Raw genomic sequence first — 72,089 nt, forward strand, 5'->3', positions numbered from 1 at the left:
GCAAATCTTGAAATTTGTCACTATACCGTGAAAAAACCTTTAAACATTTTTGACTATGCACCCAAATTTTGCCTTTTCTCATTTTTTTCTAGCTTTCAGGCATGCTGTTAGCTGTTTATCTATTACAACATTTAGTAAAGATCATTGTGAGTTCTTTTTGTAGCTAGTTAATAACATACTTTTGTTACATTTCCTCCAGATCTGGGTTTATTGTTGGCATTAGAGTAGACAGATTTCCAATCAATTTAGTTCACAGAAGCTTAGAAATGTGGGCTGGAAGGGCCACTGGTGGTCATTCAATCCAATTTCCTACTTGAAGTAAGACTATTTCCCAGGCTAAGTCACATCAGCCACAGCTTTTTCCAGCCAAGTCTTGAAAAAGTCCATGGACTGAGACACATATCTGGGCAACCTGTTCCAGTGCTGCACTAGTTTTTGCTAGCAAAACCATGCTTTCTAATGCCCCTAATGTACAACCTGAACCTCCCAAGCCACAATTTCTAGTCACCATCTCTGTTATATCATCTAGCAATACCAAAAACTGGTCTGTCATCTTTGTAACTGCCATCCAAGTAGTGACAGGTAGCTGCTAGATCACCCCTTAGCATTCTTTTCCCTAGGTTAAGTAAATCCTTCAGACTTTCTTCACAACATATATGCTGTAGACCCCTGGTCCTGTTGGTAACCCTCCACTGGACCCTTTGCATTTTGTCCACATCCTTCTTGAAAGGAAATGAATAAAACTGGAGGCAATATTCCAAAGCCAGCCTCACCAGCACAGAATATAGTGCATCATAACAAATTTCCTTGACCTGCTGGTTATAGTCCTCCTAAAGTAGCCCAGCACATCAGCCAGGTTTGCCTGATGTGCAACAAGAGTGCTCTTAGTGAGTCCATTCCCAGCCATACAAGTGCATGAGCTTCTTCCACTTTTCTTTATTGAGTCTTGTGAGCTACTTGTTGGCCCAGCCCTTAAAGTTATCAAGATCTCTCTGTCTTGATACTCTGCAATTCATTGTGTCAGCCACTTAACCTTGGTTAGCGCCACATTTCAATTACGTTGCTCAAAATGTTTCTCCGCATCTAAAGAGCCTCTCCTTTGAATCCCCCCTGGCTCCACCCCTATCAATTTAAACCTCCTCTCATCCATGTGGTATATAATCCCTCATGGTTAATGACACATATGGGGACTTTGAATAAACAGAATGTATAAATCATTTGCCTTCTTGTTCTTCAAAGATTTTGTCAGTGCTGGAGAAAGAAAACAAGCCCGTTCCCACTGGGTGAATAGAAATTGGATGTAGACTACACGCAAAGAAGAATAGATACCTGTAATTTATGGAAAAATGCCTGCGATAATGAGGGTTGGATTTTTTCTATAGCAAATCTGGGCACTTGCTAACTCATTTATTATTAATGTGCTTCTTCAATATACATTAATGTAATTTCCTTTACAAGTTGCACACTCTGGATCTTCTTACTGTTCCTATATGGGAGAACAATAGCAGGAAGGAGAAATATGTGTGTATTATTTAAACTGAGGAAGGGACAGGTGCAAAATTAAGTGACTGCTAGTTCAATAGCACAAAATGTTTACACAAATTCAAATGGGAACCACTTAGATATGTGCTAAGAAGATATTTGCAAGAACTGATGTCATGAAGGATAATGACACATAAGCTACTATTCTAATATTTTTACTGCAAGGTACAAGGAAGTAACTAAAATATCCTGAGAAAGAATGCAATGGAGGTTTGTTAGAGCACATCAGGCATTTTTGTGGTCAAATGGATGTTGGAGGCAGGGCCAACAGCTCTGAGGTCTGATGAATCAGAAATTTGGGGCAATTATTTTACTTGGTCCCCCTAACATCACACAACTATTGTTAACATTTGTAAATCTGTGTGGCTCTTCTTTATTATAAGAATGTTGTAAGGAAAAAAATTGACTAGAGACACTGTTCTACGTGTTTCGTAATAATAATAATTTATGTTGGCTATTCAAAAATATACTTGAAATGTTCATTTGAATAATTTCAACAAAAGTTTTAATAGCAGCTTGGAAGCAGGCATTTTATTATTAGAGTGACTTGGAGCATTTTACAAAGTGTACCTAAGTGTCATTAGTTCTATCTTTACTTTTAAATGACAGGATTTAATTTTCAGCTCAGTTCCAGTGACTCACCACATCTAGCCTTAGCTGACAGATTGGAAATATTCTCTAGCTAAATCGCTCTTCAGCAGAAAACTAAATTTTTGATGAAATTTTTGTCCAAAGATTTTCTGTCTTCCATGAAGAAGAATAAACTTTTTTTTGGCCAAGTCATGGAATTCCTTGAAATCAGTAAAGGTTTTCTTTGTGGCTGAAGTTTATTATATTTCAGCTGAAATTAAAGACTTATTTTCTGAATGGTGTCTTTGCAAAATACTGTCTATCAGCGATGAATAAACTACATCTTCTATCATATGTCTTAGCTCTGCAAGCACAATATATAATTCTCTTTCTTTTCAGAGGAGGAGAGCACATAGTGCCTTCCCAGAGGCTTCAGCCAGCTAGGAAACCTGGCCAGTAGAGAAAAATAGCATTCTGACTGAAAAATCTATTTCAGATGCAACTGTGTTGTACCACCTAGCAGGAGCCACGAGACAGTGCAGGTCTCCCTTCAGGGGCTCCTGTTCCTCCTTTCACTCATTTGACAGGATCTTTGAGTTTTCAAACAGTACCAGGTCAACTGGACAACAGAAAACAGAAGCTTTAACTGAGTATGAGTAGCAGGGTCAAAACTACTGGCTGAAAAGAAACAGGCAAAACTCAATAAATCAATATGAATTTTTAGCAGCTCAAAGGTCACTGCTACTAAACTGACTGACTCTTATGATGAGATGACTGCACCACACTTCGCAAGGCTTTTGACATCGTCTCTCATAGTATCCTAGTCCCCACATTGGTGAGCCAGGGATTGGATACGCAGATGGTTGAGTAGGTGGAAAATTGGCAGGATTGCTGGGCTCAGGATGTTGTACGACCGTGAGTATGAAGTCCAGCTGTTGGCTGGTTACTCACTGTGTCCCTCAGGGACAGATACTGAGACCCATACTGTTTAACATCTCTGTTAATGACCTGGATGATAGGAAGTTCACCCTCAGCAAGCCTGCCAATAATACCAAGCCAGGGTATGGTAGATATGCTGGAGGGCATGCTGAGAGGAACCTGAAATTCTCAACAGGCTGCAGAAATGGGGTGGCAGGAGCCTCAGAAAGTTTAACAAGGACAAGTCCAAAGTCCTGGTAAAGAATAACCTGCAACACTACAGAGAATGGGATGAGTGATTGGAAATTAACTTTGCAGAGAATATTTAAGTGCTATCTACAACTGCCTCATGGGAAGATACAGAGAAGACAGAGTCAGACTCTTCCTGGAAGTGCACAGTGACAGGTCTGGAAGCAACAGGCACAAATGAGAACATGGGAATAAGAAACAATTTTCATTGGAAGATTTCCATTGCACTGGAACAGGTTTCCCTGAGAGTCTGTGGACTCTCCATCCTTGGCAGATACTCAAAACACAACTGGTCGATGTCTTGAACCATCTGATCTAGTTGGACCCATTTTGAACAAGAAGTTGGACTAGATGGCCTCCAGAGGTCCCTTCCGACTTCAGTTATGCTGTGATTCTCCAGTTCTATAAATACTGTGTCCTCTTCAGCTGCTGGAATTATTAATACAACAAATCTGTTTTCCTTTGTCAGTCAGACAAGTTGTAATTTCCATGGTAACAAGGGGAATTCCTCTTTCTCAATTTTTCCTACTTGTAAGATTAATCACCATATTTTAAGAAGACCTAACTGAGGGTGGAGGAATTCCTCATTACTACAGGATTATCTTATTTTTCACCATGATGTACTACTATTCAGTTACTCTATCAGATGGGGATTTTGGAAGACAATGTTCAGCAAATTGTCTGCATAGTGGCTTTTGGTGCCAGTAAAAAATGTGGAGAGACATTTCAACTTCTGCCTGTTGCTTATTGCACAAAGATAGCTAGAGAAAAGGAAACTACTCTCATCTGCTTTACCAGAGTCTGATTAGCAACCTCCCACATGAGAACAACCTGACTTCAAATGAGTTATTCCTGGTTTAAGCCGTAAGAAGGCAATCAAGTTCACCATAAGAAGACATTCAAGTTATATTCCTGGGCTTAAAACCACTAATAAGAACCAACAAATAGTTAAACATTTAACATGTCTTGCTGTGGAGAGAAGCAATTGGGCTTTAGATATCTACTGAAATCTCTTATTCCATTGTTCTGACTTTGTGTTGCTTTTTAACTGATTTAGAAAGATACTCAATTTCAGCAGTGTCTGCTGTGCTGTAAAATGAAGGCTTCACTAACTGCTATTTACCTTAATAGTTTTCAGATTGCATCCCACATAGCTGCAAAAAGGGAAACATCAGCTATATTTATAATGTCAAGAAAGACAACATTTTTTTCCTTAAGCTTTCATCTTGTTTGCTCCCTTAAAAACACTAAAAATGAATAGAAAAGAATTTCCTGGGGAAAACTCTGAAACGCTTAGATAAAATAGAAGGAAATGACAGTGAAAGAGAGTGACAGACCTGTGTGTCATGGATGGGGGTGGGAGACTTCGAATTATGAAGCAGAGGGTAAGAAGCAAAGTGTTTCTTCATAGTCAGTGGCTAAAAAGTCATGACATTATTAATCATTTGTATGGGACAAGAAATGTGCATGGCTCTGTACTGCAAAAGATAAACAAATAGATGGATCTGTCATGGGTTTACATTTTAAAGGAAGGGGAAAAGTCAAGGGAACACAGTACTGCACATGTAACCATCACAGCTTTCAAGTTTTAGAGAACAGTTGAAGTTTTCATAAGGTCAGGAGTGGCTACAGTTGAGAAATACTTTCTGAGTAACTTCTGTCAGAAAAAGCTGTTTCAAATCAACCTATTTCTCTCCTGCAAAGCTGTACTGATTTCAGTGAAAAATTCTGCGGTCAGAAAGGGGTTGACTTCAGAAAAGATTCAGATTGCATTTTTTAATATATTCTGAAAAAAAATATTGTTATTTGATGTCATTAAATGATATTATGTAAGTAACGTAAGCTGCGCGTGTAAATGTTTCCAGGCACCTGCTATAAATTTCTTGCCATCACTAGCTCTTCATTTGCCTAGTGTAACATGTGACTTAGATTTGATTTAACTGAAGTATTTTGGGGAGAAGAAGTTGGTATATATGCTACTTTTATCCAGGCAAATTGGCTGCTCACTAGGAAGCCAGTCTCCTTGCATAGCCAGCAGAGAAAGAGATGTGTCTTTGTTTTCTGTGATGGTGATTCACAAGAACAGGGAGAGCAGATTTGGAGGCTGAGACAATTACTGCCCTCCATTTGCTACAAGGGGATACTACAAAAGCTTGAGCTCAGAAAGCATTTTTCTAAGGCAATGTGTCAAATTATTTTTCAGTGACACGAACAATAAAACAAACATCAAACTGCCACTCTCATTAAAGTGGATTTCAGCCAGCTTTAGGACCAACCAAGCAACTTCATTGATGAGTTAAGTCAACTCTCCTATTTGATTCCTAAACTGGACTAGCTATGTATATGCGACACATTTACTAAATCACAGTGGTTGTGATTCACATCTAACAACCACTGCTGCTAAGAGCAAATTTGGCAGAGGGATCACATTGTTATACCCTTCTGTTTTGTACATCATCAGCTGGAGTTATTTTTCAGAACAATGCTGAATGCCTATTACATACTGCTTCAAGCATGCTAGTATATATTAATGTTACACTGACCAGCCATATTTCATTTTCATGGATGTCATGAAAGGAGTCAGGGAGGTAATAATTATGGTTTAGCATACAAGGTGACCCTCAGGAATGTGAAACGAAATTAATTTTACAGTAGATTAGGTAAACTGTATGTAATTCCTTTTTGTATAGTGTTTTTAAGAATTAAATTTTTATGTAGCTTAATTCAATTTCAAAGGGAATTTAATCAAATCAAATTCACACCACCTTAGCACCTAACAATCTAAAGCTGAAGAATGCTCCACTTTAAATGCACACCTTTATATAATTCAGATTCATCTTCTCAATTCTGATCATGTTGTCAACCTGCCAGATGAATTCCTTCATATTCTAATCTGTTTTCCTTTAATAATTGCAACACTTCTAGGATGGAAGATGCTGGTAGCTGTCACGGTTCATAATTTTGACGTATTGGTGATCTCAAATCTCAGTATAGCTGTCTAGTAGGATCTCATATAACCTCACTGAAAAAATAATTAAATACCCTTTTGCTTGGCAACAAACGAAACAGTAGAAACTGCTACCCAAGTCACAGACCAGCAAGGTGCTAAGGAAAGCCTAGACTGTACCAGTCAAAAAGCTTTCTCTGGGACATTTTGCAAACACAGGTGATGGGTTCAGACTAGATCATAAAGGTACGTATGTGTGAGTGTGAAATGAACCTAACAAAAATGCAGTCAAAAAAGAGCCAGTGCCAGCCAAGGAAGTACCAGCAGCATGGCCCTGGAAGAAATCCAAAGAGGGAGAGAAAGTTCTAATTTTGGACAGAATGCTGGCTTAAAACATTTGATTTTCCGAACAAAGAAACTGCCTCCTGTTGTTTGTCCCTACTGTATTCAGAGAGACAGAATTCTGTGTACTTTCTTTGTAAATAGAGAGTAACACACCCCCCAAATCTCAAACTCTCCAGCTTTAACATGTTTTGCATCAGGAGTCCTGGCTGAAAGCAGAATTATGTGCCTGGGGTACTTGATATTTGGTTCATACCTACTGTTTTTCTAAAATCCACTGCCTTTGTTACCTCTATTCCTCAGTTTCTTTTGCACAGCTACAAGTGGCTATCAATCTTTGGCAGAAAAAATAGTCTATTCAAGAATCTAAACACTACTTGTTTTTTCTCCTTGCATATTTTGCATTGATGTAAATAGCAGAACAAGTCATCGTATCTTTTTCTCCCTGCACTGCTCCCTGGCGATGCGGAGCACCCCTGCAGAAAGGCATAGAATCGTTAAGGTTGGAAAAGACCTTTGAGATCATCAAGTCCAACCACTAACCTGGCACTGCCAGGTCCACCACATCCCTAAGCACCACATCTGCATGTCTTTTAAATACCTCCAGGGATGGTGACACAACCACTTCCCTGAGCAGCCTGTTCCAATGCTTTACAACCCTTTCTGTGGAGAAATTTTTCCTAATACCCAAACTAAACCTCCCCTGGTGCAACTTCAGGCCATTTCCTCTTGTCCTATCACTTGTTACTTGGGAGAAGAGACCAACACCCACCTCACTACAGCCTCCTTTCAGGTAGTTGTAGGGAGCAATAAGGTCTCCCCTCAGCCTCCTTTTCTCCAGGCTAAACAACCATGGTTGCCTCAGCCGCTCCTCATAAGACTTGTGCTCCAGGCCCTTCACCAGCTTTGTTGCCCTCCTCTGGACACGCTCCAGCACCTCAATGTCTTTCTTGTAGTGAGGGGCCCAAAACTGGACACAGTACTCAAGGTGCGGCCTCACCAGTGCCCAGTACAGGGGAACGATCACTTCCCTAGTCCTGTGTGCTGGCCACCCTATTTCTGATACAGGCCAGGATGCCGTTGACCTTCTTGGCCACCTGGACACACTGCTGGCTCCTATTCGGCTGGCTGTAAACCAACACCCCCAGGTCCTTTTCCACTGGGCAGCTTTCCAGCCACTCCTCCCCAAACCTGTAGCGCTGCATGGGGTTGTTGTGACCCAAGTGCAGGACCTGGCACTCGGCCTTGTTGAACCTCATACAATTGGCCTTGGCCCATCAATCCAACCTGTCCAGATCTCTTTTATGAGCCTCCCTACCCTCAAGCAGATTGATCTTGCCTCCCAACTTGGTGTCATCTGCGAACTTGCTGAGGGGATGGTTAGCACAAAGTCCTCATTCCTGGGGGAAGCTCCCTAGGTGCTGGCCTGGCTGTTTTCAGCCAATGTGAACCCACATCCTCCTCTGCGACACAGCAGCTTTGTGAGAATGCCCCTTGCCTGAACTCACTTCTCAGCCTTTTGGGAAACTAGTGGAAATGATCAACAAGAGGTGAAAGCTGCTCATGGGGCCATGACTCAAAACCACCATGGTCATAATAATGAAGCAGCTTGGAGGGGAAGGTTTTCTGCCTGAAGCATGATATTCTTCTATGAATACTCTTTATTCCTGCTGTGGATTTCTTATCTGTCTGGCTTAGACAAATACACTGTACACCACAGAGCCTGCAACTGGGTCTTAATGAACTTCCAATGATTTTAATTTCCCTAAATGCTTTCTTATCACTGACTTTGATTTCCAGTTACTCAGCTGAACAGTATGCTAGATCTCCAGTGCCTACTACCTTGCTTTCGGGGTTGGAGTGTAAACCAGTCCCACACTATACCCATGATACAGTAGTGTAACAAACAGTGAGAATGAGTAAAAATGATGAGAGTGTGAGCGTATGAGTGGTAACAGAACATCTTTGTTTCAGTTGGAAACTATAATATAGGCTCCCCATTTCTTTCCTCCTGCTATTCCAAGCCTTTCCTTCCCCTTTGGATAAGGAGCTAAGGAGATCCTTATGCAAACACATGGCTTGTATTGGTGCCTTGGTGTTCTTAGATGGGACAAATAGCTTTTTTAAATTGCTGTTCTCCAGGAAGAATATTGTGCATCAGCTCAAGTGACCAGACTAACAAAACCCAATGCAGGCTGATGTCGCCTTTTTTTTAAAATAGGATTAAGAGTTTCTGTGAGGATGGAAAAGGAGAGGAAGAAAGTGATCTCATATAACCAGTTTAACCCACAGATGATGTCCTTTCTAATAGGTTAGCATTCTTGACAGCAAGATGAATGTAATCAAACTCTGCAGTGGCACCTTGAATTCCAATTCAGATTACCACGTCCCATGTCCCATTTTATTTACCAGGGACTTCCAGATCACACATTTGCATCTGAATATGGGGTAAGTGCTGCTATAGAAACTGTAACAGCAATTCTCTATTGCAAGAACTTCTTTCTGTCTTTCCAGGATTTGCCATGGGTAATGATGTTTTTTGCTGCTGGCTAGCACAATGAAGCTGAAGTACAGCCTTCAGTCAAGACCCATATCTTTACAGGGTCAAATTGTTCTTTATCTAGCTCAGCATCTTTGACTGCCTGCACTGCTGCTTAGGCAGAAGAAGAAGGAAGTTTGCATGTCAGGAAGATTGCTTCCTATTACAGCATGAATAACCCAACTGGTAGCAAGCTGGCTGTGTGCCATTCAACATCGAACAGCCAAGTCAAACTGGGTCAGGTTTGCACTTTACCAGGGTAAAGCTGTCTAGTCAGACACCAACACAGGAGCATTTTCAGATCAGTCTGCTCAGCTATGGGAGGAGGAAGAGAGAGCAAAGGAAGTTTGGCTGTCAGAAACCTTGTTTTATCTTCTCTTGTAAATAGCCAACTGGCAGCTGGTCAGGCATTCAAAGTTGAAAGGTCTAGTGGCACCTGTTTTAGGTACATCCCTTCCTCAGTTAATGGGCTGAAAGCATAAGCATCAGGCAGCAGCCTCAACTGACTGTTTTCCATTTCAGCTGTGTGGTGGACTACATTGATCTGTAAGTTCTGCATGTATGCCCTGCCTACGGGCACACAGCTCAGGTTGATATTGTCATTGCCAGTGGATGAGGCAACCTCTGTTCTAGCTGTCACACCCAATCTGCTGCCTGTTAAAGACAAGAAACAGACCTGGGATGCTGTTCATGAGTGCTGAACTGGCTCCATGAAGTCCTCTTTACTCTTGTATGTGTTACAATTGGTTTGCGGTAAAGTGAAAGTAAGTTCTGAAAGTCAATTCAACTTTCCTGTGGATCATGGTTTTAAAATTCACCCTTTTAAAAAAACATTCCCTGAGATGGCTAAAGACAAGAGAATTAAAACTTTCAGGTAAAGGCAGAGAGTGCAATTGCATCTGCCATAAATACAAAGCTACTATTACTTTCTTGCACAGTGAACCTTAACATGTGCTTCAGCTGCACAGTTAGGGCAGCATGCAGTTTTGCTCTATATTTTCATCTGGACTAACATAACCACTTACTGCTTCCCACCTGAAGAGAGGATGTGCCAGTTGCATCTGCCTAGAGGAAAAAATAAAAACAAGCAAAAGGAAGAAAGAGCAGAAGGGAAAAAAAATGTTGCTAGAAAAAACATGGAACACAGTCTGATGGCACTTGAGGCCAGTGATGATATTCCTCCTCTCGCAAAGAAGAGCTCCATAATGACAAAATGTATACTCTAACAGAACATTATTCAGGTTATAAAGTCAAACACCCAAAGGTTAGCAGAAGACAGAGTAGAGAAGGTGTGAGGAGAAGGGTTCTGACCAGGAGAGGAATGGGTTCGAGCACCTCCATCAGTGTGGAAACCAAGTGAGCTCACCCGCTCAGTGAGGGAGATTCATCAGTGGGAGCAGCGAGGTGGAGAGAGGCAGTCAGGGGGTCTGGAAGGAAGAACTCCTGTATCTCCAGTGCTCGGAGGAAAAACTGAGGTTTTCGTAAGTAACTTTGCTTTAAAGGTGTTGGAAACCTGTAACGAAAATGAGAAGAGATGTGTAAGGACTGGCTATCCTTGTCAGATGGTTACTGGAGGTGTTACGAGAAGGGCTTGTACCCTGCAGTGGTGAAGGACCTCAGAAAATGGAGGTACAGCTAAGTGCAGGGAGAAGCTAGAAGAAGTGAAATACACAACTGCATCTCAGTTATGACTGCATGTTTCTCCCCTGATGAGCTCTGGGACTGGTTTTCAACAGAGCTGGCTGCTCCTGAGAGTATTCATGCTCTCCTGAAAGGCATGTTTCTTAAAATAATTCCTGCCAATGCAGAGCAAGTCAAAACAAGACCCTATCTCTTGCATCCACTCAGACTGAGTTTTATGGAAGAAATTAGAAGCGGTTACTCATGGTAGTGGTGACGCACAGACGTAGTGTAGTCCCTTTTTGTACACCTTTTGCATCCCTTTCTCCCTAACTAACTAACGGGAGGCTGACCCCAGTGCCCCAACCTTGCTGTGGGCCGCTGGGCAACCTTGCAGCTGTGGTGCAGCCGCTTCAGCCCTGGGAGCTGTTGGGTCCATTTGAAGCTTGTCACCCTCTAACACGGTGGGGAAAAGCCTCATGTCTCTCCTGTAAAACCCATTGTAATGGCTTGCACCCCACAAGACCAAGCTGGAAAGCTTTTCCTCAGTAACCAGTTTGTCAAATGCAATTGTCAGGAGGTACCAGCCAAGGAGATCTCTTGGCTGGAGAGGACAGGGCTGCTAGGTGAGGGAGGTGTGGTTGCTCTGATGGCCTTGCCTCCGGGCATGCTCCTGTGTGATTCAGAAAGCAGCAGGAGGGTCAGTAATGTGGAAGTAAAATATAACAAAAACCCCTGCAGAGTAGGGCTTGAAAACCTGCATATTTAATTAAATGGTTTTGGAGGGTTTTCAGGTTTAACAGTGTAGGATAGCTTTCTACTTGCTGGGCAACTAGGCCTTGTCTCCATGTTAACATCATGAAGAAGTTCTAAAATGAAAGAAATTTTAGCCATATTTAATATACAGGTTGGAAGGTGTTTAATATTAGTAAGATTACCTATTTTTTTAATCAGTCTAGATCTCCAAAATGATTATGTTGTCTTTCCCTGCTCCCCTAACTTTTTTTTGCATGACTCATGGCAATTGGGGCTGAGATTTTAAGGTCAAAAGGTGAAGACAGTTGAAAAAAAAAAATTAAAATGGGGAAAATATTCTAATGTGCAAACAAATGCCCCTCTCCTTTTGACAACACTGTAATTGATGTGCTTGAGCTGCAGAAAAGAGAAGGTGACAGATTATTTTTGACAAAGGTATCTTTAACTGTGCACTTACAAACCCGCATTTGCACAAGAGCAAGTCTAGGTTTGCTGACTGCTGCTTTATGAAACTGTTGTTCTGGAATGATATGAACAGGATGAGACCACCCTTCATATCCTGATTGGCAGGATTTTATGGTTGCTGTCAATCCAAAGGGATTTTTTTCAGGTGCCTTTGAAAGAACTCACATATGGAAATAGCTGCATTATAAATATACTCTGGCTGACTAGACTGCTAATTCATGGGATATAAAGATAAAAGGGTGATTAATAATCTTTGTCCACTATTAGTGAATCTGTATGTTCCCATTGCCTTCTATTACTCACATATTCCATTCGTAGTCTGAAAAGTGCAAACCCCGAAATACTGAAATCGTTTTTTAAAATTAATCTAAAAATGTTTAAATCTGCATCTTGCTTAGAAGCAAGGACTAATGTGCCATACTCACGGTGCTGGCTCTTGGAATTATACTAAGTGCACCTGAGTCTGTGATTCTGTCTGCTTGTCTATCACACTGGGATATTCTTTTTTCTTTCAAGCATTTCATAAGAAAAGGATGGAAATGGCTCTGCAGCAGTGGTCTCAGAGTAGATCACCCTGAACACTTATGGTCCCCTGTAGGAAGTGGATCAGTGGTCTATGCACTAGGGTCCTGAAGAATTAATCAGAAAAAAATTAAAGTGGAAAAAGAGGAAACATTTTTTAAAAATACAAAATAAAAAAGCAGAAGCATAAGAAAATATAATTTGCTACTTTGCCACCATCTGTCAAAAATGCATGCAAGTAATCACTTGCACTTACTCTCCTCAGTATGCATGATAAGATCTGCACAAAAATTGGTTTTATGTGGAAGCCTAAAAATGAAGAACTAAAGCCCTGGAAAAATGAACCTGGAAGTATGTGATTGTAAGAAACTGAGGAAATGGGTCAAACTATCTGCAAGGTTATTAGACTACCACGATGAGACCACTGGGGCAATGGACATGAAAAAGCACTACATTATCCAACAGAGTATGTGTAGTTGGGTGGTTTCATGCTGCACAGGGGTTGGATCTGCTAATACAATTCAGGTAGAAGCACCACTGACCTCACTGCTGAAATCAGACTTGTTAGTGGATGTTCATTAGTAAAATGGATGCAGCTAATTAAAATTTATTTGTCCCACAGCTGCATGTTACAGAAGAGTGACTGGAACAGGCTGCACGAGCATGCCTCATCCCCTTCAGAATGAAATTATGGAGGTTTGCTTAACCTGGAGATAAGATAATAAAAATGGACTAACGGCACTGGAGTGCGTGACACTTGCACAATCCTCTCTCATGATCCATTTTGCTGGTTGGCTGTGGAGTGGTTGCCTCCTGCAGAGTGATGGTAACAAGCATGTATGAGCTACTGTTATCCTAAGCAATCCTAAACATTTTTGTAGGAAATATTTCAGAGTAGCATTAGTTTTGCTGGTGTGTAGTCTCAACTGATAGCTCATGTGAAATCTGCCTCATAGAATTCTTTTAGAACTTGCAATGTAGTTAATCCCAGTTTAATAAAAACTGTCATTAGGGGACAACTTTTAATTTTTTTCCCATAAGTAAGATCACATTTCTTTCTAAGCTCCCAGGCAGTGTTTGCATGTGCATTTATCAGACCTATACAATCTTGGACCTGTTTGGTCTTGGTGCTGCTTTCATAGACTTCCAAGATAGATTGTACTAAGCATAATCCTGTTTCAATTTTAGTGTAACTTTCTTCACAGCAAGACTTCACCATTGTTGTCAGTTTTCGTTATATTTATGTGGCTGGCTGGAGAGTTGATTCTCTCTCTTGTACAAATGCTTCATATACTGATTTAAAAAAATCATCTTGGCCTATGAAACAAATAAAAAAGATCAAGAGTTAGTGTTTCTAGAAAAGTCCTACAGCTTGTAGTAGAAAATGGCAAGGTCTGTAAAGAATTAAGGAGCTTGCAGTATTCCCTGGCAAGATATCACTCTGTACTGATAGATATTTTTCTGGGTTTATATCTGCCACTTATCTTGCTAAACTGTAATTCTTTTAGAGACATTTCTGTGACATCTTGTCTGTCATCTTTATACTGTTCCCATCTCCGTTAATTTTATAATAGCTCTCGATAGGGTAGAAATAAATTTCTTGTTTTCACACAACTCCATCATTCTCATTTTACTACACCCCATCTTTTAGTCAGCTAATTAGTGTCTTAGTCACAATTTATTCTTTAACAATTTTCCATTCAGAACTGTAAGGGTACTTAAGTACTGAAAAATGTACAGTACAAACAGATAATCCCAGCTCCAAAAACATAAACCAAGATTCTCCACTGACATAAATTGACAGAGATCTGTTGAATAAAAATGCTTACACTGCAAGGGATTTTTCAATCAAGGAAGTAATTCACTGAAAGGGAATGGTGTCTGGCTCCATCCAAATTAAATCATTTATATGACTGGACTGGATATACAGTATTTTTTCAGACAGGGTAAACAGAATGATAGGACACCAGAAGGCTTATTCACAAAGTGGCTGTTCTCTGTTCAGCTGTACTTTCACTGCAGGCTGATCACTAGGGAAATTTATGCTGTATGATCTAACACACCATCATATCATATCTGGGAAAAGCATTAGTAGTGATCCCTATTTAGTGTTTCATCATTTACAAGTGCTGAAATGACTGACACCCTGCATGTGTTTTTAGATCAGATTTTTGCATCATGAACCAGTGGGCAAACACAGTTAGCTGTATCACACTACACAAGCCACAGAGTGTACTAATGGGACAAATTTGGCAAGAGGTTGTATATTCCGCCTTGTTACTTAAAGTAAGATTTTAATTTGTTGAAAGTCTAACACACTGCAACTTGAGAGTAACTTGCTTTTCTTTGAGATATCCCATATCATTTGTATCTAACTAGGGTTGGTTTTCCTTTTAATGATTCACCACTTTTTGTTATATCATCCATATTAATTTGGCTGTCTCCATGAAAATACTTTAGATATACTGGGCCTTTCACCATTTCACTACAGGCACAGAAAAGGGCCCCCAGAACATCTGAGAGGCCCTCTTTCTCTTCTACTTCATTTCTGCTTGTTTGAAGACATTAGTGAGCATAGCTCAGTTTTCAACAAAAATGAAAAGGAAATTTGTGAAAGGACTAAACATGTTTTTCTAAATTATATTTTTGTGACTGGCAAAGGGGAAACTTTGGGATTCACTGATATTGAATCACATGGGAATAAACTAAAAGTCACTGCCCAACATATCCTCCTCCTCCTCCTGTAGAAGTAGCTTATAATCTTCATAGTGGTTGTTACCTGCAATCAAAACAGAAGGGAAAAAAAAGACAATAAGAAAACAGGAAAGCAAAAAAGGCTTAGTTCTGTTTCATTTAGCCTCTTACATGTATTTCTAGTGTTTGTATAAGCCTTCTTGCACTTTTTAAGGTATACACCTCTGAGAATTAGAAACTGAATCTCTATTTTCTTTATTACCTGAGTTATTTTATAGCTAGCATTCCAGTTGCTTTCTCTCTGTGCTCAAAAACAGTTTAAAATGTTCTCTGTGAAGTTTGATGATACCAATTCTATCAGGATCTCATTAAAACAAACAAATCCAAGAGTTTACTCATGACTTAAAAGTGATGCTTTTCATTAGAAAAAGAAACTCTGAGCCTCTGAGTTCAGAGTCTTCTGCTTATTCTTTAAGTTAAAAAGGTATTCCTACTTTCTTAATTTCAATCTTATAACATGTCTGGTTGGGTTTTCCTCCCTTTTTACATGATGCAAATCTTTGAAACATCTTTAAGATAAGGATTACATCTTTCTTTTTTAGCTTGTCTGAGGCCAAGTTAACAAATACCATAATCATTCCAGGGCATTCTTTATGTCCTCCCTGCAGTCTGTAATAATAAACTGATCTCTCTGCCTCAGAGGACCTGGAAACTCTTCTGCCCTTGTCTCCTAACTAGTCCTTCATCACTGATTTAGACTTCCCTTTACAAGGACCACTCTTCAGTGCTGCTGAGTGAAGTATGACCTTGTCAGACCAGCCCCATGCATTTACTATATAAAATAGCTAGCATGCCAAGAACTCCAGATCCATTTCAATACAAAGTACAGCAGCTTCTGCAGTACATATTTATTTACTTAAATAATACAATACATCATACATGCTTTTACTACTGAGATAGAAAGCCAGAAATTAAACATTCACAGGTAGCTGGTCCATTTTTCGAGTTGGGGCTTTAAATAGGAACCCAGTGTTCTATGTGAAATAAATATACACCACATTATTTGCAAAATCTGTTAGGAGTACAAAATGTTAGCTCTGTTACATCTCATTCAGCTAAGCAGACATGACTTGTTTTCAAAACTGTTAATAATTATTAAAAACTTCTTGGAAAAGTAAGTATAGTACTTATGTTATTTAACTGCACACTCATAACAGCCAGTAGACCAACACAGAGTTGTAAAAATGTAGGTGCAGTAGCATTACTTGGTCTTTCCACTAACTTGTTTTATAGGACACAGCACAGGATAAACTCCTATTATAATATTATCATACAGTGTTTTACCCTTTGATCTACTGAACACAGAGCACTTGCCTTTGCCTTCACAGACTGGAGGCTACCCAGCAGCCAGGAGAACCCAGGTTCACAAGGAGATGGCTGAGTCCTGGTGCCCAGAGTCAAAACAGCTTGTTCCAGGGTTACGTACAACTTCACTTTCTCAGTAAATATGTTGTATTTCTTTACCCTCAAATTTTACTAACCCAACTTTTGACTTTTCATCCACCCACTCTGTTCTGTACAGTCTTGCAGAATTCTCCCTGCTGCCCTTAATAGCAGAAAAGCCTCTAATTTAACAAACCACATGCCTTCACTTGCCCAGGCTCATAATGTTGTGGCCAATTTACCTTTCCTCAGCATGGCTTCTTGAAGCATCTCGGTTTGTATGAATTTGGAAAGCATGTCAGTTATATGAGTTTGTGGCCACTCTTATTGCTCTGATGCTCTCCAAGAGGATGAAGTTTGGCTTCATATAATAATGCAGGGAAATGGTATGGATGTAATTTAATATAGAGGTGGTGGAGACTGGGCTTTAATTTCATGTGTTACCACAAGCTGAAAACCCAAATAGCAAAGAAGAGTCAGATAAATACTTTTTTTCCCACAACATAGCAAGAAGAAGGTAGATAGACTCAGATTAGGAAGGAGGAAAAAAAGAAAATGTGTCCACCAAGGTCCAGGACACAGGCAATGCCTCTACAGGACTTCTGAACCTCTATTCAAAGCAAAACAAGGAAGCTAATCCCTCGAAAATTAGAAATGGGAAATAACTTCATTATGAGACCAAATTTCTATAAAGCATTTTCAAAGCTATTAAAAAGCAAAGGCAGTTACTGTCTGTTCCCAAAACGGTGCCAATGTAAATAGCATGAAAATAACTTATGTTTGAAAAGCAAGGTGCTTCACAATGAAGGCTGTTATTTCACTTTTTATTTGTCCCTTGGGGCCTCTTTGTAACAAGTATCTCAGACCCAGCTGCATTATGTTCTGCAGTAGGGAGGACTATCATCTCCTAATCTCTCTGCTTGGGTCACTTGGCACTGTCTCCTTATCTCAGTAATAGTTCTGTTTGCAATTCCTCTGACTGGTGACTTACAGTTTTAGATGAGTTCTTTACTATTCTAACATGAATTAGCCTTGGGTGTTTGTGAATTAGCTTGGTGTCACTATGTGACTGGGCACCGTCTCAAGGCCTCATTGTAATGGAATATTCTCTGCTTTCTAGGAAGAATGTAAGAAAAGGGATTCACATTATGAATTATTCCCAAATAGCATTGCCATTCTGGGAACTTCTACTCCCTTCCACCTGGCTGTATGTGGTTGGCAGTTGCCTTTGCTCCAATGAGAAGTGGGACTGTAGAAGTGGATAAATTGCAGTGACAGTGTGGTTGAAAGTGTTTGGGTTAACGATTCAGACAATCCAGAACTGTTTGCAGTGATTTCCTTTCCCAGGGACATGTCTGTCACTTTCCATTATAAGGCCTGTAAGGGAACTCTGGACTGCATTCTTCCAGTAGACATCTTTTTTGTGGTTATGATGTTATCTACTGGCAGATGAGCTCTGCTGAAAATGTCTCCTTTGCTCCATTTGCCTGGAGTGCTGTTGATATGTAATCATTTGTCTCTTTCTTGATAAGTATTGTCTAGCTGTCTCATAACACTCTCCAATGCATAGACAACAGGGCTTTGCAATGGAAGGGCTGCATGCCTTTCTGCTTTACCCACCACAGAAGTGAAGGGACTTGCTAAGTTCAACTCATCTGCATGATCATCATTTTAGGAATTGCAACCAGGTTCCTGATTCGTTGCTCATTCCTCTTATCGTAGGAACTAATATGGCTGCAAAGGTGCAGTGGACAGATCATGAATCATGCACAGCTGGAAACTATACCACCTTGAGGGAGACATTTCTAAGAGTCAGTAGCTCCCAGCTCTTGGCTGTGTATGTTCTCAAATAGGAACTTTTGTCTGGCAGAGACAAGATATTGCCAAGAAGGTAACCGAAGGACTTGTTCCCATTTCTAAGAGACTATATCCTAGCCCATGCTGAATTTCTACCTGATCATTTCCCCTCTCATCTAAGAAAGAATGCAGTTACACACATTACTCTGAAAATTTTCTGATTCTTCTTCTTGACCACAATGTCTTCATTGAAAGAAAGATGGATCCTTTTTCAACAGGATTTATCTTGCAGTAGAAGCAAGGAAGTTGAGTATATGGTAAAACAGTTCACCACTGAAAAAACATGGCTATGTACCTCTGAAATATACCTAATTTTGAAAGACTTCATTAATTCTAGGCCTAAAATGACCTACATTCCACTTCAATTTGGTATACTCTTTTTATTTTAAAAAATTATGTACATCAGCTATAGAGTTAATTACATTTAGAAGAGTCACCCATATGTTACAGCTTCTTTTATCAACAGCTATTTCTGATCTTCATTAAAAATCTTTATTATGCTGTGTTTGAGCCCTGAAAAATGAAACCACCTTCTGCAACCTTGGACTACACAAACCCAGTTTTATATGATGAATAAGGGCTGCTGCCCTGTGAATGCTGATTAACTGGTAGGTGTAAGAATCATTAGTTCTGTAAGGTGGGTGGTTTCTTATTATGGCAGAGAGCTGAAGCTGCATGACTCTAGCCTTAGCAAGCCACAAGTATATGACTATATTTAATTATAACTTGCTATATATTGAGCATGATAGCAAGGTATTTCAAATCAAGAACTTGGCAGGTAAGTGAAGAAGGTAGTAATATTTGGAAAAGATGTACCATATATATGGATTTTAAACTTTTGACCTGGGATGTCAGAATGACATAGGACTTATTAAATGACTTATTAAATCTTTATTTCCTTATAAGCAATAGGATGGTGTGGGGCTGTTTGTCATCTGTCTATCTTGAAGATGCAGGAATCAAGCACTGGTCAAAATATTCATGCAATTAATGGAATGTGCTTAGTGGAATGTGCTTTTAGCATCTTTGTTATGAACATACAGTTGTATGGGAATCAGAGGATAAAACGTTGGGAATGACTCACTAAAAACAGTGTGAGTGGAATTGTTCTGAAAGGCCTGGAGCTTACTGTTCAAGCCATGTTGATAAGGGAAAATTTCTGATTCCAATAAGAGGAAATCCAAAACCAGTTTTCCTCTGTGAGCTACTGCTCACTCTGTAAGGGCTCTTTTTTGGTATACCTTCTAAAATAAAATCTGATGAGAGCTGTGCATTTCAAAATCATCCTTGCTAGATAAACTGAAGAGATAAACAGCAAAATTGCATCATTTTCTCAATTAAATTACTCATATTGCTTCATGTGTAATTACAGCAAGACTTGCAAATACTACACGATGCTGCTTCTTATTAGATGTATTGGTCTGACCAGACAGTAGAACAAAATGTCAACATGGTCCATGCTATTTCACTTGAAGAATTGCCAAATACTCCCATACTGACTGAAACATAGCAAAGCATGAACATCCCTTATGCCAGAGGAAAAGCTTCTATGACTGTAATAAATTCCAGTCCTTACAGAGCTGCCCTTCGCTATCTCACAAGACATTAGTATTTCTTCTTAATTTGTTTCCCATTTCTCATTGTAAGTGATTGAACTAACAGTCACTTCAGTAAATGAAAGTATTTGGACTGTGTTAGTTCTGAGAGTGACAACACTTTCATGCACACCATGTCTAATAGCACTCTTCCTTATACTCTGAAATACTTAGTATTTTCAGATTTTTTTATGAGATGTATAGTTAGAAGTGTTCATATATATTTATTCAGATAATAAATCAAACACTAAAGTATGTTGCTTTTTGATAACTAGAAAATTGCATATAAGACTCTACCACCCCAGATAAAGGAAAATAATCTTCTGTACCCACCCCATTGCCTGCTTATACATCAAATGAATAAGTATAAAATTGTTATTGTTCAATATCTATTGCATTTCTTGGTGACCTTTGACTGCTTTATTCTTTCAATGTACATGTTTTACCTTAAATTATTTTTATTAATTTGGCTTGTTTATTTCTAAAGGCTACTACAAACTTCCAGGCTTTAGTAAATTACAGTTCATGTTAAAAGCTATCTGGTTCCCATTTTTCAGCTGTTTTAAAATGTCCATTTTAAATGCCTATAAGCATTGTTTGTTTTTCCATTTTTCTTTCCAGCAATTCTTTCAAACTCTTGTTCCTGTGCTTGAAATACAGGTAATCAGAGAGAGAGTGGCCAAGTCTGGCTTTTTCAAAAGATCTAAAGCCGAGGTGTTCTTTGTTGTTTGCAAGGTCTCTCTCTCCTTGGCTCTCCTGTTTGTCTGAATTTCCTATTCTCTTCTCCAGTCCTGCCTCACTTAGCACTTCTTCCTTCTCATTGCAATAGGACTCTCTGAAGTCCTTCATCATGCACTCAGGTTTGCCAGACAGATCTTGAGCCACGTACAGCTTGTTGTCATCATAGCGGTACATGGCAGGGTTGTACCGCTCTGCCTCATAGCAGTTGTCTTCCTCTTCTTCCTGGCATGAGCTTCCCTTGGCACTCTCACCATCCGAATGAAATGAGATTCCCTTCCCTTGGCTTTTCTGGGAAAGATCAAAGGGCTCTTCCTGTTCCAAGCTTCTCAAGACATTTGTTTGGGACAGAGCAATTCTTCCTCTTCCAAAACCTTGTAGCAGTTTGAGGGGAGGAGAAAAGGAACAATTTATATATAGGAAATTTTACTACATGATACATGGTTTAAAAACAAAATATGAGGCAGCCTTCTATTTCATACTTCACCTTTGTCTTCCACCCAGCTATCTCCAAGTACTTTACTGTTTACATCACATGGCATCTCCTTTGAGATGCTGTTAAAAGAAGTGCTATTGTATACACTTCACAGCCAGGTCAGGACGCACAAAACATTGTGATGTTTTGATGAGGGAGCTAGGAATAAAAGTGAAGTGGCCTGGCGTCTTGCAAACTATTTTTGCTAGTGAATCTACCCACTTCCTCCTTCCTATTTTTTTTTTTTTAATGAAAACTTTGTTCTAAACTGTCACAGGCCATAATCAAAGTCCCAGGTTTTGTACTTTTTTTTCCAGAGGAGTGGAAGAGATTAAAAACATATTAATGTGTTTGTTCTATGGACACTCTGGTTCAAAGTTACTACTTTAAAAATGAAAAGACAAGTCTCAGCGGTCTACAACCTCCACTCTCCTTAATTTTTCTGCTTTCACCCACTGAGAAGTCACTCATGCCACTGAAAAGTTCTATGCACTAGATAGATAGTGCTTCAGCTTGACGAAATCATTATAAACAAATTATGGTTTTGAGCGATGCACTATAAGTCCGAGTTTAGTCCTGGATCTGGTTTGTCTTAACATATGTCAGAGTGTCTCCTCTGTTGCTGGAAATCCAGACATTACCCAGGAGGCATCTGTGGACTCAAATACGCTCTAAGCATTTGGATGCACAGAAGAAGATTCAGACACTGCAGGCATAGTCCATCTTAAATAAAAGAATAGTGACAGTACTGCAGTGAGGATTTCACCCAATAGCAAATATCTACAAAAGCCACTATTTTACTTGCTTTGTTTTGGTTTTTTCCCCTCAGTAATTGAATCCAGTTTCTACAGGATCTAGGCTGCCTCACTAGATACAGCTGCTACTTTGCAACAGGTTATATTTGTTAAAATGGTCATGACCAGGAGGCAGCCCTTACGAATTGTCTTGTGTCTGATAAGCCTCAAGGGCTGAAGAATCTCTGTACACTGAAAAGCTCTTAGGCTGTCTTCAATTACAAGTAATTGTGTAACTAGCATGGAGATTTACAGGAAAAAAGAGCCATTTATTTCATTACCTTTTAGGATATTTGTAAATTTTATGCTAAATGTCATTAGCGCATGTGTTTTACATATGTGCTAGGCTGTCCTAAAGCTTGAATTTGAGGAACACTAAGAAATCTTACCCATGAAAGAATTATTTATCCAGAAAGTCTTAACAAACAAAATATCTTGGATACCCAAACTCTCAAAACAATCCTCCCTAATTTCCCCACTTCTTTAGACAGCATTGGCATGTGTGCACACATGAGTCTGACTTTAGGAAGTGTATGTGCTAGGTGGGTGACAGGAAATGCTTTGCAGGATACCCTGGGTAGTAAAAAATCCATATACTTTGAGGTGGAGGAGTGTCTCCTCCTTTTCATATGCTTCTTTGTAAACTGGGTCCTGAGCCTATGGCCTTCACCTAACATGAGCTATGTCAATGTGGTACAGAATAACCAAGGCTCCTGGACATGGAGCCATTCAGGCTTCCATTCCCATTCCAGATATGAATCCAATAAGCAGTGAGCAAGACCCATGAAATCCTCTAGATTTTTTGCTTCTGTCAGCTTTGAATGAATTTATGATTCATGATGTACCTCAAACATGAGAGAAAAACTATGAACTCCTAACCAAATGTGTCTGGGGAAAAATGCCTGCTTGTCCATGGCTGCTAGGCTGTAGTCTGTCAGTCTCTGAAAATCAAGCCCCTTGAAACTGTAACATTTATTCAAAAATAATGGAACTACACCTTCAGTTGGGGAGATCATGTCATGCAAACATTCCCCTGGCCAGCTACATGTGCCACAGCCTCACTACAGCTTAGCCTCCACCAGCTCACTCCCATCTCTGTCTTTTGGTACCCACTTGCTGGGAGAAGCTCTGTGGTGCTGTGGATATTGCATCTTCTTACAGTGATGGATGGGGAGCCCTGGGCTTAAGTACAAGAATGTTTGGTACGGCTTGGTAAATCCTCTGCTCTCACACTACTGCCCATATTCTCCCTAACACTTAATGACAGCAACTTCGTGTGCTAAAATTATTTCCTTCGTGCTCACAAATACTGTCTCATTTTGTCTCTATCTACTCCTCCATCTCAGTCTGTACCTCTGTGTCATCAGATACTAATCTGACAGGTCTCTGAGACAAGGGTGACTACCTTGGGGATATCTGATCTGTAGCACTGGAGTAATACAGATAGTTAAAAACAACCTCCCAGGCTTATGGGATTCAATCTCTTCCAATAGTATTGGATCTATGGTACAAGATCATGGATCTGTGGTACAAAGCACATTTGGGTTTACCGATATGCATCTTCAAATCTCTCAGAGAATAACCTTGCTGAAAAATATTACCTTGAGAATGAAATCCTCTTTCCATGACCCCATGTTTGACTTTCATGTGCCTGGTTAGGTTCCCCTTCAAGGTGAATTTGCTGGGACAGTAGAGGCACTTGAAAGGCTTACTGTCTGAATGCAAGTGCATGTGTCCCATTAAATTGTGCATTCTGTTAAATTCCTTTCCACACAGCTGTAAAAACAGTAAAAATGAAAATTATTAGTTCAAAGGGGTACTTCCAAGGAGAACATCTTAAAAGGCAATAGAACCTACTCTTCTCAACTTGAGTCCTGGTCGCTTCTGGCTGCAATTTGTTTTTCAAATATACAGGCAAAAATCCTACAGACAAGAATACGTGGTTGAGTCTGATCTCTCTAGAGCCTTCTGCACTGCTGCCATTTTTTAAATTTGGTGACTAGGACACACAGTCAAGGATTCCCCAAAAGCAGGGAATGTTGTTGTAAGGAGGGGAGAGGCTTAAGCACGTAACCTGGAAGGCTCTTAACTTGAATGAAATTCAAAGTATAACTTTCTGCCCTAGTGAACCATTTCGTCTGTAGTTTATAAATCTAGCCTTTAATCAAGAACAACACCAGGCAGAGATGGAGATACAAAATAAAACCATTGAAGGGTTTCTGTGAAACAGTCAAGCAGAATATCACTTCTCCTTAAGTGGAAATGAAATGGCTGCACATTTTGCTTAAAGCTAGAAAAAGCAATTCCTTTATTTCTTTGTTTCTTCCTCCCCCATTTTTCTCTGATCCTCTTATCTTCTGTTTACCAGCTTCTGTGTTTTGGTGTCTCTGGTGAGTAAGCTGGAATTTAAACAGTCATGGGGCTGTAAGAATGACTCAGCTTTCCCTGAAGCCTGTTCCTGCCGGCTGAAGCCATTGATCGTGCAAGTTTCCCTTTGATGAAACAATAAGGGTTTTTTTTCGTTGTTGTTTATCTAGATGGGTCCTTTAGTAGTCTGGTCGCTTATAAATCAAATGTATTCTCAACACATGAGAGTTTGACATCACTATTACAAGCTTCTTGTCTTACTTGTCTTCTGATCTTTCACTATCACATTTATAATTTTATTCACATTCAAGTGGCTGTTTCCATCCTCTGCAAACTTCTGTGTTTGCTTTCTACTTCAGCTCATTTTTTTAATGGTTTTAGACAAATTTTTTTTTATGATCTTTATTACTATATGAGCTAGAATCACCATTACTGAGTAACTGAAAATTCCATCAAGCAGTGTATTGATCTGGGAGAAAATTACTAAAAAGCAATAACTGAGATTTCACCAAATTTTTGGTCTAATCTGACTTCTGATTTAATTTATCTTTTTTACAGAAGGTCTGCTACAGTACTTTTTGATTCAAATTCACAAAGGCATGACCTGGAATATCTGGATGAAATGTAGATAATGGAATGATCCTTGGTGAAATAGTACTGTATCCTTTGCATTTTAAACCATCTCTTGAGGGAAAATGGAAGCAGTTCATTAACATAAAAATTTGCAGGGATATTGTTTTTAAACAAAAACTAGAGCTGAGTCAATGCTGCAAAAAGAAAGAGTCTGGAAATATTCACTCACTTTTAAAAAATTACTTGCTTCAGCTGTGTAAGTTCTATTCTGTGATTTGCTCTCTGTGGTTTTGCTAAAATGAACATTCTAGCAAATACATTTATCAGCAAAGCGTTCACCAAGACGGGGGGGGGAGGGGGGGGGGGAGCGGAGTGACTGAAAATGAGCTATTAATTTGTAAGAGTAAGATATCTGATTCCAAGGGTCATCCATCCACTTAGGAAAGAGGACTGTCTTTTCTTTGCATTCAAAGAAAGCTAATATGCTGGATGACTTATGATCAGGGAAATGAATGCACCAGAAAACCACTCTGAAAGTGTTGAGAAGAAACAAGGAGGAGAATAAGCACTGATGAGCACAGAAAATTCGCAAGGAAGAACAGCAGCTGATTTTATCTTGACAGCTGCTGGAACAACCTATGACATGTCAATATTTCTCTGGCTACAAAAATGCCAATAATAATACCTCTCTAATACCTCTTAGCAGAAGGCTTCTGGTTATCTGCTTGTATTGTGACTGACCTGTGTTCTCACCAGCTTTTGCTTTCTGATAACTAGGTCTTTAATTCCCTATCTAACCTGGTAATCAAGGAAAATCAGGTTGAACGGGTGAATGGCTAGAGTACTTCATGCAAATCTATATCTTTATAGGGTCTTGAGTATTAACATGGCTCTAGTAGGAGCATTTATTTTGTTTCTATCAAGGCAATATTTATTTCTCTTTCTTCATAATTAAAAGACAGGGGACTTCATAAAGAATAGTTCCTTACAGCATAAAAGTTTTGTGTCTCTGAATATAGGGGGTAGGTTTTCCATTTCCCAAAGTCATGCACAGTCTTAATGATGTGTAATGTGTTCCTCTCCTGAAATCTCCTCTGGGGACGTAAGGAAATGGTACTAGAGTGGAGAGGTGTGGCAGGAAAATGAAAGAAATTCAGATATGAAAATTGTTTTTCAGAGCAATGGCATTGTTTGGCATGGTCTCTGGGTAACCTATCCTTTTCAAAAGGCACAGGACAACTTTCAGATGAATGTCCATGATCCAGAGGTTGAAGGGAGGAGGTCTGGGGCTCAAGTGCTGGAAGACAGCAACTCAGAGCTAGCTGGAGTTCTCAGCTACTGCTTAAAGAACAGCTTGAGTCTGCAGACCAAACTAGGAAGGTGTACAAGATTTTCTTTCTCTGTGACAGGGCAAGCACTGATGAACAGAGTGTGAAAGATGACCCGGAGCCAGTTGCTTGGGACAGAGCTCCATCAGAACTCACCACAGAGGACCTTAGCATATGGGGAGATGTAAAGGTCATGCAAGAGATCTTGGGATAGCAGAAACAACGTGGTTTATTTGTGGACCTTTTGTTAGGTTCAAGCCCTGAAGAGAAAACCTCAGCTGCAAGTCTGCTGAACACACTTTGTTGCACTGGCTGGTGAAATGGAGTTCAGTGCAGTTTGCTAGAAAAGTTGAATTAGTTCAACACTAGATTTTGTCTTCCTAAGCCACCACATGAAATATCACCTTTCTAGATTGTCAAGTCTGTTTTGTTTCTTCCCAAAGTACTTACCTCTCACATTTTCTTTGGTTTTGACTCCTGATCTAAACCTGTGATTTTAGATGGGAAAAAAGTGGAGTTCAGAACGTCTGCTGCAAAGTGTATTTGGCTGGGCTGGAGAAAACTTCATTGCATTCTTTATTGGAGGTCTGAAACATTGCTAACTTCAGCACTAAAAGCAACTGTAAGTTTCATAGAAGCTTCCTCTACAAATCAGAATTAGCACTATTGCACTAGTTGGTGCAACTACTTCAGAACTCTTCAGTGGTGGTTTTTTTTTAAACAGAAATAAACAAGGCAGCACGTGCTCAGGCCTTAAAACACTACAGAGAAGTTCACTCTTCAGAGAAAAATCAAACACAGATCCAGACTGCAGCTGGATGAGGAAGCAGAAGGGACAACTATTTGCTACTCAGTCACTTCAGATAGTCTATGCTTAGCTGTGATTAGACATATAGGAAAGCCTCATGTTTTCTTTTGCTGTGAGAAAAAGGTAAAGAAAACCATTGCACGTGGTGAAGTAGAAAGGCTACTGCTGTGCTCTCTTTCCCTTGCATTCTTCTTCTTCTTCTTTTTTTTTTTTCTTCATAAGAAGGGTGTTCCTTTCCTCAAAGAGAGAGGGAGAAGGACTGTAAACTGTCCAAAAGGACCGTGAGAAAACAGGAAGCTTTGAAAAGTACAAGAGAAAGCAAGATGAAATCTATTTGCAGGCGGTTCCCTGGGGACATGTGAGCCATTGTTAAGCAGGCTGTTCATACAGCTATATCCTTCCTTCTGCTGAGGAGGAGCTTGGTGCCAAAAGGCTGCTATCTGGTCATTGCCTTAACCCTCTGAATACCAGCCAGAAATACTTGCTCGAGTCTTTCAAGGGCTCTGCCAGAGAGGCAAGGGATGCTCCTAACACCAAAGAGCAATTCCTGATTCTCCCTTTGCATATTGTTACAATTTCCGCTCCTTTTAGGGGCACTATGTTGATTCATGCCCCTTCAGACATAGAAGAAACTGGTTCACTGTGCTTACTTGTTTCTCTCCTCCTAGAAACATTGGGTGGGGACAGAGAAGTAAAAAAAATAAGAAAAACAGGTGTTCCTGTAGAGCTTTTGTTACTGGCTGGAAAACGTGCTGGTGGTACTCCAGTTCCCAGTTCAAACTATTGCCACCTCCAAGTTTTAATAGTCTGTCATCATCAAACCCTAACCTGAACACAAACTTCCAGCTAATCTGCACATACCTAAAAAATATTGTGGGTCCAGATACTGCATCCAGAACAGCTGATTAAACAATTGAGTTTCTTTTCTGAAATTTGAGCAGTCAGGGGAGGACTTTGGCCAAATGGGAATAAAAAGACCTGTTCGCAGATGTTCTCAAAGAATTAAAGTCTCCAGCAGACTTGACATGGAACTACCCAAGCATTTCAGTCACAGAAATTATTTTATCAATATAGAATAACATAAATCCTAGTATACAAAATAACATTTTAATAGGACATAAATTAAAATGAAACAAAACACTACAATTGAAAGACTTTGCTGTTATTTTTTGAAAGTGAAATGCTTCAAAGTTATCAAAGCAAAATAAGGATGTAAAAAAGAATAATTTTGACATTTTCAAATTAAAATTATCACTGAATGCCATATTTTCCCATGACATTTTGAAGTTCTACATTTTTCAAGAGAAAATAATTCCATTTAAAATTTTTCATCTAGTTCTGCTTCTCAATGAAATGTTCCTTTTAAGAAAATATTTAATTCCATAAAGATGTTGGATGAAAGAGTTCTAGAAATTGCTTCCAGATCAATCTGCAGTTACTTAGGCATAAACTGGGTAATATGCTCCACTCTGTATTTATAGCCCTCTTAGAGCAGATCAAAGTGGGAATAAAACCTACAGCCTTAGACTTCACAAGGTATGACTACAGTAATGAACCAGATAGGCAGCAAAAGAAACAGATGTAGTGTCCAATACTGAGTAAGAACATAAACATGAATAACTCATAAGAAAGATATGAGATGAGCATGGTCAAGAAAGCCAAAGCCTCAAAGGTTTATGGGGAGGGAGGAGAAGAGAGGGTGGAAAGGGAATGTCATTCTCCAACACACTGGATGGAAGCAGCAAACTGGAATTCGCACAGGATCCTAAAAAGGCCAGATGGTCTCAGAGGCTGTTTTGTCAGGATACTGACGTCCTACCCTGAATTTCAGTCTGGTAATTGTACTTGGCCTATTCAAATCCCTTCTGCAGTTGTATTTTGCTGTGACTTTCTTTGAGTCTTTCCCTGAACTGTCACATAGCATCACTGTGTGAAGTCATGGCTGCTGCTTTTCCATGGTCCTCTGTGGGGTGCATGACTTGATCTATGGTTTTAGTCAGTGTTTTAAGCTATTAAGCACTTAGACTTCTGTTTGGATGGCTGTACTAAGCAATTGTCAGGTATGTTTATTGTCCTCAAGCTGCCATGGCACTTAAATGCTCATGAAGAAGAAAAAAATATTTGAGGATGAAAGTTACTGATGTTGAAGGGGAAGGGAGTAAACCACAGATATATACCTCCATTATTTTGTGCTACGTAAGCAGAACCTGGATAAAGAAAGAAAACCAGGCTGGTTTATGCTAATTTAAATGCAACTTAAATGCAGTATGTGTTAACAAATCTTCTTTTCCTAATTCTACCATATCACAAGATGATGATATCACAGAAATATCCAGCAGGTTAATGCCTCTGTCACCAAATGCACTTACCTTGCATTTAAAGGGTTTGACATCAGAGTGAACAATCATGTGGGCCTTGAGAGTCTGCTTTTGCACAAAGCTCTTGAAGCACAAATGGCATTGATAGGCTCTGATGTTGGTGTGGATCAGGACATGTCGCTTCATGTTGGCCAGCAGAGTAAATTCCCGGCCACAAATTCCACATTTGTGCTCTTTCACACCCTGTAATAAAAGAAAAAAAATCAGAAAATTCTGTAGATGGAAAATTTTCTAGGTCATTTCATCTTCAGTACAGCAATATATGAATTTTTCATTCCTCATTAGCAAAGCAGGTAATAAATTATTTCACTTTTAACATCATTTGCTCAAGTAATAGATACTTATGTATTTTTTTCCTGACAAATTCTTACAAGAATCTGAGAAGCAGGGAAGGAAAACAAAATAAAAGCTTAATGAAAAAATGAGTTTTGTTTCCAGCAGTACATTTACAAATCAATGAGACATAGTCAGCAGCAGAGCTTCTCTGTCCTACTCTGCTGTTTAAGTAAAGTATTGGTCAAATGTGTACACTTATCAAACCAAGAATAAAAGCTAACCAGGTAAGACAGTAAAGTAGTGCTTGCTTTTGATAATTGAATTTCATTGGTTTCTAAAAAAGGCATAGCCCTGTTTTGGAGAAAGCTATAGAAAATAATCTGAAGTAACTGAGAACTAGTCAAGCAATGTCACCAAATAAGGATATACATGTTACACTCAATGTAGAGAAAAAACTGTTCACTCTTAGTGGGACTTGCACTAACCCTAATGGATTGGTCTCATTTTATCTGGTGTTTACAGAGCATTTCTAGCACCTTTTATGCCATCCAGTGAATTTACTAATGCATAATTCAATATTCTTGCTCACACCCATGTGGTCTATCTGCCAGCTCCTCAAAAAGTCATTTAGATGCTGTGAACATCAATGAATTTACCACTAAACACTTTAAGAGTTTGAGTATAACTTGCTGAAGGTAATGAGGATTTACTAGTGCAGAGAGCAATTACTCCTCCTGCAGGCCCCCATTACAAAGACGACTTGAAACAATCTCTACTTTCATGCCAGCCAGTGGTTTTCACAGTTAATTGCAAAGCTAAAACTGTGAACACCAACAGCGGCTTTAAGTGTCTGCCTATCTGATGTGAGACTGCATTTGGTCAGCTAACTACTGTTAATTATGTTCACAGCTGAATCCACCTGCAGCTGTGGACAAAGAAGCAGAAGCTCTTCAAAGGCTCAGGGGCATTGCATTTCTGGTGACAAAAAACTTACAAGCCTTAAGTTAGTAGAATTTTGCATGGTAAATCCAAAGACCAGGGAATCTCCAAAAAGAGCAGAAATTACAATCATGTAGTAGGGAAGAAAATGCAAATGTGGAAGTAGAGGTTGTTGGTTTTTAAAAGACAATGTGTCTATAAGACTGAAAGGCTGCAGCTGTCCGCATTTTTAATGTTTTTCATATAAAAGCCAAAATTCAAGTGTTAGAGGAAAAATATGCAAAGCTGGAAGCAAATTTTTATAAAATGTGTGGGGTTTTGACTTGTCTTAACAACATTTTTGTAAAGGTGGATAAGCCAATTTCAGACATTCTTGAAAGGAACAGTTACATTTTTCCTATTTTTGAAAGCGATCTTTCTGGATGTGTTCCAAAGCCCACACCTAGCCTAAATTGATTCTGCTGTCATTGCTGTCAGCAGTGGCAAGACTGCCACTTCGTAAGAATTGGCTGGGATTACGGTCCTGCTTGTCCACTTTTATTAGCTGGCATTCTGGATAACTTAAACGCAAAGGGGAATTTTTCTTACGTTGTTTTTTTCCCTAAATGTCTCATTATAATGATTCTTCAAAATCTGATGAGTAATAATACACTTTCTTTTGCTGCATACATAGTCTACTGCAAATCCACCTACTTCCCAATTAAGGGAGCAAAGCAACAGAACTGGTTTTCAGTAGCAAATTTCTATTAAAATTTCAGGGAGGTTATACAGCTCTACAAAATTGTTATGTTACAGAAGGTCACTCTGAAGATAAAACACAGAAATGGAGAGATGTGAATACAGTTTTGGGAAGTAATACTGGTGGCTTAATTGAACTCCTGTTTATAGTGAAGCGGGTTTTGTGTGTACTTTCTTAAGACTAACAGACACATCTACCTTCTACTATTGCCAGTGCTGCTGGGGCTTTTGCTCTGCATAAAACTCTCCAGCTGGCAAAAGACCAGCGTGACACACTACAGACTGATTACCTTCTCTCTGAGGAAGTGCATATGTGTATCTTTAGTAGCCTGTAATTCCTGTGCTACCTTCCGATGCAAGGTGAAAGCGCAACCCGTGCTGGCTTACCTTGTGAGTTAGGGAGTGTTGTTTGAGGTGGTGGGGCTGCACAAACTCCATGCCGCATTCAGTGCAGATGTACGGGCGGATGTCTTTGTGCTTCATCATGTGGTTTTGCAGCTGACTCGGGTACTGGAAGGTCTTATCACATTCAGTGCAATTGTACTGTATAGGGCCACGGTGGGTTGTTAAGTGCCTCTTCAGCTGGGCCAAGGTTGGGAAGTCCAGACCACACTCCACACAAATGTTCTCTCGGCCACTCTCGTGCTTCGACTCGTGTGCTTTCAGCTCGCTGGGGTAGGCAAAACCTCTGCCACAGATCCTGCAGTTGTAAGGCTTGATGTCACTGTGTTGCATCATGTGTCTCTTAAGGTGACTAGTTTGAGTGAAAGCCTTGTGGCACACCTGGCACTTATGTGGCCGAGTGCCCTGGTGTGTCAACATATGTGTGTGCAAGTGGCTCAGCTGCTTGAAAAGCTTGCCACATCGGGTGCAAGCATGTGGCTTAATGCCGCTGTGCCCCAAGATATGGGTGACCAAATTGTACTTGGATGTATAGGACTTCTCACACATGGGACATTGCCAGCGCTTCTGTTCACCCCCCACGTCAACATAGTAACTGTCATCTATCTGAAGGTTGACATCTACTCTTTCCACTTTCTGTTTATTTTCACCACTTTCTCTTACTTCAGCCCTCCTGAAGGGTGGCTCTGGAGGTCTTTTCATTTGAAAGGCATTCCTGAAATGAAAGTTGGGTGGCACAATAAAAGGAAACATTAAACCAGAGTGGACTTTAGGATAATAAGGGTAAGGAGCCTGCATGAATGCTGGGCTACTGGGCCATGCCATGTTAGGCTTTGCTGGTTCTTGCTTAATGGGCTTGGCTCCAAAGTGCTCCAGAGTTCTGTAGAACTGAAAACCAAAGTTGCAGAGGTCAATCATCTGGGAACTGTACTTGGTCTGTGCTGGCTGTTGGAACACCAAGGGGAGACTGGAAGAGCCTATATCATTGTGATCTTCAGGTCTGTCTGGTGGTGATGAGGAGCCCTCGAGGGTGATAGAAGGAGGCATTTTTGTTGGCATGCTCTTGCGTTTCCGAGACCCTCCTTCCAAGGACCCCTGGAATGTTTCCGTGTCTCCCAGGGAAGGAGGGCCATAGCGGAAATGTGAGAGGTGAGGTCTGAATTCTTCACCAAATGGAGTTGTTCTGTGTGGCTTTGTAACAGGGCTCAGTGGCTGCAGGCAGCGGGAGAAGGGAGAGGCTTGGGTACTGTCCACATTAAAACTTGTTTCTTCGTTCTTCATCGTACTTGATTTTTTCTGTGTTGCCCAAATTCCTTAAAACAAACAAAAATTCAGATCTCTTTATTTCTTCCTGCTTTCCTGGGTTTAACAGTTTATTGTCTATTTTATTGCTTTGGAGGTTGTTGGGTTTTTTAACTAAATGCAACTAAGGATATCTTAGGCCCACATAAGACAAAAGCCTTTTAAAGCAGAATTAAATTGGTTAGTGAAGAACAAAGAAGCTTTGGTCTTCCTGTGGTAGCATTGATGGTTTAAATCAAGTTTGACCCATACAACATCTTTGCAACATAAACATGCTGTACCATGACACACTGCTTTGCAGCTGAATCTGTATAGCAATGTTTCTGCTTAATGTAATTCAGCCGGGCTATTTGTGGGCAAAATCCTGTCCTTGGCTGTGCATGCACAGGCTCTAGAAATTGGCGGTGCATCTAAAGGATATGGCAATACAAACAATAATGTGCACATTTATTATGGTTGTGACATGAAAAGCCAAAGCCCAAAAACGTTAAACTTCTTTGTATCATTAACATGTGCTGCTGTGAGAGAAAACAATGGCCAAGTGATCTAAGGACACTGTGTACCATCAGGTTTTGTGCCGTGTTTCCTGGCTTCTCTCACTTTGTATTGTAATAAGAAGGCGGAGATTAATTTATTTTCTTTGTTTTAATCCCAGAGATATTTACCTGGCAGATTTGGGGGAAGAAAGACCTTTGACGATTCTCCAAACTACATTCAGTTTTATAGACTTAATCTAGGGGGGGGGTTGTTTCTAAATAGGAGGGCAAAATCTCCACTATAAAACTAAATATAGAATTAATGTCAGCAAACCCCCAGGTCTCCAGAGTAATTAACACCTAAGAATGCTCTGAGCGTTTCTAGTGGTACAGTGTGACAAGGCAGATTAATAATTTTCTTCTGGCAAAATTTTATGTTCCACTATCATACAGGGAGGTTCCTCTGAATTTGGGGTTCAAGTGAAATATTGATTATGAATTTTGGTTCGTCTTAAATAAGGCTGCTACCTTTTGCCTTGGCTCTGTAAAATCATAGAATATTAGAATCATAGAACCATTTAGATTGGAAAAGACCTTTAAGATCCTCAAGTCCAACCGCTAACCTAGCACTGCCAAGTTCACCACTAAACCATGTCCCTAAGCACCACATCTACATGTCTTTTAAATACCTCCAGGGATGGTGACACAACCACTTCCCTGAGCAGCCTGTTCCAATGCTTTACAACCCTTTCCGTGGAGAAATTTTTCCTAATATCTGATCTAAACCTCCCCTGGTGCAACTTCAGGCCATTTCCTCTTGTCCTATCACTTGTTACTTGGGAGAAGAGACCAACACCCACCACGCTACAACCTCCTTTCAGGTAGCTGTAGAGAGCGATAAGGTCTCCCCTCAGCCTCCTTTTCTCCAGGCTAAACAACCCCAGTTCCCTCAGCCACTCCTCATAGGACTTGCTCTCTAAACTCTTCACCAGCTTTGTTGCCCTTCTCTAGACACCCTCCAGCACCTCAGTGTCTTTCTTGTAGTGAGGGGCCCAAAACTGGACACAGTACTCAAGGTGCGGCCTCACCAGCGCTGATTACAGGGGGACAATCACTTCCCTAGTCCTGTGTGCTGGCCACCCTATTTCTGATACAGGCCAGGATGCCATTGACCTTCTTGGCCACCTGGACACACTGCTGGCTTCTATTCAGCTGGCTGTAAACCAACACCCCCAGGTCCTTTTCCACTGGGCAGCTTTCCAGCCACTCTTCCCCAAGCTTTGCACAAGGTTGTCATGACCCAAGTGCAGGACCTGGCACTTGGCCTTGTTGAACCTCATACAATTGGCCTTGGCCCATCAATCCAGCCTGTCCAGATCCCTCTGTAGAGTCTTTCTACCCTCAGGCAGATCAACTGCTCCTGCCCAGCTTGTTGTTGTCTGCAAACTTACTGAGGGTGCACCCAATCTCCTTGTCCAGATCACTGATAAAGATATTAAACAGAACTGGCCCCAGTACCAAGCCCTGGGGAACACCACTTGTAACCAGCTGCCAGCTGGATCCATCCAGTTTTTTACTCAGCAAATAGTACACCCATCCAAGCCACGAGCAGCCATTTTCTCCAGGAGAATGCTGTGGGAAACTGTGACAAAGGCTTTACTATAGTCTAGGTAGACAACATCCACAGCCTTTCCCTCATCTTCTAAGCTGGTCACCTTGTCATAGAAGGAGATCAGGTTAGTCAAGCAGGAGTTGCTGTTTAGAAACCCATGCTGACTGGGCCTGATCACCTGTTGTCTTGTACGTGCTGTGTGATGATCTGCTCCTTAACCTTCCCCAGCACCGAGGTCAGACTGATAGGTCTCTAGTTCCCCAAATCCTCCTTCCGGCCCTTATTCTAGATGGGTGTCACATTTGCTGACCTCCAGTCAACTGGGACCCCCCCTGTTAGTGAGGACTGCTCATGAATGATGGAGAGTGGCTTGGTGAGCACTTCCACCAGCTCCCTCAGTACCCTTGGGTGGATTCCATCCGGCTCCAAAGACTTGTGTAGGTCTAAGTGGTGTAGCAGGTCACTAACTATTTCCTCTTGGATTATGGGGACTTCATTCCACTCCCTGTCCCTGTCTTCCAGGGGTCTGAGTACCCAGAGAACAACTGGTTTTACGATTAAAGACAGAGGCAAAGAAGGCATTAAGTACCTCAGCCTTTTCGTCATCCTTTGTCACTATGTTTCCCCCCACATCCAATAAGGGATAGAGATTCTCCTTAGCTCTCTTTTTATTGCTAATGTATTTATAGAAACATTTTTTATTGTCTTTTATGGCAGTAGCCAGATTAAGTTCTAGCTGGGCTTTGGCCCTTCTGATTTTCTCCCTGCATAACCTCACAACATCCTTGTAGTCCTCCTGAGGGATGCACTTATCTGAATGTGTGTGTGTGTTTGTGTACATGCATCTATCCAACCAGGCAGAGGGTAGGTTGGAACACGAAACATATTTTCCCTCTGTCACCTGTGACATGTTGATGCTATTTATAACACCGTTCTTGGAAATGCTGGGTGGAGAGCATGAAAGTGGTTGAAGTACTAAAGACACTCCTGTTTCTTTTTCAGGAACCTCTGTGCTGGATAAACCTGCTTCTAAAGATAGATAAGAGCACATCTCTGTGACCTAGTTAGGCTTGGACAAGAGAAGACATCTTAAAAACCCGATTGCAAACAGATTACTTCCTTCTAACAGGGTAGACTGTGGAATTATCTTTGAGATACTCTGTGAAGCGAAAGGATCAGTGACAAAAATTTAAGATGGAAAATCTAGACAAAGGGATCAATCAATGTGCAAAGGACAAGGAGTAATTGAAGCAAAAATTGTAGGATCTCTAAACTGATGATTCAAAACCCACCTGTGATAGTGGAAAAGGCTAAAAAGAAATTGCTTACGACTGGGACAAGTATCTAATAATTATATCAGGATGTGACTTTCAGACCCTAGCTCACTCACTGGAAATGTTGTCTATATATATACGCTATACATATATGCTATATTTGTGTGTGTGTGTATGTATGTATATGTAGTATGTATAAGTATGTATAAGTTCCATCACAGAGTACTGTTAGGGAGTATGCATTCTGCTGTGTTTCCTTGTCACCCTAACTCCCTGGGCAAAATAAGGAAGTTAGACCTTGAAGACTCTTTGGGTACAAAGGCTTGACTTATTAAAAGGGAAAAGGGGAAGGGAATCCTCTGAATACCAAAAAATAGCCTACTTCTTTCCAAAAGGGAAAAAGTTTATTTTTTTCAAAATTCAGTTTAAACAAAGTTAACTCACACAATTTTAACATAAAATATGCCTGTAGACCAAAATCTTCCCTTCAAAGTATGGGCCTGTCCCTCAAATATCTTTCAAATCGTGTATCTGATTCTTTCCCAGCAATATGGGTATAAAACGCTTCAGAAAGCCCACTGCAACTGAGAACTCATCTATGTTATTTACTGCTTTTGTTAGATTATTGAAATGCTGCCAAAAGTACACAGAAGTGACAGTGAGTTGTGTCTAATTGCTCTCTTGTCTGTTGGCTGCCAGTTACTCCCTTCTTCCACAGCCCGTTTTATGCAAAAATTCCAAACTTTCTGGAACACAGAGTTATGGCAGAGGCTGTATAACTGCTTGAAATTACTAGAAAGAATTTCTTTGCACTACTAACCTTTGGCTGCTTTCACTGAGTGTATGGGTTTATTCCACTGTCCACAGCTACACACATCATGGGACCAAGTCTACGAGGGAAAGTGTTTAAACAGTCAGTGACCAGCACAATCAGAGAGGTGCTACATAATCCAAAAAAGAGCACCTAAAAGGGGAGGGAAAGTAGATTTACAGTCTAAATATGGATCACCTTGCTGCTTTTTTTCCCCCCTTCAATCTGCCAAACCCCATGATGTAAGAATTAATTGAGGAAAGATTAAATGTATCCCCTCTTCTCATCTCCTTTCATGTTGGTAGCAAACCCTTGTTAATTTGAATGGAGGCATGATCTTCACCTTGACCAGAACTTAATTCCATAAAAATGTGAGTCCTGAGGAAACTGCAGAAGAGACTACAGATGTGACCACCATGCAAGAAATAGTTAAGGAGCAGTCCCTTCTTCTTTAAATAACTTCAGTAGAGAACTTTAAAGCTTTTAATAACACAGTTGCCCAATAATTTTGTTCTATCTGATCCTGGAGTAGCTGATGTCATTTTAATACTCAACAATAAATAAAGGGGTATGAATTGAAAAATTTCTGTTTTAAATATCTCCTAGGGACCTTTTGTGTTTCCTATATAAGCACTTTAAAACTTCTTTCTTTCTTTCTTCAGCACTTAATATTTAAAATATAAAGATATGTAGCACAGTGGTGTGTGATGTTAAACATTGAGGTTCGTTTAAACCTGGAGAGACATTAAAAATTCTAGCTTTTATCACTAGTATTTTAGCTCCTCAGTTTTGAAAAATTGGTCTGGAAAGCTCACTGAGGCAGAGGTTTCCATGCTGTATTGGCACTTAAACATAAAAAAACCCCTAAACCTAACACTCCAGAGCTTATTAAAAAGTTAATTTCTTTAGAACAGACAAGCATCCTCACAGTTTCTTTCTTTATGTAAAGAAGTATATTTGGAAATACACTGTTTTGAAAAATAGAACTCTGCCTGCCCTTTCAAAAAAAGAAAAAAAAAGGCTATAGTGAGTTCAGATAGTTGTTGAGGTATTTCCAAAATAACGTATCTACGCAGCAGCTAATAATGTTAACTTCCACGAAGGAGGAAGAGAGTTTAATACAGAATATGAATCACCATTTACTTTCTCATTTCCACTCATCATATTTCTACAAAGGATTAAAAAAGTATGTAGATCATGCAATTCACTCTACAGGCATACACATTGTTACAGTCTCTAGTTAATATTCTGTACTGAAGTCAACAGCAAATTTTCTTTAGAATTCAGTAGAACCAAGATTCTGCTTCCTGTATGAAAGTGCCTTCTGTCTATAGACTAATAATAAGCCCAACCATAAAAAAGTGAGGTTATGAGGTTTCTCACACTTAAACACTGACTACTACTGTTCTGATTTTGCTCTTGGCAACACAACGGTAAAAAAGAAATGAGACCAAGATGAGTTGAAGTGATATGTACCCTCTGACAAAGGGAAAAGGGCTACTTTATTAGGATGTTTGCACTTGTGCTTGCTATTTTGAAGAAGATGAAACAGAGGGAAGTGTAAGAAGTCTAAAGGTGGCTGAACAGGCTGAACAGCTTCTCTTAGCTGGAAGAGAAATTCCACATTTAATTGAACATGTATGACTGTAGAAACTGTGCCCTGTAAGACTGCGCTTCTGCTTTTGTCTCGGGGCCAAAAATACTGTCATCTATAAGGAAAGAATGAACCCAAACAGCTGTTTCTATGTTCGATGTGGTGAGGATCAGTGACAAATGACACACTATTACATTTCTTGAGCTAAAGTTGAGCAGCTGGACAGCTTCAGCCTTACTGAACAACCAGCAGGGTTTTTTCAATCACTGACTTTTGTAAATTTATTATAGAATTGGTTATGGTTATCTTAATAGGCTTAATGGGATCTCCTTCCTTCAGTTAACACTTCCAAATAGGTTTTGGTTTTAAATGTATTCAGTTGTACAGCTGTTGAACTAATCAAATTCTTTACTTAGTTTTCACTCATTTGCTATTTATGCAAAACTTGCGTCTGTCTCAGGATCTGATGAAAGGGGCTTTAATATGGTGAATTCATCTCATTTCAGCAGTGAAGCAGTGTTCCCTACTGAATCCACACTGCTTTATTTGTCAGACTTTGAAAATGCCAGGAATACCTGTACAAACATGAAGGTATCCATTACTGGTAACCAAGTATTTTCAGTTAGTACACATCTGATCCCTCCTTACGATTTTCCCTGCTAGTTTCCTTCAAGGGCAGCATGAACTCTGCATAAGCCCCTTTTTTCTTTCTCTTCCACTTCTTTTCTGCTGCCTCCAGTGTGTGAGTGAAGTCATGCAATAATGTTGCCATTCCTCATTTCCTTTTTCATTGCAAATTTCATAATTTCATAGAGTTGGAAGACAACAATGTGGATGTTTTTAACCTGTAATTTTCAAGTGTATCTTATCTGTTTTGAGTAAGAAGTTGGACTAGATGATAATAACATTCCGTGTCTGTAAAATCCATGCACCTGCCTGTCATTTATACAGTCAAATTTTTGTCTGTAGGTGCTGCCTTGGTGAATGATGCAGAAATTCTAAATATGCTCAAAAGATTTAGAGTTATTTCAATACTACATTCACTAGATATTGGATCAAATTGCCATTGTTATTCAATAATGGATTATTTGTATATTTTTTTTCAAATTAAGGGATTCTATTTACTCTAGGCTTGAGTGACTATAGTCATCAGAGGAGGGCAGAAGGTAAAAACCCATACCAGAACTTCTCTAAAATCACTGTCAACCCTACCCTCTTATTCTCTAGAGAAGTCCATGCAAGTTGTGTTTTCCATCCATGTTCTCCAGGCATAAATATCCACATTTCAAGCACACAAATTTGAAAAATGGACTCCATTAACATACACTCAGTATATGTTAATATACTCAAGCTGAGTATATAAACTGAGTACATGTTATATATAAACTGAGTATATATTAATAGACCCAAATCAGCCTTAAAGTCCTTATGCTACATTATTTGAAGCTAACCTAAAAGGTGATTTACATTTTAAATGAAGAGAGCACTTTTTCTGTCACAGTGTGGAGTTGGGAGAAGACAGAAATTTGGACTACCTTGCAAAAATAAACATGGATTTAGGGAAAGCATCCAAAATCAATCAATGCAGATACTGATTAGGGAGACACAAGTGTTGGGAAGCCTTAAAAAAACAGGCCTGAGCTGGGAATAATAGCCATTATGGAGTTTAGTCAAATCTTTTCCAATACTACTTCTACAAATACTTGTTTTCTCTCTCTCTCTCATATGCATGTAGACCTGTCCATGATTTAACCATCAGCTTAATTGTCTTCTGAGATAAGCCTTCTTGTTCCATGTCTTTAATGAGACAGATATGTCTGCTTAAATGGAGAACGCTATCAAGATAAAGATATTGTCATAAATATTTCTCTTCCCCTTTTGGATTACCATCATTAATGTAATTGGAATTGGAAACAAGTAAACAATTGTTCATCAAAATGATCTGGAATGACTGAAAATGAGAAGTGGACCAGATCAGGTTTTTTCTTCCTACATTAATATGATAGTACCGAGAGCTCGGTGTCTTTTCACTTCTCCCTCGGAAACTACCTTCTTCTGCTGGTATCAGCCTTCAGGATAAAACTTCTTCTTTCCATCAACAAATGTGGGGTTTTTTCTCAGCAAATGCTTGGTAAAGGAAAACTGATAACCTTGATAGCTCTTCTTAGAGCATAATCAGAACTCACTAAGGCTTATGGAAAGACTTCCAATGAACTCTGAAACTAATCCTTCACAATTTTCCTTGTTATTTGTTATGGATTCTGTTGTCCAATGAGATATGAACCCTTCTATGCCATGAGCAAAATTTGATACTTTTGACAAATCTATTATATAGATATGGAAAAAAATAACTTTTATATCCTGAGACAATATATTAACAGATAGTAATCTTTGCAGGCAGAATTAATGGAAATCATACAATCACACACCTAAGAAACTTAATTGATTAAAAAATCTGACACATTTAAACAGCTTAACATGACACAGTAAACAGATGAAACAAGCAATTAACTTTCAAAGATATCTTATATATTAAATAATATTTTTTTTCCTTCATTGACTCATGCCTTCATTGGCATGTCTTCCTTGCTTCATGTGTGAAGTTTGATCATTTTAGACATTCCTTCTGCTCTAAGGGCTTTTTATGCAGTGTAGCTGCATTAATATTGTCTGGGAGATGACACCATTACAAAGAAACAGGTCTTCTCTCAGAAAAATGTGCAACAGAAATACCCTCCCTGCATTGTCTTTATTATTCCTAAATTTTAACATTTTAACTTACATCATTTTTGTTTTATTTTGGCTGGGAAATACAGAAGTTCAGGAAACATACCCATTTGCCTGCACTGCCTATACAGTGGCTTTTAGAATCATCTTAGATATATCTGTAGCTTGATTTTGTACTCAATTTTCAGGGACCAAGACACTATGAGCACTTTTACAGGAGTATAGTTACTTCAGTATTTCTTGTAATAGAAAAAACGCTTAAAATAGTATAAAAATGAATGCATATTCACTTTTCCATAACTTATAGATAATTTTTGTTTTCATAATTATTGAAAGTGTTAAACTATATTCTGAGATTTCCTCTGCTGAAAGTCTGGGTCAGTCCCACCACCCATCCTGCCAAAGCTGGGGCACTGTTTGTGGCATCAGATGTGCTTATAGAGTGGTTTATGGCATAATTTGCTTTCGATGGTGGCATTGATTAAATAAAAATTGCCCGGTGCTGTAGTGAGGTGGCTGTAGATATTTTTCTTCTCTCCAGTATGAGTGCTGTGTTCTCAGTTTAGCAAAATGGTTTGCTATCCTTCTTGTTGCTTTTATGTGTGCTCTGTCCTTAGTTTAGCAAAACATTTGCTATCATTCTCACTACTGTTCTGTTGCCTAACAAGATGGTGGGTGGAGGTCACAGAGCAGTATGGCTGGGTTAACCACTGAACACCTGCAATAGGGCCTTACTGGTAATGTCCCTAGCAGTACTTAAGACTCATGGATCGTCTCTAGGCATTTCGATGTACGTACGAAGTGTCCTTTGAGTACAGTTTAGGCTTGCTGCTATTTTGGCTCTTTATTTCTCTTTTTCTTATCCTCCTTTCTCCTTTTTTTTTCTTTTTTTCTTCCTCTTTGTGAGTTTTCTTAGTTCTTCTCTTATGTTTCCTTCCCTCTTCACTTCTCTATTCCATCTGTGGTTCAATCCCTCTCTGCTTCTCTATTCTGTCTGCTAAAATGGTCAGCAACACATAGATAACCTGGATAACGAAGTAGATGTTAAGTCCAGTGGCTCTGAAGTGTTAGCTGTTTACACAAAGTCACCCCAAACCACAGCTACACATGGTGGGAGCCTGCAAGGCACAGCAAATTATCCAGTCTGAAAGTGTGTAAGGGGACAAAGATAATATGTCCTCAGCTGAGCACCTCCACCTGCCTGATTCTTTGGTACCAACGGGGAATTCAAGGCTACTTTGGGGTGGGAAGGAAGGGGAGAGGGAACAATCATTTGCTGGCAGATCTCTGCCTCTGGGTCCAGCTGTATCAGCTCAGGCTAGTAGTGTAGCTAACCCAAGATACTGGTCTTCTGAAGAATATAGGAAACAGAAGAGAGTATCATGACAACTTTCCAGCATTGTCTTCAGGCCTTCAGTTGTTTGTAGCTCAGATCTTTCCTAACCCAAAGATGTTGTATTCTGATTTTTTTTCTTATTCCATGAAGGATGGATGTGGATAAAAGTTATTTAATATAAAAATCCAGAGACAACTCTTTCTTGTGGGCTGAGGGGCATACAGAGATAGGTACTGTGTCCTGGGGAAGTGAGGTATCTCTGAGTGCTTTGATGGAGGATCTTGTACCTCTGGAGATTTAGAAAGGAGCCAGGGCAGTGAGACCTGCATGGTGCGGGAGGATAGATGCCCACCTCCACTCTTCTCAGTCTACCTCTCCCTGAAACACCTCTATTTCTTCTGCTTAGTCCCCTGAAACACATGAGTACTGTAGGTTATTTCACTCATGCCCCACTTTCCATCTCCCCACCATCTCCCTGAACAGCTGACCCTGTCCTGTTTCAATTTCTTCCAACTTCTCCCTGCTACCTGCTCCTTGGCTCTTGCATCTTTGTCTGTGTAATGGCCCTGCTCCAGCCAAAGGAGACCCTCACAGGGCCTAGTTAGGGCACTCACTTAAGAGGCTAGAGATGCGGGTCCAAGATCCTCAGAGGGGAGGAGGGAAATAAATCAAAGTCTCCCACTTTTTGGCTGTTATATTTTGCACTGAATTTGATGTTGTTGATGTATATTCAATTTCATACAAATATTCTTACAGTACTGGGTCCCCAAGAGCATTTGGGCATAGGTATACTGAGTTTCCAGACCCTGCCCAGAGTTCAGGGCTGACAAGACCAGATTGGCCATGATGGTGACATAGAGAGCACATACAGTAGCAGAGCTTCAAATGTGCAAAGCTTAACTGGTGCCAGGCAGACCGGGTGGAAATGAAATTTGATCCTGCCCTCACTAGTTATTGGAATTAATGATGGGTTGGCCAGCTCAGTTAATTACTCAGTTAAACAATGGCAGTAATTCATCCTAAGTAACTGTCCTATTTCCCTCCCTGGCATCATCCATGTTGTACTGAAATCATTATGGAAAATCTGGGGTGTAGCTGAGAGCAGTATTTGGGATTTGGCTGTTATGAGGTGATGCCAATAAGACAAAAGTCTTCCTTTTCTTAAGTGGATAAGGAGCTCTCATGTCAAAGGCTGGAACCATGGATCTGCCCCTGCCTTTAGAAAGTATGTGGAGTCACTTTAATCACTGTTTATAGAAGTCCTATCACTCTATCCCTGTTTCCTGTCTACTTCCATATCTGCCACTGCAAATAAAAATAGTACATTTTTGGCAGCATAGGAATCCTATGTATTGAATAGTTTTTCCTCTGGAAAATTATCCAATAACAGTAATGCAATTTTAGGATTTTTTTTCTCACCATACAGATATTATAACAGACAAGGTGAACAAAGAACAAATAAATAATATAAATATAAGGAAGGATCTGGTAGTAAAATAGTAATACTGAAGAGTGTGGAGTCCTTGAAAGAACACTTTGGACATAATCTTTCCACCTACAAAGCACAATCATTAAACTCTATAGAGTGAAGTGGAGATAGAGGGGATTTGAGCTGTACAGTAGTATTATTTTAAAACAAGTAACAGAGCTATGCAGAACACCCAAAATTAGAATGATCAAAAAAGCATGCCCTTCCATAACCCTCATGCTGTCCTGCTTGGGCTGTTGTTTTGAAAGTAAACCTTCCACTGGCATTCATGACCTTTAAAAAGGAAATAGATTGGGCTTTCCTTCCTACTGTAGTCCCAGTGTCGTTATCACCTCTATGGAGGCCAGAGAGATGGTCTGGTCTCCTCCCACCTCTTTGTTATCTCAAAGGGTAGCTAGGGGCCACCCTCAGCCTTGGTTCTTCAAGTCAGCCCACTGGCACCCTCCTACACCATTAGCAGTTAATTGCACCTTCGGGCCGTTGCATGTGTAAAGTAACAGGTACCTCAAAAAAGAAAGCACCAGGTAAAATGTGTGCCTAAGCTTGGAGAATGGCCAAGGGAGGATTGTATGGGAGAGTTTTCATATAGAGTCTCCAAAACAGGTTAGTTTTTTAACGAAAGGTTAGTTTTACTTAAACATGGGGGAGTGTTATTAGACTTCAGCAGGACCATTGCTTTTTGTATTTATTTTGCATTCAATTCTTTGTTTCACACAATTCAAAACTCACAGTGAAACTGAAGGTTGCTAAAGTGGTAGGTATCATGTGTTCCAGTAAGACATGCTATGTCCTACAAGAACTGAAAGAAGAGGATTTCATCCAGAAACTGACAGAATTAGGAAAAATGTACCTGCTACTGAACACTTCTGTTGGTGCCCAGTTCATTAAAAGTAATTACCAGATGATGCTTTCCTAATCATTTAGGAAAGATAATAAATTTAATTTCAACTGAAGTTTGAGCAGACTTCTTGCTGGAAAAGCTGTTTGACTGAAGAGACTGATTAATCCCTGTTAACCTCTATTGCTAACTTGCAATTAATCTGGCTCAGTCGTGACTTAGACATTTCCCCCCAAATATAAGTTCAGTAGGAAACACTGCAAAGGAATTAGAGATGTCAGTGCCACTCTTAGGACACCACTGTGTTTATTCTGTTGATACCCAAATAGAAAAAAATAAGAATTATAAGCAATGAGACAGAGTTAAAAATGGCTCTTAAGGCAAATTACTGGGGCATTGGAGGAAATTACTTTTGATATATCTGCACTGTGATTAGGGAGCTCTGCTTTCCAAACTAGCAGAGCATAAAATCTGTGCTAAAGCATTGAAACTGTGCTGAATATGTATTTATTGTTCAGAAAAATTATCACCGTCGCATACATCTCACAATAGCATTCAAATGAGGGTTCATTTTTTTATAATCAGTTTATTTTGTTTAAAGAGAAATGTTTTTAGTTCTTCATTTCCAGCATAAAATGGTATTTTTGCCTGATCATATGAAGTGCTTTCAAGGAAGTAATTTAAGATAACTTCCTCTCTGGCTTTGCCCTTCACCTGTGATGCCAAACTTGAATCTTCTCCTTGACTGAACAGCAAAAAGCAAATGCTTTCCCTCTCTGTTCCCCAAAATGCATCCTGCATACTGCTCTTAACTATTTCATTAACTTCTAGAAAGTTTTGAAAATAAGCATTAGTTTGTTGCCCCAGCTGAAGAACATCTGTAATTTAAAACAAATCTTATATTGCTTCTGTGATTTTGATCAATTAGAAAACAAATCTCTATGTAAATCAACTAACAGGGAAAAATTCTTGAGGTTAATTATTTTAAACTGAAACAGTGTGCCTGTTTTGGCTGGGATAACATTAATTTTCTTCATAATAGCTAGTATGGGCCTATGTTTTGGATTTGTGCTGAAAATAGTGTTGCTAATTCAGGAATGCTTTAGCTATTGCTGAGCAGTGCTTACCCAGAGTCAAGGCCTTTTCTGTTTCTCACCCCACCCCACCAGCGAGCAGGCTGGGGGGGCACAAGAACTTGGGAGGGGACACAGCTGGGACAGCTGACCCCAACTGACCAAAGGGATATCCCATACCATATGACGTCATGCTCAGCATATACAGCTGGGCTGGAATAAGAAGGAAGGGGAGACATTTGGAGTGATGGCGTTTGTCTTTCCAAGTAACTGTTACGGGCAATGGAGCCCTGCTTTCCTGGAGATGGCTGAACACCTGCCTGCCAATGGGAAGTGGTGAATGAATTCCTTGTTTTGCTTTGCTTGCGTGCGCAGCTTTTGCTTTACCTATTAAACTGTCTTTATCTCAGCCCACGAGCTCTCTCACTTTTACCCTTCCAATTCTCTCCCCCATCCCTCCAGGGGGGGAGTGAGTGAGCGGCTGTGTGGTACTCAGTTGCCAGGTGGGGTTAAACCACAACAGTCCTTTTTGGTGTACAAATCCAAAATATAGCCCCATACTAGCTACTATGAAGAAAGTGAACTCTATCCCAGCCAAAACCAGCACAAACAGATTTAAAATGACAGTTTTACTGAATTCAGGAAACTAGCATATGGAGTGGGAATGGCAGCTCAGACTTAGCCAAATGTCATCCGCAGATACTAGAACAGAGACTAGAGCTACAAACAAATAAATTACTTTTTGCCAAAGAAAAAAAAAATCCTGAACATTTCCCAAACCACTTTAGTACTAATCCTTCACCGTTAGTGATGCCAAAGGCTTGTTCTGCATACTAACTCAGTTCGGATTTTCATCACAAGAAAAAGGAAACCAAAAAAACCATCAAACCACTGTGACTCTACTCCATGACTAAGACTAGACAACTAGCAATATAAAATGAAGTTTTGTAAGAAACCACCTTATATATTAACACAACTCTTTCTCTCAGTCCCTCCCCCGCCCTTCCCCAATCATTCTATTCAGGGCTTTTTCCCTGGAAAAATGCCAAGCGCCTCATAAAAAAACCTGGAAGATTTGGTAGAAATTATTGCTGTGTTTTGGGAAGAATAGCAGGCAAGGCTGTGGTATGGGCAGGGGGACATTACCCAGAGGATAAATAGTTCTATGAATTCTGTTCTGACTTACTACATTCAGTGCCTTCCACTGGATACCTCTTCACACATTTTTTCTGTCTAGTAGTGAACGAGCTAGTGAAAATCCTCACTGCAGTCATTAGAGGGGATCCCGAGTCCTGATCATTTGCCTGCAGAATCCAGTGACATCTGTTCAATTACATTTCTTTACCTGTGGCTTAAGCTTCGGGGGCGTTCCCCTTTTGTGCGACATGAAAAAAGAAATTAATATATTCAGGATCAAAAGGCTTTAGTTAGTATTTTGATTTTTCTGCAGAGGGCAGAGGAGATACGGAGGAGGAGTTGGTCAGCACCATTTCTCTGATGCATGTGTCTGCTTCTGGAGCGACCTGACAAAATGCTACCTACAGACATAAAAAATTATTCTGGAAACCTTGGTGACTTCATATTGTGGGTACAGCATTATGCAGAAAAACTCTTTGATATAACATTCCTACTGGTGTGATTCCTTGCTGCAGTGCTGCAGAAAAAATGTTCTTTTCCTGCACCTTTATAAATGGATTGATTTTGTTTCTGGTAAACCTACGAGCACATTGCTGTCAGCTTGTTTTTCTAGGAGGTCCTTTACTGTTTTCTGGAATCTCTATCGCAGACAATAGTTTTTGACAAATACAGGACACTTCATAGCTTCAGAAACCTGCACTAGGAAACCAGCCCAGCATGGGCTGGTGCCTACCAGATGGTTCAAACAAGTTCTGCTGTTCCTTAGAAGCTGACAGATGCTCTAAAAACAGGTCATCCCTTTCCTTTTCACCTGTTGATATTGTTTTCATTATACATGTATTCTAAATACTTTTAAGAAAAAGTAGACAGGTAGAAAAATACCATGCTACCTGGCAGTACTGTATGAAAGGCACTCCCTTTTCAAATAAAGTTTTCAAATAATTCTTATCTGGAGCTGAAACACCTACCTGAAACACTACTTGCTTTAGAAAGCACCTCAGAGAGAGGACTAAACCTGAAATAGTTAACTATATTCTAACATGTTCTTCCTGGATATCTTTAGAGTAGGTATATTTAAGTTTGGTTTAAATCTAGTGTATTGGATGTTGGTAAGAGCACATACCCTTTCCAATTTACTAAGTCTTCAGTAGCAGGTCCAGCACAGAGCCCTCCACAAAACAAAAGGTCTTTCATCACTGCAAAAAGAGCCTAACAGTTACATTGCAGCCCTAAACAGAGAAGACTAAAACATAAGTGGCTTTTGCACAGTCAGGAACAGCAACAAACCAGTGACGAGGGAGACTGGAAGTCATCTTGTCCCTTCCACCCAATACACTTGTGGCTTATCAGAGGGCCTGGTGTCAGAATAAGCTGCTCCCTGAGGAGGGGCAAAGCCATGTGCTCCCATCCCAGAGCCACCACACCTGCTCCTCCACCCTGGGAACACCACCCTGCAAAATTCTTTCCATACAGAGAAATTAGATGGTTTCTATTCTTCATCAGGCCTCCAGACAGAGGACTGTGTGGATCATTCTTCCTTGCTGTGCATTAGTATTCCTTGTAGTACAGCATTGTCTAAGAACAACAAATAAAAACATATGACCCTTCTCATAGCCTTGCTTTCAATTTCAAATCAGTTGTACCTTTCCCTAACTCATTAGGGAAAAGTGATGTTAGCAATGTACGAGACTCAGTTTACCCTATAGCATTTTGTAATTAAATGAACCTTCAGATTCAATGAACTTTTGTATTTTTCAGTGTTGTCTGAATTCTAGTGTTGCTAATGAGTATAAGCAGCTGGAAAGTTGAATGTTTCATGTTTACTTTTTATGAATATTGGCAAGGGGAAAAGAGGTTTTCGAGAAACATACTTCTTATCCTAAGTTTTTTCTTTTAAATCGCATGAATTCATGCACACCCACAAAGTAGAATGAAAATGTGTCAGTGTTTTAGCATTCATACTAAAAGAGGGAGGGGAGAGAAAGTAAGAATAACACTTTTTTTTCATCCTTCATTTAAATAATTAATAATGTGTCTTTCTAAAATACAAAGCAGGAAATAAGGAGTGAAGGTTAAAAAAAAAAAACAGCAAATATTCACATAATTTCTTCCTGTAACCTTCAGAGCATGAAAATATTTTCTTTTAATATATGATTACTTAGCTTAATTACTTCCAATGACATTAGGAGTCTTTACAATGCATTGAACATTGTTGGTTTAGAAGGAAAATGCGGTGTTTTGCTTTTCAAGATCAGGGTAACACCAGTATAAAACCAGTTGTTTTAAAAAAGCAAGTCACAAAGGTATTAAGTTTGGAAGGAACTAAAACAAAGATTAAATAATATTTTTCATTGGATCATTAGTATTTTAGAAGCCAGGCAAGAAGGACTGGTCTCTGCCAGATAGATATAAAGAAAAATCAGACAGCCACCATGAAGTTCAATATGTGTTCTAAATAACCAGTAAGTATTAAATTAGGCCTCTTCATTAGACGAAAATCTGAATATCATCCATAAAATTCCACTGCATTTTAACAGCAATGGAGAGCTGCGGTCTCAGTTTCAGAATATCAGCTTTTCAGCAGAAAGAGGATAATCCCAAATCATCTTTTTTCCAGATTCGCTTCTTTCTTTTTAAAGGCTTCACATTATTTGTCTCTCTGTAATTCTTTTTTCTCCAAGCTGACTTTCCTTCCTTTTCAGTGGTCTTCTGGGACAGTAAACTAGAATGGGGAAAACTACTGCATTTAAGAAGAAAATGCTCATTGGATTTTAACAGGTGGTCTATTTTTAAAAATCAGTTGGGTTATAAAATTAATCCATCAAACAAATGAATAATTTTACAACTATCTGTAGCAGTCTACACAGCACTCATAAGGTCTGTTTGAAGGAGCAGTTTGTTTCATTGAATCAATTACTACTGGGGAACATGCATTAGTGCTCAAAAGCTATGGATCATTTCTTATCAACTAATAAGAAGCTACTTTTCCTTATATACCTTTGCCTGACTGGTCTCCCTAAACCATGGCCACAGAAAAACCCTATTACCTTATGCAGCCTTTACTTTTGTTGTTTCTCGTGGTGGTATTCCATTGACATGTCTGGCTGAGTGGAATGGTCCATTCAGATAGACGTCTTTCTGCATCGTTGAGGCTTTGCAGTATCAAAGATTGGAAACAATATAAGCGCTATCTCGGGTAATCCATACTCTTCTGCCTCTGTATATGAGGCTTGTCTTGGGTTGCTACCATGATTCATCACCTTGTGCTCCTCCCATTCTAAATCCTGCATATCTATCTGGTCCTACTAGAAATGACACCTAAAAGACAAGCCAATAATTTCATGTGAGATGCACACCATGCCTCTCGGTCCACCAGTATCTGCTCTACATCCAGACAGTCCTAGGGCAAGGCTCTTATCAATGTTCTTGTTTGAAAGAATGCAAAAATAAAAACTTAAAATTCAAAGATTCAAATTATCTCCTGGTCTAAAATCTGTATTAGAAATGCCAAAATGTTACTAGGAATGTAACTCAGTGCTACTATTCTGCATCCAAAACTCACATTCTCAACAGTTTTCAACATTGAAGAAGCTGGTCCTAAATATAAAAAGGCAGTGACATTTACAAAAAGACTTCTATCAGTTTCTATGCTTTTTGAATCAGACTTGTGAACTTGGGATTTCCATGGGTGACAACTTGTTTCTATAACATCTTTGCCATCATTGGTGTAGTTTTGTTTTTATTTTTCAGAACAAATGGAAATAATAGCTTTAAATAATTCTCTGGGAAAATACATACACTGACTGACCATTTACTTATATATGCTATATACATAAATATGGCTCTAACAGCCTCTTTTTATTCTTGGTTTATTGCTTCAATATTTTTTTTTTTATAACTTTGAGGTAAATAACTGAAAATTCATTTCACAAACATTTAATTTGTGCCATAAGCTAGTACTAGATCTGTACCCAATCCAGCCTCAGACCATAACCTTCTCTGCTTGTAAATATCTCAGAGATGTGGGATAAGGATAACACATCAGCCAAAAATCTCCACTTCCTGACACCTCGAGAAAGATATTAGTTGTGTTACAATTACCATTATGCTAAACCATGTTACAGTTATCCCAGCAATAAATTATACAATATCAAAAAAATAAACTCCAAATGATTGCAAAGATGTGTTATTTGAAGGAAAAGTAAACGCGATAGGTGAAATCTAAGAATGAAGTTCAAAATTCAAAGTCTATTTTTTACTGTCAAATTATTAAGCATTCATTTAAAAATGCTCTTTCTGTGTGCTCATTATTGGGGAGTGGGTTTAAAAATAGCATGTACTGCTTTTGGCCACCTGCTATGAATATGAACGCACATATTCTTATTTATGTATTTCAGACAATCTCTCAGAGAAAGAATTTATCATATACATGGTCCAAATCAAGAATACATTTATGTTTAGTATCATCAGAAACAAAATCTATACCTAAAGGCTGCAATTGGCTCTTACCTACATGGTAAACTGAACTTCTGAACTAACCAGATCAAAACTTGCAGATGACTGCAATCCAGACTAACATTCTGCATTTTGAGCAAATACCACTACAAATACAGAGCTTGTGTATTTTTTTATGTTTCAGAGACTTCTCTGCTTCTCACTTGAAGTAAAAAGTGGTTTTCCAGATGTTTGATAAGTACCTGTCAAAATAGCTGTCCAAATCATCTATTTAATTTGAATCAGTATATAGTCACACAAAACATAAACCCAGGCATCCCGAGCGAAAGATGTGGCAAGTGGTTTTCATGGCAACATCTGGCATTTACTTGCAATTAGCAGAGGATTCTTTGTGGGTTAAGTATAACCAAATAAACCTAATAATTGGTACCAGACTAGACCGAGCTGCAACATTAAGCTACGGATTTCAAGTTATTTCCACCTACTTTGGCAGAATCCATGTGCTGCTCCTAAAGCAAAGGGTATCTACAACTTACCCAGAAATCATGCTGAATTTGGAGCTGATTACTCCTTCCTAAGGAAAAACTTGCAAAAGACACCAGATAGAGGGGGAAGAAAATCCTTTCCTCTAGTTGGTTGAGCGAGGAGTGGGAGCAGAGGGCTGTCCCAGGGTGGAAGCACAGCCCAGGTGCCCCGGCGGGAGTGGGAGTGGGATTGGGAGCGGGAGCAGGGCAGCTCAAGCTGCCTGCTGGCCTTCCGTGATGCTTGCACGCCATTTGGAGCCACTCTGTCCAGGCTCCGGGCATGCTGCAGAGGACCCTGCGCTTCAGAGAGCTGCAGCTTGAAGAAATACTGGATCAGAAGATGACCAAGCTCTCCTTCTGCAGAGAAATTGACACCTGTCCTAACTCTTCCCCCCTACCTCTGTATTCTGCTTTTATAAAGGCATGCAGGGTGATTTTTCTCTTCCAATATTTGAAACATACTCTTGCATTCAATTACTCATTTTACGTGCCACTTCTGTTCGTTCTGATACATTTGTGCCCAACATGAAAAATATTATTGGTATCTCCAACAATGCAAACAACAAATAAACATTTGAGTCCATCCTATTACTGATGCTGGTGATCAGCCCTGGTGTTGTTATATACTACATAACACGAACTTTTGCTTTTTTTCAAGTGGCAACCTGGAACTGTCTTACCATGTCTTAAATGTCACTGTTCCTAGACTAATCATATACATAGATGAGTAGAGATAAACACGTGTAATCATAAACACAATACAGTTTGAAGAAAAAAAAAAAAAGCCCTAGTAATTCTTCTCCCACTATAGCACAGGTTGGTGGGTTGGAGCAGACTTCAGTAGTGGCAGATGATACATGAAATACACCAATTTGCATATGACAGAGCTTCTCTCTTTATTTCAGCAATGGCCCACTGAATCTTGCTGAAATATTCAGGATAAAGTTAGTGAAGCCTGTAACAAGATTCATGTAGCAGAAGCCATATACGCAAAATTCACAGTAGATTATGTTATGAATATTATCAGCCTCATTGGAAAACACTTTCTTGTCTGCATTGGTTAACCTGTATGCTATTATCACCAGTATCTAAAAACCAGACTATAGGTATCCATAGCGTAAATATACTGCTTGTCAATGCATATGGTTATTATCTTTTTTAACAGTTAAATGTGTATCTGATTAATGCCTTTTCATAATACAAAATATATATTGCACTTCTAAAGAGTTAACCATAAAAGCATTTTTACTTAACTTACCAGTTGCTGAAGCTGGAAGGAGTCTTGCCCTAAACTCTCTACCTGCTCTCATGTTGGTAATCTCTGTCTCTCTCTCCCTCTCTCTCCCTCCCCCTGTGCAGAGATTGCAGTAAACTTAGAAAACTAGCAGGGACAGTGTTTCAAATGACTTAAGAAAGAGAACAGGAACAATCACTTCGTTCTCTTTTTTTCAGATGAGTACAGTACCTTCAGAAAGAAGGAAGGAAGGGAGGGGAGAGGAAGTCAACAACCCTTTGCTTTCCTGCAAAAAAATAAGGAAACAGCAGATAGCAATCTCGTTTTCTCTCAAACAAAATCTTTGGAAAAATAAATATATCCAAACCAAAAGGAATTCCTCAAGTATTATATCTGCATTATTGGCTTCATAAAACCTACTTTACAGTTTGCTATGTGCAACTACATGAAAAGAATTTCCGAAGTAGTGGGTAGTAATAAGAAACCCATATTTTATGCAGAACAATTAGCTATGACTTGCACAGATAATGCAGGCTTTTACTCTAGACAAGGAGCAATCATAAATGTTTACACATATCTAGTTGCCACAGTGATACAGGTACAAAAATTCCTAAACCCCCTCTTTACTGTGATCACAAGAAAATAGGACATTGGATATTTATAGAATGCTGTGAAGTAAAAAGGGGGACAAAAGGGCTCACAAAAATGGTAAGGATCATAGCTTGATATTCGAGTTGCAGTAACAAGTAATTTATCTCAAAGTATTGCATTATAGAAGGCATCCTGATTTATCCAAACAAAACCAATGTGCTATGTTCTAGAATAGATTTTATACTTTATTTAGTTTCTTTCTTTCCCCATAAAACATATTTTGACAACCAGATACTGGTCAGTTGGCTGGAGTTATACTTGGGATAAGTTTAGTCCATTGTGCTCCACTGTGTTTTTGTTTGCTTGTATGTTTTCTTCTAACCTTATCCGTTATCTGAAGTCCACTTATAGTGATTATATGCTCCCTTTTTTTTCACACAAATTTTTTTCATTCTAATATTCCTGCCAGTAAACACATTCACACTGTCGCTGGGGTTGTGTTTTCAGTTAGCTTTGTAATGTGGTCCCGAAGACGGGGCTGCTCATTGACAAGCAATTCAGGGTTGAGTTCTGTGAAAGACATAAAACACAAAGCCATTTCAGATGGCCCTCTCCTGTAAACTGTGCATCCAGACTTTGCTCTGGGAACAATAGCTACATGAATGCTGTTGAAGTAAATTGAGTTATTCTGGTAAATCCAGTGTTAATGTGAGGATAAGTTGGTACGCTATCCCATAAAGATTATTATTTTTTTTATTGTACAAGAATGAGAATTGATAAGCTGCAAACCAACATAGGAAGTAGCTCTTTGGCACCTGTGTTCCTTCATACAGTTCCTGGTGCTATTTCCAGAAGACCTCTAGCAATGATTTGGCTGGAGAGGCTTTTATTTTAATATTCAGAAACTGAAAGCTTTGATAATGGACATAAGAAGTTGACAGAGCAGTGCAGGTGCTAGAAGTGATCTCTGGCCTTACAACAGCACCAGTGTTTCCTGGAAGGGGCGAAAGCTTAACAGGAGGGTGAATTTTAAAAGCAAAAGAATGCAATGCACTTAGGGTATATGCTGCAGATGAAGTCCTTGATACTGCCTTGGGAATGGAGGCCCTAATCAAACAGATCTCTAGTGCATACCAAGCACAAGGAAAGTAAAGAGGCATGGGAAGCCATTGTCCTGTGGGGTCAGTCTCATAGCGAAAAAAAATTGATATTGTTTTGAAATTGTTTTTCAAGATCTTAAAGATGGTAGCAGCTTCCAGGCTTTTTAAGTTTGTTTTAGTTATTTATTTGCCACACTTGCCAGGTTAATGAGACCCTGAAGACTGCCATTACCTATCATTTTGTTTCTCTCAATTGGGAACACATTGCAGAAGTTTAGTTAAAAACCTATACTGACCAAGTTAGGATCATTCTTACCTAAGTTGCTGATGAAATGTGATAGTCTGTGTACTCCTCCTCTGTGAAGGACTTGACTTAACTGTCACAGATGTCCTGTACTTCTTCAAATAGCAGGTTTCCCTTTCTTGAGGGTTGCAAAGCTAAGAAGCTGGTCACAAACATCCATGTGACATCTTCAACAGGTTGTAAGACTTTGCTGTTCTTATTGAAGGAGACTGTGAGACATTGCCCCCCCCCCCCCTTCAGCAAGGAGAGCAAGAGGTTTAAGGGTTTTGTTCATCCTACCTCACATCCCATTGTCAGCAGCCTTTCTGCCACCCAAGTGCTCAGGACTTACTTAGCTGCCTCATCCAACGCCAGGTAGAGTAATTTTACTTCACAGCATGCAGCCACTGTAGTATTTGACTTGCTCTTACTTCTGCCAATTTCTCCCAACTGCTGCCAGAAAATCACAACCCAAGGAGGAAGAAGCACTGAAACTCTGATTTTCATGCCAGAAAAATACCTCGTGAGGTCATTGCCTGTGCAATTACTGACTGTGGAGAAATAAAAACATGGCCATAATCATTGGTATCTACTACAGTCATGAAAACCAAGTCACAGTAGCTGACACCATTTATGATATTTACCCAAGTTTTAAGGGACAAGTTCATCTGTTTTTCAGAACATATTTCTGGAAGAAATGTTAGGCGCCTTTTTTTTTACCTTTTCTCACTGTGTTGTTGTCAAAGTGAAGCCACTGATACAAATTCAGAAAGGTACAGTGCCAGCCTCAAGGCAGATAAGTGAACAACTTCAGGTCTAAGTGTTTCCTGGGTCCAGTGTAAGGAGTGGCCAGGAAAAAAACATTCTTGTGGTCATGGTCAGGGTAAGTACTGTGACCAGGAAGATTCCTCTAGTACCCATCTGTATGATCAGACTAGATCTTCAACCAGACTGACATCTATGATGTTAAGGCCTTGATTTCTATTTTTTTCTTCTTCTTTTTTTTTTTTTTTAACTCCAGTAGGGAATAAATTGTGTTTTACAGGCTCTTTCCAATGACAGCAAGGATGCTTTCCTATATGTTCAAAATAAGAATGAAATAAACAAGTTCAGCATGCTAAAAATAATTTGAGCCTTTATCCAGCATAAATAGGAGATAACACAGAGATAACTGCAGCAGCAATAGTATTCCACTTCATCCTCAGAAAATGAGACCAGAGGCAAAAACCAGAGACATTTACTGGTTTGTTTGATTGCTTTAGGACAATAACCTTATATATCTGAACTGGCTGTGAAAAATAAGATTAATATCTTCCTTCCAGTCTATAGTATACCTGTGGCATTTTAACTGAGTAAAAATAACACACTTCTCACTTAGAGACAAAAAAAAAGGACACCTAATTGTTTTCCATAAGTCACTCTGCTGTGCTTTCCTGATTTCTTTTCTGCATTGCATGTTTACTGTAGACTATTCATGAACGAGCTTGCAGAATGCTAACAGGACTGGAGACAATTGGAACTGAGTCTAAAGGACTCCCCTTCTGTGCTGCAGCATGTGGAGAACGTGGCTTGGGTTACCAATATTCTGTTATGTACTGCAATTTGTTTTATTTCTACACATCAAGCCTGTGTACATTGTTACAAAGTAATACGTCTCCTTTTTTTTTCTTTCAATTATTGCAGTCATACTATATGTGTTTCATTTAGTTTCTCAGATTAGAAAATATTAGAATATTAGAAAATATTCCAAAGGTTTTACACTACTACCTGTCTTTCATGATCATAGTATGTTCAGAGTAGTCTCAGTATATGCTTGTACAGCTACATTTACTACTCTGTCATCGACATGTTTTTTACTTTTGAATCAAGTAATATCACCACATTAATGAACTATTAGCATTTGCAGACTATAACCTTTGGACCAACTACATTTGTCAGTTGTTTTGGGGAGAGAAAAGTGGGAATTTGTATTAAAGAGAGGAGTTTCCTGGCAATAAACACCTTATTATAATTTAAAGTGGCCTTTATAACTCATCCTGGGATAAACTCATTTCTGGTAAATGACATCGGCTGCAGTGATTTAAAGACAGGCTTTTCCTGTACCCTGTATGTAATCATCACAACTACCTTTATTAAAACAATACCATCAAAAGCTATTTTAAAATAAGATGGTATGATTAAGAGGATGTGTTTTTGTCTTTTAACATACATAAAGTTATGTGAACAGGATTGTGAGCCCTATTCATGTCAGAGGTGGACAAGAACTTGGCTTTGGTCAGTATGTTGAATTTGGTGTCACGTTTGAAGATCTGTAACATGTGGAAGGATGCCAAAGTATCCACCAAGTTTTTTGGTGGTTTCTCAAAGCTGGCGATTTGACAGCAGTAAAACCTGCAGTTTTACCTCTACTTAGACTGGGAAATTAATCCAGCATTTGTTCTGGTCTTTCTTGGTGATCTTACTTTATCAAGTATCAAGAGTGTCCGTGTAATCTGATGTCCACTATATGTACTGTAACAGCTGAAATTACTTAACAAGTTTACAGGCTTAGGCTAGGCATCTAATGTTGTAAAATGTATCACTCTTCAGAAAATATCGGGAAAAGGCATTTTTGCATATTCTTCCCTGTGCAGTGATGTTTCTTACCTTGCTAGCTCTGATAATATGACGGTGTTTCTTCTGGAAGCTTGACAGTATATTTCAACATGAATTTGAAATAAATATGAATTAATCTAATTTTTGTAATCATTCTGCAATTGCAGTCATTTTCATTTTAATTATTTTAGTCACTTAGTTGATGTAGTCTCTGTCTTATATGAAGTAAATAGCAGTAACAATTTTTGAGATATGCCTTTGTCCTTTAGTTTGTGATATTTTTCCAAAGTATTCAGTGATAGTGCTACAGTTGAAGTGCTGTGGGCACTGAAAAAAGTCCCTTTCTGGGACCAAAGTAAAGATAGTGAAAACCTACCACGGCTGCTACCAAGTAGTGCACCTCTGATTTATAGCTGCTAGGCTGTTGAGCCAAGAAAACTCTTGGGAAATCAGCACTCCACACCTGTGTGAATGATAAAGTGTGTCTTTAAGGCTTTTTTTAACTCTCTGTGCTTTAGGGAAAGAAAGAAAGAAAGAAAGAAAGAAAGAAAGAAAGAAAGAAAGAAAGAAAGAAAGAAAGAAAGAAAGAAAGAAAGAAAGAAAGAAAGAAAGAAGGAAAGAAAGAAAGAAAGAAAGAAAGAAGGAAAAAGGAAGAAAGAAAGAAAGAAAGAAAGAAAGAAAGAAAGAAAGAAAGAAAGAAAGAAAGAAAGAAAGAAAGAAAGAGAAAGGATTCTTCTATTTGTGTTAGGTTAGGATTTGGGGGTATTTTTTTCTTTATTTTGGGTTTGGGTTTGGATTTGCTTGTATTTTGGGGGTTGTTTTGTACCTTGACACTTGGGAAACACAAGGCAGAGCAAATGCTGTACTCCTGCAGTCCTCATTCATTTGATGCCCGTACTGACCGCTGTAAGACTTCCCCATAACTGGAGATACTGTGTGAGGTCCCACTCACATTAAAGGCTACAGCCAGTAATCACACAACGTAAATTGACTGACTGCATGTGACAGAGCACATGGATTGACACATGAGCTCACAGGAGTTCAAAGCAGTTATCAATAAACAAAAAGTAGGTGTTAAGACATCTAGCCAAGAGTAATTAGGGGACAAGAAAAGCAGAGGTCTTAGGTCTGTTAGATTTCCTCTGTTCTTCAAAAAGTTTAGATGGGTTTTGGTCCTTGTTTTTTTTTATTTTAACAAAACACTTTTGCTGAGACTCTATTGTTTTGTAGAAAAGCATTTGGTTATAACTTAAAGCACAGGAAAATACCCCATTTACAGGAAAAACCTCAGACTACACTAGAAGTCTTGCCATTGGGATTTCTTCAGCTGTACATTTCTCTTTTGCTCATCAAGGCTGCTCACTTTGGTTCATACACCAAAAGCATAGCCTGACACGACACTGCTGGTGGTCATTCTGTATATGCATAATGACAGAATATCCCTTCTAAGAAGTTATTACTCAGTAAACAGTGTTGCATGGTTCCTGAATATTTCTGGAGAAGCTCTGTGTGTGTAGTGACTGACAACAGTGTTATTTTGTAAGGCAGTTTTAATTATTTTTTTAAGTCAAGTCCTTTGAGGTTTTTGACTGGCAACACTTGGTCCTAGGCAACGGTCATGAAAAAGGAGGAAGGAAGAACACCATGGAGCAGAACTGAAGACTGCAGTTACAGAACATGTATTATCTCTGGGCTGTTAGGCTTGCATGATTGTGTGTTGAATTTTCTGCAGCTTTTTGTCTCCTGCCAACCACAGACTTGAAATTCTGGACATTTTCTCTTGCTGCTTGAGGTAAAGCATTGGAAATGGACTGCAGCTAGAAGGACTGTTGTGATGAATGCACTTGACCATCTAACCAAACTAGCGGTAGTTTGGTACAGGCTCCAAAGGAGGTAAAGCCCTAAGTGGTTAACAGGCCAAGAACTCCTCTGGTTTCAATCTCTTCTCTGAAAACCCACAGAGGAGCAGAGTGACACAGTGAGCATTGATGCATATGAGCTTGGAACGCCAATCATGCGATTAACACATGAATAGCAGGTGGCTTTTCCAAGACTCATTTATCAAGGAACAAAGAAAGTTGTGGGTACAAGGAGTCTCATGCATACCTTTCTCATCGCATATTATTTGACTATGAGCCAACCACTTTATTCCATAAATATGACAGCCTAAGTGAGCCTTCTTTGAGCTCTCCCCACTAGGCAGCATGACTGCATGGTGGTGATCCCTTCTTGAGCTAGGACATCTCTGAAGGTTGCTCCTCGAGGCAGAGAGACCTTTTACCAACAACAGATCTTTGGTAAGCGACCGATATCGGGCATAAACTTGTAGTATGGTAACTTTGATTTGTGCCTTGGTAACTTTGATTTGTGTCTTGGTAGTTTTGAATCATTGTTCAAATGATTGTGCCATATAGTAACAGAGTGAACCTTGCCATCAAACTTTGTTAAGTTGCACTTTCACAACATCATATTAAAACCACTTTTGCTAATACCTTTGACAGTGATTCTTTAAGCAATCTAAATCACCCATTCATGACAATGGTTCACAGTGACCATCTGCATACTGTTTGCTGCCTTCTTCCAAGAAGAAATCCTTCATAAAAGTTGCTGTTAGATCCAATTACTTTGTGCTGTTCCAAGTATCCTAACTTCATTGGACTGGTTCTTCCTTTCTCACTAATGTATATCACAACTGGTCCCTTTTCCCAAGGTTAGATTAGACCACTAAAGCATCATTAGCACTGCTGTATGGTTTCCTTCTCACTAGACTGTCCCTTTGAGAGACTTTCTCAGTCTAAAACACTACCAGACCTAGACAATGTCTGATTATAATTCCCTTTCTCATGGTTGGTGGGTTTTTTTCAGTAAGACTGAAGTCTCAGAACAAGAAAAAGTCAAATTCTTTGGCTGCAGATGTTCTCTCACCTCCACGCTCAGCTGCACAGGCTGTTCCCCAGGCCCTGGCATGCTCTGCCTGTATTGCTTTTCTGCTTAGGAGTGAGACCCAACACAGCGGTAAAGTGAACCCAGACGCATGCCCTGGACAGAAACTGCAGCAAGTTCCAGTAGGTGCCAGCCTGGGGAAAGCTACCTAGAAGCTGAACAATCAGTCTACATACAGTGCTGTCCTTTTCAGTTTATCATAAGGCATCTGACAGTGTGCAGGTTAATAAGCTGGGGAGAGAGAAAAGAAACCCAAATCAGCTCCTGAATCATCCCTCAGCGTGAGGACGCCATCAGACAAGCCTGTTGTTCCTTTCTCAGACATGCTGTTTGCCTTTCTTCTATTTGTCTGAAACCACCTACGTTGCAAAGGTTTTTAGCTCGCATAATGCGGCAACCTACATTCACCAGGCAGGGAGCATGAAAAGAGGAGGAGAGATTTTATGTTCTCTGCTTGGCAGCAGTCCCATCCACAGGGCTTATATCTGAACAGTATGTGCCCAAGTGGCTCCAAATCAGATGGTTAACAAATAGCAATAACATAAGGAGTGAGATTCTTCTCTGTTCTTTTTCTTTATAACTTTAACGCCACAGTTCAGCCTGTGGGAGTGAATCAGCACTCTCAAGACAATCCTGTAAATAGCTGTCAACGGGCTGCAACTGGTAGTGACATAATTGCTCAGCTGCAATATTGTGTTTGCTAATTTTCCACATGTAAGGTTACGATGTGGATTAAGATTTTTATAATACATGGCAAGATTGGTTCCAGTCTGCCCTACATAACTGTGAAGATGATCTTAATCTCTTACATCAGCATAAATCCTGTGAAGTCCACCAAAGTATTTTGGATTTACTGAGGTTTTTTGGATTTACTGTGCTGCTAGAGCATTGCAAAACCCACCACCAATTGTTTTTCTTGTAATCATTGTTTTTCTCCACATTTTAAGAACATAAAATTATGGATATTAGAAACCTATTCTATACTGCAGAAAAAACATAACAATAAATGCAGGTTTTCTTTGGCTTCTGAATTGATTGCTTTCTAATGGAAAATTGTTAGATCACTTAAGAAATTGTTCCTGTTAATTATTTTTGTCTTTAAGTCTAAGATGAACAAAAGTTTAAACTTAAACTGCTAAAACATATAGTTCTAAAATTTCAGAGTTGTTATATAGGCTTCATCTCCTATATCATGTATATTCCAACCAACAGCCTGAGTTTTGATTTTGTGTGCAGGAGGAATGTATATGCAGGCTTATGACACATCTCTGCTTGACCAGTCTAGATGTCTGCTTTTCATGGTGATCGAGCTCACTGAAAAGCTCTGTGTTACTCTGAGTATCTTCCAGTTCATATGTGCATTAGGAACCACTCAGGGCAATACACCTGGCTTTTCCAACTGCTAGCCTAGGCAGAGAGCATGTTGAAAAAGCTAGCTGGCTTTACTGAAATGGCTGATTTTCATGCAAAGTCTGCTTTCAGGATGAAACCAAATCAGAAACTGAATGCCTGATTTTGGTTGTGTTGGTTTTCTTCTCTCGACGTAAATAGTACAATGCTGGAGTCATGCTGGAAAAAAACTGGAGCCTTAAATGTCCCACATGTGGGAGAGGGGAGGTCCCAGGACAGGAATGGGACATTTCTGCTAGGAACAGAAATAAAAGGTAAAATTGCTTAGAGTCGGTCTGATTCTGGTTCAGAACCTAGGAAACAGAGTCTCCATGAGTGAAAATTGTCACATAGCAACTTAGCACAGCACGGAATATACCCTAAATCTGAGTGAAGGAGAAAAAGATCAAAATTCAGTTTCCACAATACCATCTGAATATCTGCAGGATCAATGTAGCTAAAGAAAAATATCAGAGTTGGATCTTTAAATCAGATACAAATCAAAACATTTTGCAAGGGTGGGGGGAGCAAAGATGAGGCAAGTTTTTCAGGGGAAAGAGAGACTGTCCTCATAAGAACACATGATCTGAATCTCTTTCCACAGGATGGCATTTTCAGGAATGTACACTGAATGTGATTCAGCACAGGATTAAGAAAAAAGCACTCAAAGAAGGTGATTATTTTTTCCCGTGGCTAGAATCACTGACGAGCTCTATGCCCTGCTGAGCAGGGTAGGTGGGGGATGAAGGGTCATAGTGTCTGACAGACAGCTGCCCACACCACACTAATTCCTTGCATCCACATTGTACAATGGCTGCACCACTCCCTTAGCATGCGTGGCCAGGGGTGGAAAGTAGCATGTGCTCAGGTGTCAGAGAAATGCCACCCTGTGTCTGTGCAAATGAGGATCCCTGCTCCCTAGCAAGGGGCAGTCAGACATTTTCATAGCAAGTTCAGTTAACCATTTTTGCATTGGCAAATCTAGAATTTGATCCTTGAATTTCAGTAATATATTTTCAAGTCCATATATTTTTCATTATTTTTCATGTTTGCTCAGTGTTTGCCTTCATTCAGTTCAGAAAAATAAGATTAATCAGATATACCATTCTTATAAATCAGGTTTGGTATCATTTATTGGTGTTTTACAAAATCAAAAAAACATGGTAACACAATCATCTGAAAGATGAATCTTTAGGTTTTGTAAACCTTTATTTTATCGGTTTTGGGAGCAGTAAAATTTGGACTTGAACTACCTATTGGTTACTTTTAACATTTTATTGTGACTAGCAAATACCACACTCCTAAAACTTCTTTAATGCACTAATAAAAAGCCAACTCACAGACTATGAAGACATTTTTCTTTTCTTTTCATTCCCCCATGGCTGCTTATAACATAGATTCCCTTTTCATCTTCTTTGCCAACAGCTGTCACTAAACCAGATACATGGAGAGATCATCCACACAAAGATCCTCTGTGTGTTAGCCCTAATAATTTGCTCCTGTAATCCACTAAGCAAACAATCCTCAGTCTCTGGTGTGTCTCATCATTTTCACAGTCTTCATAAAACATAATGTCAGTAAAGGATAAGATTTGAAGAACTTTGCAGTTGCAAGACAGATCACATCCTGTTAGAGAACGAAGTGGGAGCTAAGCACTTCATAAAAATATCACCCATTCTTGCAAAAGACTAAAAACGCTGGTTTCCTAGGCTTTTTATTGTGTTCTGTGTGCCTTCATTATAACAGTCCTAGCCTCATTAGTCCCTGTGCCATTCCCCTGGAAGACAGAGGAAGCTCAAGCATGGCTGTTCATGGGGAAGGGGTCTGTCCAGGTGAACACCATGGAGGACATGTGGGTGCAGTGCTCGCTGATGGGGAGACCTCCTCACCCCCAGGCCCTCCCTGTGCACAGCAGGGACTGGTCCATCAGGAGAAGAAATGCTGGGGGCGTTCTTCACGCACCAGCTAACAGCTCCTGGTGCTTGAGCTCAGGAAAGAGGAGCTTTGGCTTGTGCAGCTGTGTGGTCTCAATATTTTGGGCCACTTTGGGCTTGTAGAGTTGGAGACGATGCAGAAGAGAGGAGCCTGGATGCCTGAGCTCCTAAAAGAGTTAAGGGAGAGAGAGACAGAGCTGTTCAGAAGACTAGTCAGAGCACATACATTAGACATCTGAAATTAGACAGTGTGAATACACCTCTTGGGGGTTAATGTTGCCTCAGATAACCTCTAATTGTCTTATGAAGCATCCCAGGGGTTGATCACAGTTCAAAGGAGAAGCTGGGCACACAAAGCCCCCCACTTTTCTCATGGCTCTCACTTCTTTCTTCATCTGGCCCTAAAATGCCTCCATGCCCTGGGACCCCTTGGAATATGAGGAAGAGCATGAGAGAACCTGCTGTACACACACATGTGACCTTCCTAGCAGGCTCCCCAGTGCTGGCAGTCGTTCTTCTAGCTGGGCTGCAGAGGGGCAGGGATGAGCTACTGGTGGCAGAGGGAATGAAAAACCAGGACAGAGCTGCAGTGCTTAGGGCAGGGAGGGTCCCATAGGCAGTGCTGAGGTGTAGAGACCCTGTGAGTAAACAGTCCCATCGGGCACGATGATCCATCCATCCCAAAGTAAAGGAATAGTGTCTGTTTGCCAGGTCACTTAGAAACCACAGCATTGCCATGCGGGATGCATGCAGGGTGGGGGAACAGGGGCAGCAGCACCTTGAACAGGTTCTGTCACCAGAACGCCGTGCACGCACAGACTCGTGCAGCAACCACCTTCTGAAAGGTGGGTGGATAAGCAAGGGGAAAGGTGACATTTTAGCCCCTCATCCAAAGGCCACCTTGCTGTCCTGCAGAGCTCTTGCATTGACAGGTCCTCTGCATCTTCAGTGAAGAGAGCTCCCAGGACAGCTAGAGACCCCCACCCTCTTCCTCCCTTAGGCAAGGCTAGAGTGAACTGGTCTTTGTTTACCCCCGTCCTGAGATTTCTTCCTAGTTTGCTGCTACGTGTCTTGGCACAGCCCATAGAAATGTAGGGACTTCCCCTCCCTTGCTGCTCATATTTTCAAACCTCATTTTTTCAGGGTCTTCATTTTCAGATGCTGAAAATAAAGAAAGGTTTCCTTATCTATTATATATATATATATTTATATATATTATGTATTCCTTATTTTGGATTCCTACTACCTTAAAGGGCTTTCTTGCAAGCCAAACCAGATTTAAGTTCCACACCATATTTTGTATGATGTGTATTTAAGAAGGGGGGGGGGGGGGGAATAAATGGATATTCACCTTTCGCCTGTAGTTTTGTCTAGACAAAGACTAAACAAGATACCTAGAAATGATAAAAGAAAACAACCTGAGGATGGTTGGGTTCAGCCTTTGCAACATCTCTCTCACAGTTTTAGGAAAGCTAAGTATTATTTCAAGAAGTTATATGGCATTCTGAGAGGGTAGATTTCAGGTAAAGTATTCTAAAACCAGTGCCCACTGCATGGCACGACCATTGCCTGAACCGTATGACAGGAACAGCATAGTCTGGCAACTGTGCTTTGAATCCTCCTGATTTCATCTCACCAAAGTTAGAGTTCTCCACTCAATCCATTTTGACAACTCATTTCTTTTACAATAGTCATAAAATTGGAAATTAACAGCAATAACTCAAATTAGTTATTTTAGTATCTTCATTCCTTTCTGTCATGTATGTTCTTTGTTATGTTGGCTCAAAGATATTAAAATATGATTTCATTTGCTATTGCAGAGCAGCAAGCACGCTGTCAACGTTAAACAAGTAGTTATGATGCCTACATTTTGAAAAGCATGGTCTTAAGTTAATATGGTCACATTCACATATTACAGTCTTTGCCTTTTATATACTTGTTTGCTAAAGCAAAACAATTACATTTTGTCAAGATGTACTTGTGGGGCATTGTGGTGCATTCCCTAATGAATCAGTAAATTTTGTTAATGTGTTTTGGATAAAACCCCAGATAAGTAGGTTGCAGAAAGTAGACCTAGTACTTAAAACATCAAAAATTTGGCTTGTAGGATGCTTAAATAATTCTCCAACTACAATTTACCAAAGGAATGTTTTCTCAACTTTACAGGAAATTACAGCAGAACATGACACTGTATTTCCCTAAACATTACCAGGTTCTTGCAAGGTGCTGAATTCCCCAATCCTCATTGGAAAGAAAAAGTGAGGATATTCAGCCACATGCTTGGTAGGGGCCTCTGCTACTCCGAAGAAGGGAAACTGCTACTTGAAGAGTCAACTCCTGAAGTTAGTACCCCAAAGACGAGCCACTGTCTTCATCTCCACAGCAAATGCCCATGCTTGACTGTTTTGCATAACCTGTGGTTCCCAAGCTACTTCCTTCTCACCAGCTTTTAAAAGGTGTCCAGTTTGCAATTTGAAATGCAAAATTCAACATTTAAGCACAGAGATGATGTTTATGTGATTACCTATTGCAACACAAAAATTTATGTGATTACATATTGGAATACAAAAACCTATTAAGCAGAAGTGATCTGTATAAGACTCCTGTGCTAATTCTTCCAGCCTCTGACCTGCCTCTAATGAGTTGCCTCATCTGCTTTACTTTAATACATCAGGTGCTTCTTTTGTCTGAAAGTTACATATTTGATAAAGATAGTCCTCTATGGCTATTGGATAGAAACTCTGTAACTTAATATTTACCCTTCTGTTATAGTCCGTCTGATTTTATTAACAGATTATGCTAAAATAAACATAATTACACACTCAGAATCATTTTCTATATAGCATGAGAGAGGGGGTAAAAAATCCTCCTGTAAAAATTCTGGTTCTGAGGCTGGAAAGTAACAAAACATAGAACTTCTGACAGTCTGTAAAACTTTCCCCATTTCAGGATGACATTTTACAGAATTAACAGGGCACCCCTTATGATTTGAAATGGGTCATAATGATAGACTGTAACAACTTCTTTAAAACCTACCAGCATGAAAACACTACCAGTAAAGCTTTGTGAAGACTCACATCAGAAGCCAGTTTGTTCCAGCTACTAGCCTCTGCCTTTACACACTTCCCTTGTTGCGTTGCACCCAAGGAAGAAAAAAATATTGCTATTACTATACCTGGTTTGTACCCAAACTGTCTATAGGACCTCAAAGAAACCACATTATTTTTTATTTCTGTTACCCTGCCTGCTTTGCTTTTCTCCAGACTAGGCCCTTTCCAAAACACAGGCAGAGCAGGGAGCAGGCTTTCCACCCACAATCCACAGAAGTGCCCCAACCCATCCCCAGGAACCATGAGCTGGACCTGTGCTCTACTTGCCCACCCTGAAATCAGGATCAGCGTCACGTTACTGCCCGTCCCCAGATCAAATCCACCCTGTTGAGACAAGCTGGGAGAGGCAGATTCCCAACACTCCATGGCATGCCCGAGTGCTAGAAACAAACCCAAAAATCCAGCCATGCACAGAGTAGGAAAAGCCATGTTTACTTGGGCTCTCAGTTGTGCGGTGCTTCCCTGTCCCGAGCAAGAAAAAGCATGAAAGTAACATAATTTTTTGGTATCCTGGTCAACAGACCTAAGTCTCAATAGTTGGTATTTGGTGTGCTTTGGTGTGCTTTTTTAAAGCTAAGCCATTTCTTAAGACAAGCTGATCTCTTCCCAGGGATCTTAAAGAAAACAAGAATATTTTAAATGTAGGTTGTTTTATTTGAATTGAGGCATTTTTTAAAATTCCTTTTTATTTCTGTAGGGTTTTGACTGCTAAAAATTGGTTTAATCCTTTTGGGTCTCTGCTGATACTGTTCTGACTTTTCTGATATCAAACCAGAGATAAACTTGATATGTGCAAGGAAAAACATGGGTTTCTGAAGAGCAAACTTTGTGAACAGCTATGCATTTTAACAAAAAATGTCTATAGTGCTAAATTTCCATACGGATAGAACTTTTTGTTTTCCTGCAGAATATTTAGGGGTTGAAGTATCTCACCAGTTATTCCACTCAGTGTGAGGCTCAGTGCCTGAGATAGATGTAACCAAAGGAGCCGCTGTGTACCAGCAATGTTGTGCAACCATTTTTGAGAAGGGAAATTAAAAACAGCACACTCAGTTTGAAACTACAGGAGAGCTAAATGTCAGCACAGGAGAGGTAAATCAGAATTTAACCAGGACAGCATGGACTTAGTCTCTTATTATTGCCCAAAGTGCTGATGAGTTTCAGTCAAACCTGTGAATCCAGGGTTTCTTACCACCATGCGTGATCATGAATCCCTGCATTCAGGGATAACCTGCTACTACTAAGTTACAAGCAGTAAGGCTTTGGAGTAACTTGTTAACCACTTAAGAAAGAGTTGTTGTAGTGGTCAGGGAGTTTCACACGAAGGTGCACAAAACACTGGGGATATTTAAGTGTGGCAGTACATTTTCAAAGAAAGATTGAAAGAAATATATGTGACACCATATCTTTAGTATGAAATAGCAGTAAATGTTCTTCAAAAAGCTTTAGGTCAGTGAAAATCCACTACATCTTTTATTTATCTTGAACTGCTTATTTATTTTCAGTTCTGATTCACATTTTCTACAGCTTCTGAGTTCAAACTAACTGTATATATTAATATGTTCATCACTTCAAATTTGAAAGAATATTTTTTAGACAGTCGCTTGGTGCTGGTTCTGCATTTACCTCACAGGGCAGGGGTAAATTCAGGTTCCTTTTTCCTTCTTCAGCTTGCATGTACATGAAAGAACAGCCGTGATCTGGCTCTAGTTGTGGGAAGGAATTCTTTACATGGGTGTTTAATTAGGAATAATGAGAAGAAATTAAGAGAAGGAAATTTTAGGATGAATGTCAGGAAAACCTCCCTGACAGCAAGACATTTCAAATTGTGAAATAGTCTCCTAAAGGAAATACTGGAAACTCCAGTACTTAGGACTTTTAAAGGTGACTGGACAACACAGTGGAAACTATAACGTAGGAAACAAGCAAACCATGTGGACAGAAAGGCATTAGGCACGAGCTAATGCTTATTTTCTATGTCTGCATTTAATCATATGGAACTGCAGCAGCACAATGCTGCAAGTTGACATCAACCCAGAATTACAACAATCCATAACAGCATAAGCACGCGAGTCCTCCACAGCCACTAGGGACCCATGGCACAGCTGGGGATAGTGGGAATGCAAAGACATCTGCGAGGCCACTTCTAGCATTTCTGGTTCAGCGTGAGGGAACATGTCTGTCTCTCAGCACCAGTAGAGATGCATTTCCACAAAAGCATGTATCTCCTTGCAGTCTCTTTCTACTACTGTAAGAATGGTGGAAAAATAATGTTATGCTATGGCTGTTCCTCACAAGGGCATTATCTCGACTTCCAGGAATCTATGTAATGTCAAGGTACTTTGCTTAGAGCCAGTTGTCTTCTGTGTGGGGATTACAGGTGGTGAAAGTTAACCTCAAGAAGTGCATAAGTATGCAAAACTTAGTAAAACTGATGAACAACTGGTGGTGTTGCCTCTGAATCTGGGTCCTAAATGAATTTTCTGGGTTTCCCAAGAGCACTTTGGCTCAGCAACAAAAACATTGTGCCTCACTTTTCCTGAACTGGAATTGTTGTGGCACTGAAAATACAAAAGGGAGAGAGCACAGACCCTCAGACATCTGTGCAGATGCATTCCCCTTTCGGGGAAAAGATAGAGCTCATCTGATGCTATGAGCATGTTTTGAGCCTTCCCACTGTTTCCAAACTCCTGCTGAAAGCACAGAAATACAGGAGTCAGCCCAGCATTTCACAGGAAACCAGCATTTGCACTGTATACTACGAAAATCACTGCTGTTACTCTGCAAATTGTTAAACATTCATGGGTCATTTCTGAGCATGTGGCTACTTTTTCTCCTCGATGTGCTCTGCAGTATGTCAGTGGTTATCTAAATATGACCCCTAGTGTTCAACTTGGACGGCAATAATTTAAGAAAATTAAAGCCCTTACTAGACTTCCCTCAAGAAGAGGGCCATCTTTTCTGGTTATCCCAATATCCTACCCCCCCAAAATTAATACTAAATTATCCCTGCTTGTGCAGTGAAAATTGTTGAAGACATACTGTTTTCAAAGCATAAACCACCAGAGAATCACATGAGGATTTTATTGATAATTGTTACAGGCAGGGAATAATCTATATCGAAAAATTTCTGCTGAAAAAGAAAATGTTAAGGAATGAAGCTGCTAATGGTAGAGCATCAGTGGAAACAGTCACACACTGCTGTGCATTGCATTACAAGGACAATGATGAAGACTGTATGGTACAATGGCTAGTACAAAAAATGGTGAGATAGGACTTTTTTCTTTTTGTTTCATACTTGATGCTGCCACTAATTTTCTGGTATGCTTTTCAATAGGTCATTTAACATCTCTGTTCTTTTGTTTCCACCTTGACAAAATGCACAGACACATTTTTTTGTTTGAGGTTTGTGAGGTTTAACAATTGTCTGTAAAGCTGCATGAAATTTTGGATAAAAAGCAAAATAAAATTGACTTGCCACCTACTATTTTTTAACTATGGGACAAGATAGAGAGAATATCTACATATATTTTGTTTGGTTTAAACAATCAGAAGCATGATGAGGGACCATAGGCTACAGAAGTGTGCAAGGCCATTAGGTAACACTGCCAAGTTGCATGTTGTTAAGGGAAGAAGGGGAAAGGTGCAGTGCTTTAGCATCCAGGCTGCAGATGTCTAACACCAGCTCTGCTTTGAAAAAGGATGGACACAGTTAAACTACTGCTTTAGCAATGTTCCTTTCTTCCTGCTTTGATACTTGCTATACTGCCACATGTTTTTTAAAAGGACAAACAGTAACGATAGAGAGAAAACAGTGGTCACTGAGAGTTTAGACAATTAGCAGTGACAAGCTGGTTTGCAATGCAGTCCTTTGCTGATTGTTTTAAAGTATGTCAGGCTGTGGATACAAACAAATGATTTATCACATCATGATGTAAAGCAATATGTATGACATGTATTGTGAAAACACATAATACAGAGCCTCCTGCTTCCTGATTGTGTTCGTTAGCTCTGTGCACACAAGCATCTTGCAATCTCTCCTACTTTGCATCTTGTTCAGATATGGAATAGCTCCAAGAGACTCATTTCTGCTCTCATCTGAATGCCTTAAGCATTAATGTGTATCTCTGATGTGCTCTCAAAGCCCCATGGTTTATTCACTTGAGTATTGCTATCACCAGAAATATCGCTGCCACTTCAGTTCTGGCCTACAGAATGCTTTTACAGTATGCTGCTTCTTACAGTCCTGTTATGTAAATGTTTCTTTGTGCCTGTTCAAATTTGATCTCCCTGGTAGGAAAGCAGGCATGTCCTGGAGGAAGAAATCAGATATTCTTTTTAATTTCAGTGCTATAGTCCTCTTAATGCTTTTGAGCTTAGACATGAA

The 72,089-nt window shown here is 39.7% G+C and overlaps 1 protein-coding gene across 1 annotated transcript; it reads right to left on the reverse strand.

Annotated features, from left to right (window-relative positions):
- Window positions 1-17,255: 17,255 nt before the first annotated feature.
- On the reverse strand, window positions 17,256-53,901 carry ZNF366 (zinc finger protein 366). Its single transcript, XM_052778507.1, has 6 exons — window positions 53,782-53,901; window positions 37,360-37,429; window positions 31,861-33,188; window positions 29,512-29,703; window positions 23,668-23,842; window positions 17,256-21,171 (listed from the first exon to the last, which is right to left on the reverse strand). The coding sequence occupies exons 3-6, from the start codon at window positions 33,154-33,156 to the stop codon at window positions 20,636-20,638; spliced, it is 2,199 nt and encodes a 732-aa protein (XP_052634467.1). The 5' UTR covers window positions 33,157-33,188; window positions 37,360-37,429; window positions 53,782-53,901; the 3' UTR covers window positions 17,256-20,635.
- Window positions 53,902-72,089: the final 18,188 nt, after the last annotated feature.

Source organism: Harpia harpyja, chromosome Z (genome assembly GCF_026419915.1).
Source record: "Harpia harpyja isolate bHarHar1 chromosome Z, bHarHar1 primary haplotype, whole genome shotgun sequence".
NCBI classification, from domain to species: domain Eukaryota; kingdom Metazoa; phylum Chordata; class Aves; order Accipitriformes; family Accipitridae; genus Harpia; species Harpia harpyja.

Bases quoted from the DNA above. Each gene is read 5' to 3' on its own strand.
- ZNF366 (XM_052778507.1), bottom strand. From the start codon at position 33,156: ATGAAGAACGAAGAAACAAGTTTTAATGTGGACAGTACCCAAGCCTCT. The intron at 29,704-31,860 runs GTAAGCCAGCAC...CTTTTATTACAG, and splicing joins AACACTCCCTAACTCACAAG to GGTGTGAAAGAGCACAAATG. The intron at 21,172-23,667 runs GTAATATTTTTC...AACTGCTACAAG, and splicing joins AAGAGGATTTCATTCTCAAG to GTTTTGGAAGAGGAAGAATT.